This window comes from Quercus robur, chromosome 10, assembly GCF_932294415.1.
Source record: "Quercus robur chromosome 10, dhQueRobu3.1, whole genome shotgun sequence".
NCBI lineage: Eukaryota > Viridiplantae > Streptophyta > Magnoliopsida > Fagales > Fagaceae > Quercus > Quercus robur.
The window spans coordinates 48571665-48643096 of NC_065543.1; the positions used below are offsets into that span (position 1 = coordinate 48571665).

The 71432-nt window shown below is 34.1% G+C and overlaps 8 protein-coding genes across 8 annotated transcripts; 5 read left to right on the plus strand and 3 right to left on the minus strand.

Annotated features, from left to right (window-relative positions):
• Positions 1–3311: 3311 nt before the first annotated feature.
• On the plus strand, positions 3312–8771 carry LOC126703656 (plant intracellular Ras-group-related LRR protein 1). Its single transcript, XM_050402685.1, has 3 exons — positions 3312–4224; positions 7490–7656; positions 7758–8771. The coding sequence occupies exons 1-3, from the start codon at positions 3403–3405 to the stop codon at positions 8395–8397; spliced, it is 1629 nt and encodes a 542-aa protein (XP_050258642.1). The 5' UTR covers positions 3312–3402; the 3' UTR covers positions 8398–8771.
• Positions 8772–10098: 1327 nt separating this feature from the next.
• LOC126703270 (uncharacterized) lies at positions 10099–10789 on the plus strand. The gene has a single exon (XM_050402235.1). The coding sequence runs from the start codon at positions 10294–10296 to the stop codon at positions 10693–10695; it is 402 nt and encodes a 133-aa protein (XP_050258192.1). The 5' UTR covers positions 10099–10293; the 3' UTR covers positions 10696–10789.
• Positions 10790–19758: 8969 nt separating this feature from the next.
• On the plus strand, positions 19759–25014 carry LOC126703128 (protein NBR1 homolog). Its single transcript, XM_050402046.1, has 7 exons — positions 19759–20027; positions 21927–23020; positions 23113–23242; positions 23329–23586; positions 23712–23861; positions 23956–24576; positions 24667–25014. Exons 1-7 carry the CDS (start codon positions 20004–20006, stop codon positions 24763–24765), a joined length of 2376 nt encoding a protein of 791 aa, XP_050258003.1. The 5' UTR covers positions 19759–20003; the 3' UTR covers positions 24766–25014.
• Positions 25015–27454: 2440 nt separating this feature from the next.
• Positions 27455–32710, plus strand: LOC126702350 (serine/threonine-protein kinase STY13). The gene is made up of 6 exons (XM_050401041.1): positions 27455–28349; positions 28783–28915; positions 29032–29227; positions 31738–31862; positions 31960–32118; positions 32252–32710. Exons 1-6 carry the CDS (start codon positions 28219–28221, stop codon positions 32564–32566), a joined length of 1059 nt encoding a protein of 352 aa, XP_050256998.1. The 5' UTR covers positions 27455–28218; the 3' UTR covers positions 32567–32710.
• A 1314-nt stretch (positions 32711–34024) lies between these two features.
• On the minus strand, positions 34025–36732 carry LOC126702968 (pentatricopeptide repeat-containing protein At1g08070, chloroplastic-like). The gene has a single exon (XM_050401852.1). It carries the CDS (start codon positions 36606–36608, stop codon positions 34524–34526), a length of 2085 nt encoding a protein of 694 aa, XP_050257809.1. The 5' UTR covers positions 36609–36732; the 3' UTR covers positions 34025–34523.
• Positions 36733–44168: 7436 nt separating this feature from the next.
• On the minus strand, positions 44169–44960 carry LOC126703266 (uncharacterized). The gene has a single exon (XM_050402229.1). It carries the CDS (start codon positions 44741–44743, stop codon positions 44324–44326), a length of 420 nt encoding a protein of 139 aa, XP_050258186.1. The 5' UTR covers positions 44744–44960; the 3' UTR covers positions 44169–44323.
• A 1735-nt stretch (positions 44961–46695) lies between these two features.
• LOC126702787 (pachytene checkpoint protein 2 homolog) lies at positions 46696–52959 on the plus strand. The gene is made up of 14 exons (XM_050401642.1): positions 46696–46974; positions 47066–47129; positions 47525–47631; positions 47883–47950; positions 48174–48277; positions 48352–48456; positions 49462–49551; positions 49681–49756; positions 50617–50686; positions 50777–50847; positions 50996–51086; positions 51813–51940; positions 52071–52199; positions 52314–52959. Exons 1-14 carry the CDS (start codon positions 46824–46826, stop codon positions 52452–52454), a joined length of 1395 nt encoding a protein of 464 aa, XP_050257599.1. The 5' UTR covers positions 46696–46823; the 3' UTR covers positions 52455–52959.
• A 2170-nt stretch (positions 52960–55129) lies between these two features.
• Positions 55130–57213, minus strand: LOC126702762 (pentatricopeptide repeat-containing protein At3g48250, chloroplastic). Its single transcript, XM_050401584.1, has one exon. It carries the CDS (start codon positions 57148–57150, stop codon positions 55258–55260), a length of 1893 nt encoding a protein of 630 aa, XP_050257541.1. The 5' UTR covers positions 57151–57213; the 3' UTR covers positions 55130–55257.
• Positions 57214–71432: the final 14219 nt, after the last annotated feature.

A 71432-nucleotide genomic window follows, 5' to 3' on the forward strand; every position in this document is an offset into this window, starting at 1 on the left:
ACTCACCCGTGTGTTCAGAGGCTCTTCTATTTTTTTGGTAAAGATTAATTATTTGCATTTATTATAATTTGAGATTGTTATATTTTCCAATCACAAAAATACATAGGGGTGTTATGAAAAAAATTATTTCATTCAAAACGCGTAACACTTATCACACCCCTAGGTATTTTTGTGATTGGAAAATGTAGTAATCCCAAATTATAATAGATGCTGTAAAGGCGCATTTTGCAGCCCAAGCCCAAAATATATAGGATCTTGGCCCAATGAGTCCAATACAATAAATTTGTAAAGAGTAGGTCAAAGAACTAGGCCTTAATGAATTGGACAACAGCTAGTATGAATTTAAATGATGATCAAATAAGAACAAGAAGCACTAATTTGAATCAATTCACTGTTGAGGAGGTAAGCCTTTATATAAATCAGCTAAACTAAATACAAGTATAATTTTGATAGCTACATTGTTCTCTTTCTATTTTTCTGATCATTTCCTTGTGGAGGGTCTCTTACATTATATAGTTCCCTTTGGACCATCTTGATCCTACACTTATTGGTCATCTGAACCCTTATTTGAGTACCTGTCCCATCAGACATCTTCTTTGGTTTTTTGTGAGTTGTGGTAGTCAAAGCAACATTGTTTAGAGGTCTTCTCCACATAAATGTGACCAGGAAAGTAGCTGCAGTGCATTAAATGCGATGGTAGCAACTTTCCCTTAGATATTTTTGGGTTCCCCTCCTTCTCGTATGTTCATGATGCACGTCCCTATTACTAGAGTTTCATGAAAGGTCACTCTGATCATTGGAATACATATTTGAGCTGTATTTATAGTATCCGAGATATTCCTCCTCCGATAACTTTCCCATTTGTATCTTGCTCATTAAATATTGAGCCTGAACTGTTTATTTTCATTCGTTCTTCCTCGGACCACCCACGCTCTTGGACAAGGCCCAAGACCCAATATATAATTTGGGTCCTTAATCCTACAGATGTAAATTATTAACATTTACCAAAAAAATAGAAGAGTCTCTAAGCACGCACGTGAGCACATGCTCAAAGGCTAGTATTTCGTAATTATCAAAAAAAATTTGGCAATTTTGTTAATGTAGTGATTAATATTTTGATAATAGGAAGATAATGTTATAATTTTTCGCATAGCTTATAAATAGAAAAAAAAAAATCAAGATAAATATAGCACTACTGATCTACTATTGTTCGTCTTTCACTCTATTTGTTGATATATTTGATTAAAATTCATCTGTTCATAATAAGATAACGAAGGCATAGCATCCATATACGATAGATTAAAAAAAAAACCTTCTGCATTCCAGATCAACAATGAATCTCTTGGCTTATGGATAAATGTATTTGATGATAGATGGTGCTAGACCATATGATCTAAAGATCTAACAATTTCCTAATGGCGCATGATCTCCATAATTTTTGAAGTCCAACCTGTTGATTGAAGACCGTGAAGTGCAGATTCAAAGTCTCATCGAAGATTGAAGTGTAGGGGTGAGAGGATAAAGCTCATCATCATAGGCATCTGATGAACTTGCTGAGTAACCACCTTCAGCAAAAAACAAAAATAGTTGGCAACTAACAGCCGAATAAAATATTTCAACCCAAAAAAAGAAAAAAGAAAAAAAAAACCATCAATTAAAAATACTAGTTTTAGCGTTTTTTATTTATGTATTCTTATACAAATCATGTGTTCTGGACCTTTTGGTGAGACCAAGAGAGAAAAATTAATGCATTCTCTAGAATATCTTCCACTATATGAGTGAATGAAGTACTTCTCAAAAAATATTGTCTTAGTAGAGAAGGATCTCAACCTCACCATCCAACTTTCTCCAACAAATTCATCTGTTCCTTTGCAATCTTACTGGACTTCCTCAACTCGCGGTGTTTATTTAAGGAACCTGTATTTCACCCATCACAAACAACACTTTATGCACACTTCCATGTCTCTGCAAATCAAAAAGAGATGATAATAAAAGATCTTATTTATTATTTTATAAGAAAAATAAAAGAAAGCCCAATAGCAAAATATTACTTTAAACGTGACAAAGGCACATAACCTATAATGCATGAAAGTGGAAAAAGTTAATAAAAGGCATTGAAAAAAAAAATTTAATTGCAAATGAGGATTGTGGATGAGTAATTCTTGCTTGGGATGAGGAGGGAAAATAATCAAAATATTATTGTCAATGGATAAGGAAGAGAAATTGAATAGATGAGGTAGTAACTGTTTGCAAGTTTTGTAGTTTCCTGAAAGTGATGGTAGTAGGTAGTTTCTAAAGTTGCAAAAGACGTGAAGAGTGGAGTTATTCAAATTAGTTTCTGGGTATGAAATATTTTATATACTCTTCTCTCAAATTTTAGAAGTGAAATAAGGTAAAATATATTGAAGGGTTATGTGTGTCATTTCATGAAAATTACTTTTATATCCTTATTGCTTTGTATTGCGATGAGATAATATTTTAGGGGTATTTTTATCAGGAAAAAAAATATAACAAGTAATTTTCTGAATCCAGTTAATATATACAGATTAGTTTCTGGGTATGAAATATTTTATATACTCTTCTCTCAAATTTTAGAAGTGAAATAAGGTAAAATATATTGAAGGGTTATGTGTGTCATTTCATGAAAATTACTTTTATATCCTTATTGCTTTGTATTGCGATGAGATAATATTTTAGGGGTATTTTTATCAGGAAAAAAAATATAACAAGTAATTTTCTGAATCCAGTTAATATATACAGATTAGTTTCTGGGTATGAAATATTTTATATACTCTTCTCTCAAATTTTAGAAGTGAAATAAGGTAAAATATATTGAAGGGTTATGTGTGTCATTTCATGAAAATTACTTTTATATCCTTATTGCTTTGTATTGCGATGAGATAATATTTTAGGGGTATTTTTATCAGGAAAAAAAATATAACAAGTAATTTTCTGAATCCAGTTAATATATACAGATTAATATATAAAAAACGTGTAAACCTAAATGAAAAATTATAACAATATAAAAAATACTATTAAAAAAAAAGTCTCATCACACGTGTCATGAAGCTAGTATTCACTATTCAATAACTGCTTCAATCCACCAAAAAAAAAAAGAAATTGGTAACAGACGGCAACGAAACCCCACCCCAAGTCACACGCTTTCTAGATCAACCGAATTCCCCGAACCGCCACGTGGAAATCAAAACCCCACAAATGATAAATCGTCTCACAACGTTTCTTTTGTCAAATCCTAACCGTCAATTCCACGTCCTTCGGGGGACTTTATCATTCCCCTCCTCATTCTGTTATTATCCACGCCCATTGTTTCAATCCACACTCACTCTCTCTTCCAGTTTTTAACGTTCAAGAAACTCCATACCAAAATCACTCCCAAAAAAAATGGATCCGAATCCGAAAAGTTTTCCGATTCTCTCTTATGTTTTGGCCCGGCTTCCTTCTCTCGGACCCGGCTCCAAACCCGGAATTTCTACGTCCGAAGTCGATATCGAACAGCCAGCCTCGCCGCCGTTGAAATCGCTAGTACCACCGCCGTCTTCATCGTCGTCGGGCGATCCGTCTTCATCTTCCTCGGCGGCGGCGCAAATCGAAGATGACATGCCTCACTTGGCACACCCGAAGGTGCTCGCTTCGATGACCCGGGCGATCTCCGACGTGTCGCAGACCCGATCCGTGCTGAAAACCCTAGGTCCGCGACCGGACCACGAGGCCGTCGATAAGGCAAGAGCGAAGCTGATGGATATCGAGGCTAGCCTCGCGAAGCAGCTCGAGGAGAACGTGCTGTCTCCTCGGCCGTCCGACGTGGACAGGCTGGAGTGGCGGGCGCACCTGTCGGAGCGGGAGAACGAGTGTAGGAAAGCGGCGGAGAAGGAGAAGCAGGTGTACAAGGCGGTGATTCAGCTCGAGGAGATGCACGATGCGTACGAGAGGCTTCTGAAGGAGGCGGAGGAGAGGCTCGTGAAGATTTACAGGCAGGCGGAGGATTCGGCGGCGACGGCGACGGAGGAGTTTGATGAGGACGCGGTGGAGGATGAGGTGGTGGATGAGGAGCCGAACGAGGATGTGATTGGGCTTTTGCATGAGGCTTCCGGGAAAGGAGTGGAGCGGGTCAATTTGTCGGGTCGGAGGCTTCGGTTCCTGCCCGAGGCTTTCGGCCGGATTCGGAGCCTCGTCGTGCTTGACGTTTCGAGTAATCAGCTTGAGGTAATGTTGTTTTTTGTTTCTATTTATAGCGTTTTGATTAAGTTTGTGATTATATGATTTCTCTGATTTCAAAGTTTGCTGTTAGAATTCAATTAAGCTTTATGATTGTATTAAGGGTTCGTTTGGTTAGGCATTTTGGAAGCTAAAAGCGCGTTCTTAAAACCCAAAACACCGTTTTGCAACAGCTTATAGGCATTTTGGAAGCTAAAAGCGCGTTCTTGAAACCCAAAACACCGTTTTGCAACAGCATATACAAACCACCCTAAGTAGGAGTTTGCTGAAGAATTATAATTTGAAATGTAAAAGATCCAAAAAATATGGTAAAGTATTATAGTTTGAAATGTTCAAACAAAGAGAGATTTTTCAACCCCTTGAAAAATATGGGTTTTCTTCTCTCTACAAATGGTTCATATAACACAATGTATAGTTACGTTCCAGATAAAATATTTATGTAATGTCAAGATTTTACCAAAAGAAGCAATCTACACAGAAAATGTGGTTTTCTTTGGCACCAAGTACTCTTCTGTGGAAAATGACTTCTAAATGTACCCCTTTATTTATCATAATAAGAACAAACAATAAATTTAGCCCGCATGGGATATCCCGATTGGTAGGCCTTGGGGTGTGCTCCCCCAAGGTTCTGGGATTGAGTATCGGGATTATTCGATGCATGGTTCTTGTGGGTGGGGTCGTGCATTTGGGGTTGATACGGGTCAGGTGGGTCCAAATTGCTTTACCTTGAAGAGGTTCCTAGTAATCAAAAAAGTTTAACTTCACTGTCCAACTCCATCTCATCAAGTCTAATTGTCTATCAAAAGTAATATCAGAGTACAATGAATCCATAGAAAAATCCATCTGTGCTAAATTCAATCATGGAACGCTCTAACGAATCAGTAGATCTAATAGCTTTATTGAAAACAGCAGAGAAGATACCACGTAAGATCTTCTAATCGCTTTAGAAGTCCTAAACGGTTGGTTTTTGTGGGAGAGCACACCTCATTCCTTTGCACTAAAATGAATCAAATTTGAATTATTCATCTCTCCCACCCGATAGAAAATTCTGATGAATCTTTCCTATTCTTTTAGCTACATGTGTAGGAATATTAAACAAAAAGGAAGTTGGTTGGAAGGTTAGATAATGTGGTTGTAAGTAAGGTTATATGACTTCCCTTAGACAAATATGATTTTTCCTACTTATTGATAAAAAGATTAGGATCAATTGAAGACTCCAAATTTTTGGCACTAAGGCTTGGTTGTTGTTGTATTGATGAAAAGATATGGGAGAATCGCTTGAGATTATTTGTTCATGTGCAAAGGAGAGCAATTAATGTACCAATAAGGAACAAAGTTGATTCAAGTTGAGACAATGAAAACAAGGTGAAGGAAGACCTAAACTAGCATTAGTAGTAGTACAAAAGGACATGTCAATTGAGGTGGTGATAGAAAGTATGATTTTGGATAGTATAGAATTAAGAAAAAGAATATATGTGGTTGACCATGATTAGTACGTTGAGGATACATAACCAAGATACATAACCGAGCCAAGTTTTGGGACTTAGGCTTGGTTGTTGTTGTTGTAGCTAATCTTTTCTCCATCCTTTCATGAATCATGTTTCAAACTGCAATATTTTTATATTATGAAACCACTTTATAGCCCAATAGTGCAGCCAACACAGCCAGATTTTCAACATCCCCCACAGTTACCATCTTGCCTTTACTCAAGTTGATCGCTACCTGTAACTGCTTTCAAACATAAGAGTGTAGCACAGATGTACTTTAGAAGCCGAAGAATCATAAAACAAAATCATATCATCAGGTGCGAACTTGTTAGAGCTTCTCTATTTCCTCAATGATACCTCCTTTCACAGCCTTCTCATCAACATACAACTCAAGATCTCCATAATTAGAATAAAAAACAAAGGAGATAAAGATCTCCTCATCTCAACTCTTTAGTACAGTACTATTAAAAAACCTGAGGGGGTATCATTAATTAACACTAAAAATCTCACAGTAGAGATACAAAATGCAATCTACTTCCTCCACTTCTCTCCAAAACCTAAAGGCTCAAGTACAGAAAGTTAAAAACTATTTGCTATACTAGCATAAGAAATCCCAGTGGTTTGGCTTATCAAAAAAAAAAATTAAATAAATAAAAAGAAGAAATCCCAGTGGTTTGGAATTATAAGAAAACAAAGGTAAAATAAATAACGTCTGTGTTCAAACGCTTTAAATATGTTGAGGCTTGGTTACATCAGTAACAACTCATCTTGTACGTATTTTCAGCAACTTTTCTGGCTTAAGTTTCACCTTTAAAGGTCCATTTCCATATTTCTTTGTTTTTTCCCCCTCCAAATATCCAAAGGTTGACCATTTCACCTGAATTTCCTCTTCTTCTCCTTTTTTTTTTTTTTTTTTTTTTTTTTTTTTCCTCTTGTTAAATGATATGTGTCATGTTGTTTTGTACTTGCCTGCTGTTGTGCCAACCTTCAAGGCTTAAAAAGAGTCAACATGGTGCAATCATACTAGGCAAGATAGGATCATAGTACCATGGGTGTAATCTGGTCAAGAGACAGTGAATGTGGCTCATGGTTCACAAACCTCTTTCTTCTTGTTATTGTTTTCACAAGGGTTTTATGTAGAATAACTGAAAGCATAAGTGTACCATGGACAAGAAATTATCAGCGTTCGATTATTTGGGACCAGCAAGGAATTTATTAGATTGTGGAATCCTTGAACGGAGATGTTCCAGTTTCTGAAATGTGCAATCATTTGTTGATCCAATAGTATATTAGAGTAGCCTATCATACTTGTTACTCACTGTTTATTATTATCTATCAGTAAGCATACTGGTTACTCACTTTTAAGTGTCTTACGCTTCCAATTTAACCACATATAAGCTTTAGAACAATAATTTTCTGTTCATGTCTATGTTGAAGCTTATTAACAAATATTTTCCTCTTTCTTGATTTTTAGTATATTATGTAAGTAACTTCTTTTTTGTGAAAATTGATCAGTAATGGGACCATGAACGCTTTCCCACCCCTGAAACTGCACTCATATTTGCTGGACATTAATATTTTTTGTATATATCAGTTATAATTGTTTAACACAAACTTCTCTTTGCATCATTTTGTTCTTCTTTTTTTCTTTTTTTTAATAAAAAAAAAAATCAAGTATTGGATGATTAACTTATCACGATGCACCGAGAATAGTTTACTAGGTTTATTATTGCTGTCCCTAATTAATTTTTGTGTGAAAGTAACAGTTCATCCCTGACTCCATAGCGGGACTAGAAAATCTAGAGGAGCTTAATGCTGCATCTAATCTTTTGGAGATACTGCCTGATTCTATTGGATTGTTGCAAAAATTGAAAATTCTGAATGTCTCAGGAAACAAGATAGTTGCCCTTCCTGACACCATCTGTCATTGCAGGTAATTATTATTGCCATAGAAAAGGGGAAAAAAAAATTAAAGTGACACATGTTTTTCCTCTACCTTTTGAAATATTTAGTTTTATTTCTTGAATAATTCAGGTCATTGGTGGAGTTAGATGTGAGCTTCAACAATCTTGCATATTTGCCAACAAACATCGGTTATGAATTGGTATTTCTACAAAAGCTTTCAATCCAGTTGAACAAGATTCGTTCCCTTCCCTCTTCTGTATGCGAGATGAAGTCTTTACGCTCTCTCGATGCTCATTTCAATGAGCTCCATGGCCTCCCATCTATGATTGGAAAATTGACTAGCCTGGAAATTCTCAACCTCAGCAGTAACTTTAGTGACCTGACAGAACTTCCTGACACTTTTGGCGACTTGACCAACCTCAAGGAACTTGATCTCAGCAACAATCAAATTCATGCTCTTCCTGATACATTTGGTCGGCTTGATAATTTGACCAAACTCAACCTGGAGCAAAATCCTCTTTTAATCCCACCAGCGGAGGTTGTCAAGGAAGGGGTTGAAGCTATCAAAGTTTTCATGGCTAAGAGGTGGCTAGATATACTGGTGGAGGAAGAAAGGAAAAGCATGCTTGAAATGCAAGAACAGACTCAGACTGGATGGTTGACTCGCAGCACCTCCTGGGTGAAAAATTATGTTACAAATGTTTCGGAATACTTGGGATCTCCCAGGGGGGGATCTCCTAAAGACCCGTTTCTTGATCAGCAGCTATGATGCTCTGATAATTCATGACTCGTTTTGAGTGTCACACTCTTCTTCGCTCAAATGCCAAAGCTAAGGAAGATCAAACTGGTGGCTTTGGTCTGCTGCAATTTTTGTACTTGTTTCTTTTCTACTGCATCCATATCAAGCTTGAGGGTGATGAATATCTTACTAAATTTTGTTCTTTTTTTCCAGTTCAAGTTGGGAAATATGAGTTTTGTAGGAAAAAATAATAGGTAGCCTGCTGTGCATCCTGTTTCTGATGACAGCAGTTGAATGCTTATAGCTGTACATGTACATTCACTAAATCTGGAGTGTCAAATTTTGGCACCTATCTTGCAATTTTCATTACCTTAATCAAAATTGTTTTAACTGCTTTTATAGAACATCATGCATCGAGGAGTTATCTCATCACTCTTATAAATTGGCTCATCGATGAAATGATCATAAACGTACTTATAGCTTTTGTATCCAAGATGGGTATTTTCAGTTGCTACTAAAAAGGATGTCCAATAAATTTGGGCCGTTAAAATTTCTTTGCTTTTTGTTGTTGTTGTCTTCTCTTCTCTTAAATACTCCGAACATCCTACTTTTTTTTTTTTTTTTTTTTCTATTTCATTTTAAGATGTCCCAAAATATTATCCTATTTTTAAAAATAAAAGTCATTAATTTACTAATATTCTTATTATACTCTTATTAATTTACTAATTTAATTTTTTGATAAATTTTTTTTAGGGTAGTTTTGAAAAAGTTTGACTTTTCAAACAGGACAAAAAAAGTGGTATGGAGGGAGTATATGCTTGTAAATTGTAACACACACACACACACATATATATATATATATATATATATAAGATCATGTAGCAAGTATAAATTAAAGATTACGGAGGGGTGGGTGAGATTACTATCCACAGGGTGCTTTCTCAACAAAAAAAAATATATCCATAGGGTGATCTGATCTGATCTGATTTTTTTTTTTTTTTTTTCCAAGTATTTTGTCTTCACATATACATATTTTGAAAAATATTCTCATCAAATCTCTACTTTCCTATTATGATGACTTCCACCACCAAAGAAAACTCATCAAATCTCTACTTTCCTATTATGATGACTTCTACCATCAAAGAAAACGTTTTTAACTTCTTCTTCTTTTTTTTTTTTAAATATTTAGGAAAAAAATGTTTTTAACTTGAGACAGTACTATCGCAAACCCTTAACGTGAAGGTCACTCTACAAGTACAAAATTTTTGTAAGATGGGGGGCAAAGACTGAGGTTAAAGTCTCTAGAAGGAAACTTTACACACATACACACACACACACACACACATATATATATATATATATATATGTTAGATTAAAATATAATTTCTATCTTGTATTAAATAAATAAAATTAAAATTAAAAAAAAAAAAAAAAACCTTGAAACAGTAGATTTGTATTCTACATGAAATCTTCCAATCAATTCGATTATTTTAGGGGGAAAAAAAAACAAAGAAGTTCCATTTAATCCTTTTCCTAGGCTGATATTAAGGGCTTTACCATCCAATTCCAAAACAAACTAGGATTTTGCAAGTATGATTATTCCTACAAGTACACCAAGCTAAAGGGGTGACATTATTATTTGACCTTACCTACTTTTAACAGCACTTAAAGGTTGGTACCCGATTGATCAACCTCCCCATGTGCAGCATGTGAACCACTTTGCTGTCAATTCCTTTCCAATTCCAATTCCAATTCTTAATCATACACCTTCATAGCAAGTACTAACAAATAATAAAAACACACCCACAACAATCATAGGAAACCAGAAAACACCCACTAAGCACCTTCAGCTTCTTCTCCTTCTACTTCATCATCATCATCTTCTCCCCCTAATAATTTTGAGGGATCACATTAGCTTTGACACACATGAACTTGTCTAGAACCAAAACAACGACAACAAAAGCAACAATAGTACTATTGTTGTTGTCTCTCTTTGTACCCTTCTATGTTATTTTGTCCTACAGTAACCAGATTCCTGGATGTTCAGCCCTCTATGTGTGGTTGCTACCTTATGTTGTGGTAGCTTTGATGGTAACATTGGTAATAGTCGCGGCCCGCGCCACCATGGTGACATGGATCACAGTTCTGGTTCTGCTAGCCTTTGCAGGAAACCGTCGCCGGGTGCTGGTTCAACATGGAAGGAAGATCACTGCTGATGTTGCAATGCACTTGGTCAAGGTTGTGCTCAAAGAAAGAGGCCTGGTTGCTGTGGCTTGTGCAACAATTGTGAGCCTGATGGCTATGATTCGCATAATAGAGGCTAAATGAAATTTCCTTGTCAATTTTTGCTTAAACATATATAAAGTGTTAGCTTGCATTTGGTTTAAAATTGAGAAATAGATCCAGATTGCATTGTTCTTTAGTTCTTTTTCTTTTCTCCCTCCTCACCAAACAAAAAGGGGTGCCAATTTTTGTGCATTGAATGTGGACTGGATACTGCTAACTTGGGATTGAATTATAAAATAGAGATACCTTTTCCCCATGAATTCAATATGTGATAATTTCCATGGTCTTGTCTAATTTGCATTCCAAGCCAGCTTTAATTTCATCCCCCATTTCAACGTTAGTGTGTTTGGCTCCATTTTAAAAAGCCAGTTTATTTTACTATTTAGCTTATTTTTGCTACTATTCATGGCTCCACTGCACTTTTTTGTATTATTCATGGATCCCATTGTACTATTTCAACTAACTTTTACCTTTATCTATCAGCAAAAAAATTTCATTTTCAACAAAATAAATAAATCCCAAATAAACCCTTAGTGACTTTCTCCTCAAGTTGCTTAATTCTTTATTAGGACTTTGTTTGTATGTAAAAATATCTATATTTTTATTTTAAAAAGGATTATGTGGCAATACTTTGAGGGTGTAAATTAAATAGGGATTTTTAAAGGTATCTTTAAAGAATTAATCTTTGAAAAGAAAAGTATATGCATAAGTGACACTTGATAGAAAAGTATATGCATAATGGATACATTGTTCATGAACAGTGAATAACAATACTAAAAGTGGAAAAATATTGCCATGCTTTATATTTCTCATTTGAATTAAGATCCAATAAGAGAGGGTTGAAGTGATAATAGCATCATTTTAAGGTTTCTCGTGTCTGTGATTCGAAACTCATCTTCCCCTCTCCCTCCTCTACTGTCTACATATAAAAAAACAAAGATCATAAGGTAAAATTAAAACTTTATCCATCACCAAAAAATATTTTGGTTAAATAGTAAAAATTTTCTCACTTCAATTTTATGATGGAAAAAGGAAACACCCAAAATCAGTCCAATTGTTTCGGTAACAAGATCATCAAAGAATGTGTCCGGAATCCGGACCAACGTTGGATACACTATTGAGCACCTCCTACCACCATTCTAGGGAGGCAAATATTCACAGAAACCCAAAAGTTTGACATACTTAGTTCAAGATCAAATTTTTGGCATATTTAGTCCAAGATTTTATTTAAATACCTGTGCTTTTATGCATGAACACATGACCTATTAATTTTACAACCACTCTCAATCCAATAAAATTATAATAAAATCTTCCACTCCCAATTATCGAATTATAACCACAAAGAAAAAAGTGTAAGATCTGAAAACCTTGAAGGATCACAAACATTATTCATGGCTAAAGTTGACGTAGACTTCGTTGAAAGTGAGACTGAATGAACCTTCCTAGCTAGCAGTGGGCAGTGGCAAAGAAAGCAACAAAGGAACAAAGTAGAAGAAGACCAAGAATTCTCGCTTTTTTAATTGTGAGAAAAACTGTGGAAAATCAGCCAATGTATGTAGATGTATATTAGAAGTAAAGTTGTTTAACCTTGTATTCAAATTGTTTCTATATGAGTTACTTTCCCGATAACTTTGAGTACACGCATATCAAATCATATTATATCAAAATGCAATACAATAAAACTTATATATTAAATATTGTGCTTACAAGTTATATCAGATATCATGACTCCATGTATACCAGTTTAGAATATAAAACAAGAAGTTGAATGAAAAGAACAAATTAAATTGAGAGTGTGTGTATGTGTGTGAAATCTACCACAAGGAGGGGCAAAGCAATGAAAAAGACCCAAAAGAAAGAGTAAGCTTGAGCGATAATGCCAAATAGCCACAAAGGGACCATTGAGGAGGCTACAGCTGTGGTGTGGTGTGGTAGTATGGCAAAAATTATCTTATGCGCTTGATCTATAGAGTGGGTTTAAGAGATACTTTCTCGTTATTATGCGGGCTCCATAATCCATTATGAAAATAAATAAATAAACAAACAAATACCGGTCTCTACTATGGTCTATGGTTGCCACAAGGCCCACAAGACATGCAATTAGGGCAAAAAAAAGAGAAGCTATACATATATATATATATATATATATATATTTTCTTTTTTTCTTTTTTTCTCTTTTAGTTGAGCCCCTTTCTTCCAAAACTTTAACCCCCATTAGCTAGCCAAGCTCAACTCAGATAGCCTAACCCAACTCAATCTAACTCAAGCCATTTTAATGCTATATGGATATTTATTTGATTTTTTTTTTTTTTAATTTTGCTTATACTCCGGCCTTTCTAGCTTAAAATCCTAGGTCTATTCCTGCATGCAACAGTCTACTGTCTACCATTTGCATAAGCTTATATATGGTGTGGATATATGCAATGTAATTACTGATTTTTTTTCTTTTTTTTTTTGATGAACTGGAAGATTATTACTGATTAAAATTTTGTTCTTTCATGGCAGCTTAGGTTATATGGAAGTTTTCCATTTAATATGATATATACGATCACTCAAATACTTCAATCGGTTCAATGCAATATTCCTACTAGCTACTGTCCTAATATCAAGAAAATAAAAATGTACTTGGGGTCCGTTGGTTTCAATGTAAATCGAATTCTGAGTGTAAAATGAATGCAAGGGAAAGTGATTTTCCATAAGAAAAATGAAATCTAGGTGTTTGGTTCTACAATGGAAAATAGTTCAGAAAACGATTTTCGGTGTTTGATAACATTCTGAAAATGCTATTTTCCTACAAATTTTCACATTTTCTCAACCATTTTTTCAACATCCAAACAAAATTTATAATAGAAAATTTCAATATATAAACTTAAAAAAACAAAAATCAAAACAAAATCATTCATTAAACTCAAACAATTTGGTCAACCTGGGAGAGGGAGGAAGAGAGAGTGATCAAAAATTGAGGGAAAGGGACAGGTAGATCGAGAAAGAGAGAGATCGATCATGGGTGGGTCATGGGCAACGATCTCGGCGGCGTGATCTCAGATCGGCATCTGCGTGAGAGAAGAGAAGAAAAGGGAGATGGGTTTGAATGGATGTGGATCGGGTAGTGTAGAGATGAGATGGGCTTTGCCGGCGTGAGGGGGGACCTCGGACCGGCGTTTGCGTGTGAGGCGCCGAGATTGAGACGACGAGAGTTCGATCTAGAGGGCGGTGGCAAGGGCGCAATCTTGGTGATGCGATCTGGGGTGTGATCTCGGCGGCGCTCGGATGCGACGAGACCGATGCGATCTGGGGTTGGGGTGAAGGTGCGATCTGGGGCGGTGGTGTGATCTGGGCCGATTTCTCTCTCTCTCTCTCTCTTCCATTTTCTTGGGGTGTAATTCATTTGAAGGTAAAATAAAAACTGAAATGGTTTTACACCCTTCAAGCCTTATTTTGCAATCAACGCAGAAAACCAATTCCATTTGACCCAATTTTCTGTACCTACCAAACACACACGCTGGTGTAAAAACATTTTCAAAAATGGTTTGAAGCCAAAACAAACGCAGCCTTGGTTCCTATGGAATTTGTGAAATAATGTTCTTCACGATGTGATGTCCAGGTTTGTCTGAAGGGTTGATGGGGTTCCAACTCTTTTGTTACTCCCCATAGAACAAGAATATGCCACAAATGTCCTTTGCAGTCACAATTTTCTCTTTATTGGTGATACTAATCTAGTTTGTTTCTTCAATTAATACATTGGATGTGAATAATTTCTTGACGTGGACATTAAATTGACCTCTTGTTCGTTTGTTTGAAAGCCCCTTCCAATCTATTAGAAAGATTTGTTTTTGTTTTTTTCTTTTTCTTTTTATTGAAAAAATTGGGTAATGTCAATAAGTTACAAGGCTTTTTGACTATATAAAATATAAATTAGGCAAAAGTATAATTGACCTTCGAAAAAATAAAACTTTAAAAAGTTATACATAAACTAAATAAGCTTAGAAATAAGCTACACCAAACTAATATCTCACCCCTCTCTTCTTCTGCTCATGAGGCTGCAAAGTATGCAGTCAAGTTTAGTATGCATGTAAGGCTGACTACCATCTCTCTTCCTAGTTGAATAATACTGTTGTTTGAAAAAAAAAAAAAATCCCATATACTCTTGATTAAGAAGGTGAATTTGATCAATTAAACACACTGCCTTAAATAAGTATGTGAGGCCATGTTATAATATATATATATATATATATGTATATATTTGTTTCAATATTTCGAGCATGAGAATTTAAATCATATTTTTTTTTAAATGTTAATTAATTGAATTACAAAATTCTTTTACTAAATAACACATTTTGTTACCCAGAGTTTTTCCCATAAAAACACCATATGGTACAAATTAGCTACTCTGGCTGAGAGGGAGAAAAAGGTTGTGTACCAGGCACATGGACATCAGGACATGGCATAAAGAAGACAGACTAGCATGACTTTTGAGTTGGTCAGTGGTCACTTCACTTGTCCTTTGTTTTGTAGAAGTGGTTTTAAAGCTATTTGCCTAGTTCTAATAGGTTTAGGGTTTTTTTTTTTTTTTTTTTTGGGCAAATTAGCACAAGCCTATTGCTGCCTATATGAGATTTGTAGATAAAACAATTATGAGCATAATAATGTATACTGAGAATCCGTTTGAATACCGTTTATTTTACTAAAAATTAAAAATATTATAGTAAAATAATTTTTAAATGTGTGAATAGTATCATGAGAATCATTTTTAATGAAAAAGTTACTGAAAAAAATATTTGTGAGTCCTGTGAACAATACACGGAACCCACTAGTATGACACATTTTGATTCAAAATTTGGAGTTCAAATAGGTAGTAGGTCCTGTGCACTGTGCACGGGACCCACTGACAAGTCTGTGTCCCACGTTCACGTGCTTCTCAATTAAAAAGAAAAATAAACAAAAAAATAGAAGGAAAATGCAAACGCAAACATAGTGCACGAAAAATGCAATCCAAACGCATACCCAATATCCAGTTACCTCATATTTGTGAGAATTGTGTTAATAATGTTGTTAGCAATCATAATCGGGTAATTCTTGATTGCATTATAACAATGGTTTTAACAAACATTTTTCAACAGTACTAACAAAGTAATAAGGGTATCTCTTAAATTTTCTTTTCTCTTCTTTTTTTTTTTTCCTCTTAGTTCTTACCAAAGTAATAAAAAATCTCAAAGCATAAAGCATAACCTACATTGAATTAAATTTCAACAATATACTTCCTTTTTTCTTTTTACTAAAAGACATTTCATTAATAGGTATAGTCAACCCAAGAAATATATATATATATATATATATAAACTTGGATTTAAAATTTTTTAAAAAAATTTTTAAAAAAAGTCTTTGACTAGAATCTCATCCCTGAAAAACACTCACAATTTAGTTCTACTACTTTGGACCATAGCAGATCAAGCGAACATGTAAACTTAATTGCTTGGAAAAAAAGCACCACCAATTGAGTTTGCAAAAGCCAATTGGTGGTGCTTTCCTTTTTCTTCTTTCCTTTTCAAAAAAAAAAAAAAATGAAAGAAAAAGGAATGCACCACCAATTGGCTTTTGCAAACTCAACACAGATGATTCAATGCAACTTGGGTCAATTAAGTGTAATAAGGGTTTAAATTATTAAATTTATTTTATTTTATTTAAATTCTCACTTGTTGAGTCTTACTTATTAAAATGTAGTTTTGCCTCACACGTTAGGGGAGTGTTAAAATTATATGCTTAAATGAAAAATTTATCATATCTCAATAGCTTAAACTTTTGAGACAATCAATAATTTAACAAAGTATCAAAGCCTTACTAATATAACTTAAGCCTTAATAACATAATGGTATTTGGTAATTGAACTATGGTCTAGTTAGACATAGCACATCAGATGAATATCTGAAAGATCATCATAGATGCAAAATTGTATTTAGACTTTGGATGCCTTCGTTAGAAACATAAAAAAGTGTCAGTTGAATTATAAGACTTTTGACATTCATGGATGGGGTTTTAATTACTCACTTACCCTAAATGTTGTACTTCTTAATGTTATCAATTAAATTCCAATTTTCAAAAATAAAAATAAAAAAGAAAAAGAAAAGAAGATAAGATATAAGTTCATATTATCAACTAAACTTAGCCATATCTTATGTCTAAGATAAATTGGATGCTAATTAGTATTACGGTATTACCCATTAATTTGCATTGCACAGGGTTATTTAACAATTATATATAAATTAAAAAGAAAAGCATTTTCTTGAGAAACAAAAAGGAAAGCATTTAATAGTATAATTGAGCCTATCTTAATTATTACTTAATTAGTTAGCCATTTGAAAGTTTAATAGAGTTTCATTTAAAACAAATTAACTATTTCAATAATTAATGAGGCATTGGGTAAATGCACATTAATTTTAAACTATTTCAATAATTAATGAGGGGTAAATGCACATTAATTTTAAATTAACTATTTCAATAATTAACGAAGTACTGGGTAAATGTACAATAATTTTATTATGTATGTATTACACATATAGTTTACGACTTGGTGAAAGCAGAGTCTGCAGTAAGGGTAGAACTAGACTGTCACAGTCACAAGCTTAGGGGCCAAGCTGTCTAATTCAAAATTTACCCTTAGATTATATATATCAATATATGAATGCCCCCTTTCCAAAATTATTCATATTTCTCATGTAACATTCTTAAATTAATTTTTTTTTAATCTTTGATATTATTTTGGCTTCTCATTCTTAAAGTTTTATCTCTGCGCTGGCATGTAAGATACAAGTATGTAACTTTTATTATATTAAAATATAAATTTATAATGATTTATAGTTAGCTCAATTGATAAAGTTTTTTGCTGTCGATCAAGAAATTTGAGATTAAACTATGCCCTACATCAATACCGCATCTATATAAAAAAAAATATTTATAATAAACAATCAAAACAAAAAATAAAAGTTTGGAAATGTTTTGGAAACTTTTGGAAAATTTAATCCTATAAGTATTTTAAATTTCATGGAACTTAGTAAATGAGTTTTAGTCAAAGAAGACTATTTTAATAAAAATAAATAAATCACTTGTTATTTTGGTAATAAATTCATAAACAATCTTAATATTTAATCCTAGTTGAATCATGATTTTTAAAATCAAGCTTTTACTAAATTACATATAATATAGAAGAAAGTCCATGAGAATAACAATTTCTCACATAATGACATTTTCCCAGCAGGCTTATTTTGATTGTGGTGGATGGCATTTGTTATGGGAGAATCCACATTATCCCAATATCCAGATTCCTTGGAATGTGATGTCTTGCAGTCTAGATGTCTTGGAATGTAACTATTCCTATGTTTAGTTTATTCATAGGGATAAGAATTATTTATTTTTCCCATACTACCCCTAGATTTATAAACCCAATACCAAAATTTTTTTTTTTAATCTTCCTCTAAATAAATAATGACAAACAAGATATAAATTATAAATTACAACAAATTCATTAAAACTATAGTCTAACATTTCAAAATGACATGTATAATACAAAAATAACTATTTAAATTCTTGTCCTTTATGGAAATCACAACATCATGTTTTGTTAATAAAAATAAATATTTTATTTTATTTTAGCAAATAACCAATCTCAAATTTGTTAATAAAAATAAATACTTCATGTTATTTTAGCATTTATGTTGTTGTGGCAAGAACAGATAAAAATAAAGGAATAGATATTAATGATTTGTTTTATGTTTTATCTCTATTTTTTTATAAGTATATTTTATCTCCATTGGTTAAATGATAAGTGAAAAAAATGGTAAAATTGTCAATTTATAACAAATGTAATTTTTTTTAACTTAGGAATCTAGATACCCACCTATTTCAAAGGGAATCCACATTCCGAAAAGAGAGGGGTTGAGTGGAAATCCAGCTACCCCTAGCATCTGATTTCCTAGTGTGATTTACAACCAAATGTGGGAATCTTTCAACATTCTTGAGAATCCTAAAACATTATCCCGTACTAGACGCCACCTTAAGTGAGTTATTTTTATTTTATTTTGACTTATAATTTATTAACAATTCATCTTGTATAAATATTATGAGATTTTATTATGATCATAATCCGTAAAAGACCTCATATAGTATAAAATTTCCTTTAATATTTCCATTGTTAAATTTCTCAAATATCAGTTAGTTAGAACTGTACCAATTGGCATCTTGCTTGATAATAAGAGCAATCACTAGAGAGTGGACGCTATAGATTGAAATTCTCTCGGATATATCATAAAAAGAGCTGTACCAATTAGAGTCTTGCACGATGATAAAGAGTAATCATTTTAGAGCAAACATCATGTAGTCAAATTCTATTTATATATCATAAAAAGAGTCAAACTAATAGGAGTTTCACATAATGATAAAGAGTAAGAGTAGTCATTAAAGAGCAGACGCTGTAAGATGAAATTATATCAGATGTATCATAAACAGAGTTTATACCAATTAGAATCTTGCATGAGAATAAAGAATAATCATTTTAGAGTAAGCATTCATTCTGTCAGATTCTACCATATATATCATTAAAAAAAAAAAAAAAAAAAAAAAAAAAACCCTAAACAAAAGCAAAAGCCAAAACATCTTGCAATATTCTCTCCTTTCAAAATTCCTCATTTTTCAAGTTCTAGGACCTTCCACGGCCATCAAATGTGAATGCAAGAAAAACTAGAACTCAATGTTAATGCAATCCTAGAATTAGTCCTCAGACAATCCCAAACACTTTCCTAGTTAGATACATTTAATTTGATATTATCCATGTGTAGCATTCCAAATCCAGCACTCTCACCTCCACCTCACAAACCCTGCACCTCCCCACGTGGCCCAATAAAAAATCCACACCAACCAATCAAACCCTGCCACGTATGCAAACCCCCCCATTAAAAGAAATCACAATCAAATTAGCGTTTTGAGTTGTGGCTGTATTCTTTGGCAATAAGAAAGCTATTAAAAAGTCAAGAAGATCCAAGTTTCTTATCGCCTAAGTCACATTAAACACTATAAAACCTCTCTCGCTATTTAACAAAAGACACTTAACACTATTTCCCAAACACTCTCACACACACACAAAAAAAAAAAAAAAACAAATTCTCTTGCTTTTATAGCGGCTTACGGGTACGCTTCGTTTTTGAGCTCTCTCTCTCTTCTCTTCTCAATTCTTTCTTTTTTCTCTAATCTCCGATTGCAAAATCGCGAAGTATCGGGTTTTAGGGTTTCGTGGATTTCGTGAATTTTTAGTTCTGCTTTAAGCGGCTCACTGCGACGCTTTGATTTTAATCTCCAGAGCTATGGAGTCCACGATGGTGATCAAGGTGATATTTCCAAGAAAGTTTTGATTTTTCGTTTAGTTGTGTAAATTTTGATTTTTTTTTTTTGTTGGGGTTCTTTTGCCGTTTTTGATCGGTGAGAAAGGGTTGGATTGTGAATTGAGTTATTGATTTGGGTGAATTTGCTTGTTTTGGATTGATGGTTTGTGTTTGGTTGCTGAGAAAACGTTGAATTTGAAGAATTGAAGTGCTTTTTATGAAAAAAAGAAAAAAGAAACTGATCCTTTATTTTACCTCGAAGTGAAACTACGCTTTTTTTTTTTTTTTAGAAAAGAAATAGATAAAATTTTGATTTTTCGTTCTGTTTTGTGTGGTCACTGAAAATTCGTGACGAATTCGCTTGTTTTGCATTATTTGAATGTGTTTGGCTGCTGAGAAACCGTGGTAAATTAGTTGAATTTGAAGAATTGAAGTGCTTTTAATGAAAAAACCTGTTCCTTCATTTTACTTTCTAAGTGAAAGTACGGATTTTTCTAAAATGAAATAAATAAATATTTGATTTTTCGTTTTGTTTTGTGTGGTCACTGAAAATTTGGGACGACTTTGCTTGTTTTGCATTAATTGAATGTGTTTGGCTGCTGAGAAAATGTTGGAAATCAGATTAAAGTGCTCTGGATGAAAAAAAAAAAAAAAAAAAAAAAAAACTGATCTTTTATTTTACTTAAGTACGGTTTTTTTTTTTTTTTTTTTTTTTTAAAGAAGAAAGAAATAAAGATTTGATTTTTCGTTTTGTTTTGTGTGGTCCCTGAAAATTGGTGAGGAATTTGCTTGTTTTGCATTAATTGAATGTGTTTGGTTGCTGAGAAAACGTAGGAAATCAGTTCAATTTGAAGAATTGAAGTGCTTTTAATGAAAAAGACTGATCCTTTATTTTACTTCTAAGTGAAAGTACGGATTTTTAAAAAAAGAAAGAAATAAAGATTTGATTTTTGGATTTATTTTGTGTAGTCACTGAAAATTAGTGAAGAATTGAAATAAAAAAGGAATCAGAGATAATTTAATGTTTGTTATAGAAAGAAAATGGATTATTAGTGTTTGTGTGTCAACTATAAGGAATTTGATTTTGGATTCAGATTCAGAACTTGGTTTTGGGTTGTTCTGGATTTTAAAATTTTGTTCTTAAATATTGTTAATGGCTGTAAAATATGAGTTGTTAGCAAAACAGGACTGCTCTTTGTAGAGATTAATGCTTAATGCAGTTGCAAATTTTAGCAGTTGTTTCAATTAATTTACAAGTTTCAGTAATATTGAGTCTTGATATAACTGTTCTTGTTGCAATGAAAATTATTTGTACCAAAATTTGTTGCTTGTAATCTGGTAATCTGTCAATACTATGACCAGTTGATGTGTAAAGAGACTGTTTTCTAGAGCTGAAAATGTATGAAGTTTCCTGATGGTTTAATTTTGGCACCCCATAAAAACTATTGCAAATTGTATTCTTATTATGATTATCAAACGTGTGGGTATTGCTATCAGTCATCTTAGTTGGCGGTTTCATTACAGTAAAATTTCTAGAATTTGTGTTTCTCTGTAGATTGGGAACCATGCTTTAAGCCTTGGTGGTTGATAAGTTTGAGGTAGGTATAAGTCAAAACGTGATGAAGCATGAAAGATGTGCCTCTTGTTTTGTCCTATGTATTTTTGTTTGCTTTCACCATGGAGATGCTTGAAAAATAACTTCTGCGATTTTCATCATGCATTTTTTGGGGTATGCTCATCTTTCTTTTGTTCTATTGGTAGGTTTATAAATTTCAAATATCTCATTATTCTTGTGCCTTTAAAATCTAAAATGTTGGGGGGAGTTAAAGGATTATATTCTATCGTCATGATGAGTGGGGATGAACACTTCTTTGGGTAACTAATTGTTAACATGTGCCTATACAGGTTAAGTATGGAGATAGCCTTAGGCGCTTCAATGCCCGTGTTGATGAAAATGAAAAACTGGCGCTTGACATGGCTGGCTTGAGGGCCAAGATCCTTAGTCTTTTCAGTTTCCCCCCTGATGCTGAACCTACCTTGACATATATTGATGAAGATGGTGATGTAGTAACACTTGTTGATGATGATGATCTGCATGACGTGATGAGGCAGAACCTGAAATTCTTGAGGATTGACGTACAACTGATCAATGACAATGGTGGTAAATCATATGCTAGATCAAGTGGTAGTTCTACCCCGTTAAGATCTCCTCAAGTCCAGCATCCCTTACCAAACATCAACGCTGCTGTCGCTGAAGTCTTCAAGTCTGTGCCAGAGCCATTACGTGAAGCACTTTCAAAGCTTTCTTTTGACTTTGCTTCTAAAGCTGCAATCTCTAGCCCAGTGCTTGCTGAACTTGTTGACCGTTTCGCAAAGGGGGAACAGTCCTCAAATCTGGATTCCCAGTCTCAAGTTGGTGCAGATTCAAGCACAAAGAATAATACTGGTGGTTCAAATGCTTCAAACGGAGGAGACACAGTGAAGTTGACAGTTGATTCAGCTTTAAAGAACAGTTCTGATGTGGGCACTGGAAATGTGTCCAGAGGTGTGGGCGTTCCAGTTATCTCTCTTCCTGCTTCTGTTGATTTGAATCTCCCTCCTAGTGATACTAATCCATCAAGTAGCACAGCTTTACATTTTGCACCAGTTGCATTAAAAAATGTTATTGCTGGTGATTTCCGGAAGGAGGTTAAGAAGGACAGCAAGGGTCCTGTTGGTCTGAAGTCTGTTGGCTTTGGTGCATCCACAAGTTCATCTGTTCCTCCTATAAGGCCCACCCAGACTAATAACATTTTTAGTATTCCTTACGGTGACTGTCCATTTACTGGAACGGCCATAGCAAATGACTCATCTGTGCCTTCTTATGTATACCAACCTAGCCAACCATTTAAAAGGAGCCATGGTCATGCTGCATCCATGGGTGGCATGTTCCACAAGGGTGTTCAATGTGATGGCTGCGGTGTTCATCCCATAATTGGACCTCGGTACAAGTCCAAAGTGTAAGAAATTTATATTTAGCTCTGATGTTAACCTGTTAGTGAAGTTTTTCAGCAGTCTAATTGCTAAAGCTAAATTCTTGATTTCTTTGCAGAAAAGAAGATTACGACCTTTGCAGTATTTGCTTCTCAGAAATGGGTAATGACACTGATTACATTAGAATTGACCGTCCTGTTAGAATGGACCGTCCTGTTTCTTGTCGGAATCCACGGTCCTGCATACAAGTATGTAGATTCTTCATCTGTTTTGCTTCTCTTGGTAACTCTTATGTTTATTGACTTATATTCTACTGTTTTCATTCCATCCTCAGATGAATGCTCCTTGGGTTGCCCCAGTGTTGCCACATCATTTGTCTAGAGGTTTTGGAGCTAAGCTGGGTCGTCCTAAGCTGGATAGTCGCTTCATTTTGGATGTCAATGTGATGGATGGTACAACGATGGCCCCTTCTACCTCATTTACTAAGATTTGGAGGATGCGCAACAATGGCAGTTTATTGTGGCCTCAGGGAACTCAACTTGTCTGGATTGGGGGAGACAGATTTAGTGATGTAGTTTCACTTGATCTTGAGGTGAGCATTGCTATTTTTGAAAATATTATTGTTGTTCTTATCATGTTCATGCCCGACATTGAGTCTGATGTCTATCTTAAAATGTGGGTAAGTTTTTCTGATCTACCTTCTCGATCTGTTGCCAGATCCCCGCAGATGGTGTGTTTATGGATAAGGAGCTTGACATTGCAGTTGACTTCACTGCACCCGCATCTCCTGGTCGATACTGTTCATACTGGAGGATGGCATCACCCTCCGGTCAAAAGTTTGGACAACGTATTTGGGTTCTTATCCAGGTAACATTGCATTACATGCAGCCCTCCTTTTGTTTGCTTAATATCTTCAGTGACTTTTTAATAATTTCTGTTTATTTATTATTTATAAAATCAGGTTGATGCTTCATTGGATGAATCTCTTTGTGATACCCTAGAAGGTTTGAACTTGAATCTTCCCCCTGTCAACTCTGGGTCCAACGGCCCTGAAATTATAGATGTGAATGTTCAACCCACTATGGATGGTGAATTTTTTGAGTCTTCCAACACAAAGGCAACCACAGAACCAGGAAAGAAATTGGTTGACGAGCAGCCTAAAAAGGACCATGAGCTTTTCCCAATAAATGATACTTTGCTGGTTGGCCAAGGTGTCTCTGCCCCCAGTACAACAGGGCCTCAATCAGCTGTGTCATATCCCATTATTGATCTCTCCGAAGTAGTTCTGCCAGCTCCTGCTCAAGCACCATCCCATTCCCCTTCAGCACCAACCTATGTACAGAACCCCATTCCTGTATTACCCACCGAAGTGCAATCCACTGTTGCGCATGCATCAACATCAGCTGTTCCAAAGAATCCTGTTGAGGAGACCCTCCTTAAGGAACTTGAGGAGATGGGATTCAAGCAGGTTGATTTAAACAAGGAAGTACTGAGGATGAACGAGTATGATTTCGAGCAATCAGTGGATGATCTCTGTGGCGTTTCTGAGTGGGATCCTATCCTTGAAGAGTTGCAGGAGATGGTAAGTGTTCTTCAGAAAGCATGATGAATTGTTTTAATGCCAGCTTTTCCTTCCCCCCTCATTTTGTTGTTGTTGTTGTTGTGGCTGTAGGGTTTTAATGATAAGGAGAAGAACAAGAAGCTGCTGGTGAAGAACAATGGGAGTATCAAGCGTGTGGTCATGGATCTCATCACTGGGGAGAAGGCCTAGTTTACTAGTAGTAGATATTATTGTTATTATAAATAAATGCATTGGTGGTCTGGTAGTACAAACTTTGTTATTGAATGATTTGCATTTTCTAGGGGACCCCCTGATCATGGTGTGTTTCAGAATCTTACTAGAATTTCCTTGATAAATATCGTAACAGACAAACCTAGTTATATATATGTTAGTTGTGAATTTTAATGTGTTGGTCACTTTAGCTCCTTATAATTTAGCTATTGTGTTTTGTGTTTTCAATTATTCTACTTGATGTGGATATTCTTTGCCCGTGCCTTGGCATTACCCTACTTTTACCAAACAAATAATTAATAAGGACTAGTGGCTTTCAAAGCGCTCTGAATTGTAAACCAAAGACCATGGGGTTCAAAGGTTTCAGCCTCAGGTGAGTTATTTAGAGAGATGCATGTTCTTTTAGAAATTCTGTTAAAGCAATTTACATCATTTTGTGGTTTAATTTAAAAAATTACAAATCTGAAGGTATATTAAGATTTACATATAAGTAATGTGACATAACTGTGAAATTTAAAGTTCATTTTCAAAAAATATTAGGTATTTTTGGATTAAAGGCCGCGAATTTATATATTGTCATAGTTATATGCAATATGCCTTCTATGGTGAAGATTATTGTTATTTATTTGTGTGAGAAGTATGATTTTTTTATTTGGGGGCTAAGAGTTCCATGGATTTATCATTTGTATATAGTTAGTACACTTCTTTTACTATTCATATCTTATCTATTCTAAAGAAAGAACTTTGAAGAATAAAATGCTAGAAGGTTATTTTATATTATGATTTAATAAAATTGGTAAGTGTTCTCCAATTATCTGACAATACAGCTCTAGAGAAACTTCAGATAGAACGAAAGACATGTTTCGATATGAGAGATGGATACAAACTGTTATAAGAATGTATTGGGTGCCCTAGATTAACCAGAACAAATATAAATCAAATAAGCAATACATCGCCTATTGTCAGTGATGTTTATTGATGATGCATAAAATACAATAAATTTATGAAGCGTGTGCGTGTGGTCTTGGATCTCAACAGTCAACGTACGCATAAATGCACTCTGGATGTCTGGTAGTAGAAACTTGTTAATGTCATTGGGATGATTTTCGGTTTTTTTTTTTTTTTTTTTTTTTTTTTTTTTTAAGAGAAAGACTATGTCCATAACATTTTTATAACACTTTTATAATAAATCTTAAATGTCAGGTTATTATTGGTTGTTATGGATTGACAAAAAAATAATTTAGATTGTGAATTCAAATTATAACCAATAACAACTTACTGCATATGATTTGTTGCGAATATAGTAGTTTTTTTTTAAGAGGATATGATCATGTGTGTTTCATAATCTTAAAATCACTTGCCTAATAAATATCATGGATAACTTACCTAATAAAGTGTTTAAAGTTGATGAAGAACCAACCGTGAGGCACCCAAATTTTCTTAGTGTTTCTTGATTCACATAAGTTGAAGTAACAAGTTATTAATATAGGTAATTGGTAATAAAGTAATGTTTGTAATTGGTTCAAATGAAAGCCAATAAAAACTTGTCAATTTTGTTGTTGTAAAAAATATTGTCAAATTATTTAATGTTTGTAGCATTAAGTTCATGCATATGGTACATGATGGTGGACTCATTGGTCTTGGATAAAGGTGTTTAAAAAACTGCTTGCATAGCATGACTACACCTAAACCGACCAAAATCACCCGCAAAATAGAGTAATTGAAAATTGCACAAAACTTACACCCATACATATGTGTGTGTTTTAGACTGATTAAATATATTATATATTAAAATTGTACTGCACCTATTAATATATAAGTATATATTTTATATTTTATATTTAATATAGTTTTATATATGTTTAACATATATTTAATAGATATTTAGCATATATTAAATATATTTAGTATATATTTGTAATATATATGAAAACTAACTAAATCGCACCACATGGACTGCATGGTGACTGATCTATTAAAGTGCAGTATGGTAAGGGTTTTGGAAAAATTACACCACACAATGTAGTGCTAAATATGACTCAAAACCGCACCGTAAACACCCCTAGTCTTAGAGGTCCCAATTCAATCCACCATTAGCGATCTATGATATTTTCGGGGTGTCTCATGGATAGGGAGCAGAATCAAGGGAGTCAATTTTGTACTGGGAGCTGTTTTGGTTTGGCCAAAGGAACCATATGTTTTGGTATTGGTCAATATTGGTGTACAATTTAGAAGTTATTGCTACAAACATAAATACATATTTATAAGCTCAAATATTAACACAAGTACATTGACCTATTGTTTTAGAGGAATATCAATATCAATTTAAATGCCAATATAGCACATAACCAATGGTATAGCTAGTACCAGCATGGTATTAGCTACCTTTGGTTGAATAACTTGGTCAAAAATATTAACATGGTTATTCAATAAATAAAAAAAATGTTACCATCATGTGACTGGGCGGTATAAATGAAACTATGTCATTTAACATGAATTTCATAATTAAAAAACATTTAAGATGTAAAAAGAATTCCACCACATGACTCTCATTAGGAGCAATTACTCCTAGGTCTAGCTTTTATTGAAGTGAAGTGCAATAGAAGTAGTTAAAAGGTGAGATTTAAGAGCTTTGTGCAGGCATTTCTTATTGAGTGGGTTCTGTCCCCATGGCCCATGTTGACAAGATCAGTTTCCATGTGCTTTTGATTAATTTATGGCTCCCACAGTCTTCATTACAATATTCACAAATCTCTCTCTCTCTCTTATTCTTTAATTGAACAATGACTCAATCTTTTCCATGATTTTGTCTGTAGATCAAGAGTCAAATAAAGCTGAAAAAACCCATTACTCCATTTAATTAAGCTCTACAGTGGGTCCTTGAATTTCAATGATTTTTCACTTCCTGAGGACTCTTTGATTGGTTATCTTCCTCTGTTCCCTTTCTGGGGAATCCTCTCTTTTCCCCATTAATTTTCAACAAATCTCATTGGGTTTTGAGCTTTGTTTTAGTGTTTGTGCCACTCTCATGCACACACTTACACACACACACACACAAACACCCTCTCTCTCTCTCTCTCTCTCTCTCTCTCTCTCTCTGTGTTTTCTCTAAATGTTGCACATGTGGGGTTCTATGCTTTTGCCTCCACAAGGACATGAAAGGCATCAAGCTGCTGAGTTTTGATCTTTGGGCCTGAATTCTTGAGATGTGGTTATGAACAGCAATAGCAGCAAACATCACAGAGCATGTCTTGTTTTAGTTACTTTTGTGTCAGCTTATCCATTCACTCTCTGTAGTGCTAATGAGCTTTTCAACGCTTCACTTTTTGGGTTCTGATGTATATGAGATCTTTTACTATAAAGTAGTTAACGGGAGCTAGAGTGTTCATTGGTGGAGGGTATAGATGTTAAGTTCATTGCTTTTTTAGAAAGATGGAATCTGAGAATAGGTTCTACTCGACTGATGAATTCAAATTGGATGCAAAATGGCTGATTGATCCCAACCATTTGTTTGTTGGGCCTAGAATTGGAGAGGGAGCTCATGCCAAAGTATATGAGGGAAAGTAAGTTTAAAGATTTTCTTAAATTTGATTCTTGGTGTTTAGCTACTTGCCTTGCTGAAGTGAAAATTTCTTTACTTTGGCTTCTGGTGGTGAGGGAATTTTGTTCTTGGTTTAAAGAATTATTTTTGGGATTTGCAAAATACTGGCTTTGTCATTGTCAAGGGTCAGGAATCCCATCTTTGTTATTGTTGTGTGTGTCTCTTTGGGGAATGGTCAATCTACTGTCTATCCAGTGCATTTGTTAAGCTATTCCTATATAGATTCTGCATTGTCCAGGTCATGTATCTGTTTGTGTATATGGAAAGCCGAATTGTGATGGGAATGGTTATGCTTGCATTGAAATGGAGACGAGTTTCTTTTAGTAAATTGCGATTTGTTGTCTGTTTCTGCTGAAGTATCTCACTTTAGTTTTTGGTTTTTGGGTTCTCTTCAGATACAAAAACCAGACTGTTGCTATTAAAATTGTTCATAAAGGAGAAACTCCAGAGGAGATTGCCAAGAAAGAAGCACGGTTTGCAAGAGAAGTTGCAATGTTGTCTAGAGTTCAGCATAAAAACTTAGTGAAGGTTGTATTTGATTTCAAGGCTCTTATAATATTGTATTATTGCACTGACAAAAAAAAAAATTGTATTATTGTGTGTCAGCAACTGACAAAAAATATTGTGGAACCCTGTGTGTACAGTATATTGGTGCTTGCAAGGAGCCTGTAACGGTGATAGTTACCGAGCTTTTATTGGGAGGGACATTGCGAAAATACTTGCTGAACATGCGGCCTAGATGCTTGGACACACGTGTTGCTGTTGGGTTTGCACTTGATATTGCTCGTGCTATGGAATGCTTGCACTCTCATGGAATCATACACCGTGATTTGAAACCTGGTAATCTTTTCATTCCAATGCTTTATTCTTTTGATGTAACTTTATAAGACAGGCCTCATTAAGTTAAGATCAGATCTGGATTGATTAAAGGTATCCTATATGCATGAACCCACTAAACGTCTAGAAATCTTAGTGTGGATTCTTCCCTTATCAAGAAAAACCCCACTCAATTTCAATTTCTTTTACAGGATTGCACATTCAAACTTTCATAAATAAGTTGCACATATTGATCTTTTATTGTACTCATGTCTATAAACAAAGGTTGTACCCAATGCACACACTTCCACTTTTGCGGGGTCTGGAGATATGATAGGTAGATAGTCTTACCATGAATTTGTATGTGAGGTGATTAGTACTCATGTTTATAGATTATTTTATTTATTACTTACATTAATTGATGGAAGTGGAATTTCCTAGTTTAGTTCTTAAGTAATCAATATCATCTTGTCCTTGCCTATCACTATTAATTATCAACCAACTTTCTTAGCAATTTGACTTTTGGCCTGAATTCACCACCATTCAAGTTTTTTAACTCAATAAATTAGCCTTCGGTTGGAATATTCTTGTCAACACATAAATCTCTAATACTAAAGGAGTTGTGCTAGTACCACATAATTGGGCACAACTTTGTGCCACAACTTTGTGTCACAACTTACCACAAGGAGAGTTGTGATTGGCAAAAGTGTGTTAGTGGACCATGTGGGGACATACTTTTGCCAATCACAACTCGCCATGTGGTGAGTTGTGGCACAAAGTTGTGTCCAATTATGTGGTATTAGCATAACTCATACTAAAGAGTAGGTAGTTGTCTAAGTTGCCAAGTTATAATTGGTGTCACCATTCAATATGTCCCTTTAAGAAACTGACATTTTTGTGCAATAGTTAGTTAATGCCTTGAATTTAGATCTCTTTTCTGTTGGGGGAGGTTTAAATTGTATGAAGAGTGTGTTGGGTTCACCAGGGAAGATGGATTGGATCGACAAGCGATGCCAATCTCTCAAAAGAAAAGAAAAGGTTTTCTTCAAGTGGATTGAATTCACTCTGAACAGGAAATCCCTTGTGAGACTGGGGATGATGTGGTCCTAGATTATTACCCCTTCAGTGAATCTAGGCACCTATCATTTGCTTATCACACAAACAACCAACCCCAACCTCCCCCCACCTTCAAAAAAAGAAAAAATCATATGTTTGTTAGTAGGAAAGGTACTATAGTACCAAGGAACTACGGTATTATGGTCCTAACAAATTTGTCGGTTTCATATAATAGGTAGATTCCACAAACATTAAAATTAAAATATCTCATTGACCCTACTTTTTATTGAGACTCCTTTCAGGTTAGGGGATAAGTCAGCTCTAAAATCTCAATTAATCATTTACCAAGCATTCGGATTTGTCTAATTCTTGAACTTAATCACACTCCCCATGGTGGACCCTCAACAAAACTCATCATTTAGAAGGGTCTACATGAATTTATAGTGGAGATTGATTGGCAAGATTACGTACTAATTTGAGACCTGAGAGGGGGGATTAGGATTGTAGTTAATATAAATCACAACAATAGGGCACAACCTTTGAATGGTTTAATTACTATTAGAGTCATTGGCCCCATGTGAAAAATATTCCACTTAACGAAAAAGTAAGTAATGGAATAAGTTAATTTCTGGTGGACTTTTAAAAAGTTGAATAGAAAGTGCCAACATACTGATGCATATTGATTATGAATGAATACAAATTTTGTAAATTAGGATAATATATGTGCTGCTGCATGCTTTTTTCACCGAAAGCTGTACCTTTGTCTACTGCTAAAGTGCTAATGACTTCATTTTAGAGGATTTCAGTTAGGGAGAGAGCTTTCTTAGCCTTTTGGCTAATTTTACATGTAACTAAGGGAACATAATAAGAACAATAACTATTTCATCCTCATGTTAAACACAGATGCTTTTTCAGTGTGTGTTGGATTAAACGAATCTAAAGTTGATTCACAGATTCCTTTTTAATGATATAATTCTTTTTGGTTTTATTTGACTAATTTTTTGACACAACTGTGTTATATGAGCCAGTATAACAAACAAGTTATCAACCGTACAGATATAGAACAGAAACAAGTGTTCTTGTCTACTTGAGACCTTGCCTTCAACATGATTTACCTAACACAAATATGCAGCATACTCAGCAACACTAAATCACCGTAGTAAGCAGCCTAGATCATCTGTTTTTGACAAGCCTCACATACCAATGAGTTCCATTGTTGCACACAGTTGCTCAAATTAGTGCATTCGTGCAGTTGTTTTCCTTTATGTTCTGTATTGTAGGTGAGTGGCTATTCATAAATTTTTTTTTTTAATATGATTGATCTATTGTTATGAGTTGACGTATTGGTGGGAGAATGCTGAAAAACTATTCTTATATTTTCAAGATATATGTGTTTATGCTTGTTCACCTGAAAATTCGACTTCTGAAACAATATATTCCTGATTGAAGATGGAATTTTTATTTTGATTGTGGTGCAGAAAATTTACTCCTGACTGCAGACCACAAAACAGTTAAACTAGCAGATTTTGGTTTAGCGAGAGAGGAGTCATTAACAGAGATGATGACTGCTGAAACAGGGACTTATCGTTGGATGGCGCCAGAGGTAGTTCATTAAGAAATTTAGCATAGTTTGGTTCTCCTGTTTCTCATTTTATAAATGGCTATATAAGTATTACTTAAATACATTTTATTGGTGGCAGCTGTACAGTACCGTTACATTAAGGCAGGGAGAAAAAAAGCATTACAACCATAAAGTGGATGCCTATAGCTTTGCAATTGTGTTGTGGGAGCTCTTACACAACAAATTGCCTTTTGAGGGAATGTCCAATCTTCAGGCAGCATATGCGGCTGCTTTTAAAGTAAAATATACATTCCCTGTTTATATAATATCTTGTTAAATTGTTACATATATTATTGCATAGTTGTAATCTGAAGCCTTTTGGTAATGCTAAATCAAACTGATAACCTTAAGAGGGTACTTTGCCATTTCAGAATGTGAGGCCTAGCGCTGATAACCTCCCAGAGGAATTAGCTACCATTCTAACTTCATGCTGGCAGGAGGATGCAAATGCTCGGCCCAATTTCGGCCAAATAATCCAAATGCTACTTAACTATCTGTACACTATTTCCCCTCCAGAATCCTCAATTCCTTCTCGAATTTTCATGTCTGAGAACGCAGTGTTGCCGCCTGAGTCTCCTGGTACAAGCTCTTTGATGGCAGTACATGATGACACAGGTGATACACCCAGAGCAGAAATGGAGGACAAGCCGAAAGGTTTCTTCTTCTGCTTCAACCAGTGTTATTAACCCTGAATAAATATTCCTTCCTGCCAAAATGGCTCAAGGGAAGCTTAGTAGATAATAGGTTCTAGTCTCACAAATACATTTGATATCATGGTATATGTTTAAATTGATCAGTTTACAATAAGTTGAAGTTCAGTTCTAGTCTCACCTTGTTTTCTGATGTTGCTTTTGATTTCAGCGACCACACTAGGATTGTAGCTTCAAGTACACATGGTTCTACTATCTAGTAACTAATAGTTTGGAAAATGGAGTAGGGGTTATATTTTCTCAACATCAAGAATCAACCCAAACCGATGGCCCCCAACCCAACCAGTGTAGATACTATTTCCTTATTTTATGATGTTTATTTCCGTATATATAAAGTCATCCCAATGCATTGCGTTCATTCCAAAAACCAGAAAATGCTTTCGTGATAATTATTAATAGAATGAGGATTCTTATGGTTGTAGTATCAATGGGGTGCTTGGCATGTTGCTAATAAAGGCCTCAAGTAGAAGCGCAACCAATGTCTTTGAATGTGATATAAATTTTTTTGAGCACAAGATTGATTAGAAGGTAATGATAGTTCATTCAGAAACCTACTTCCCTATCTCTGAAGTTCCAAACTTGTATTTGGTTTGGACTCAGACATCAACCTCTAAAAGCTTCTTCAAACCTGGTTATACCAATACACCTGGATTGGCTTATTTACTGATACTTGTTTATTTGCAGAAAGTTGGTAAAATGATAGTTGCACCTGTAAAAGTAAGGTTTTAAAAATTACATATGAAAATAAGTTAAATAAGCTCTAAGAAAAAAGCTAAAACTTAACAGAAGGATTATAACCTTTGGCTAAAAGTTGCAAGTTTGCTTATATATAAGGCATGCACAACTCACAAGTGATGCTGGCATTCTAAGATGGCCATATAAGAAAGAAGAACAAAATACTTTTTGCATGCATTGTGATCTCTATGCATGTTTAATTCTTTGTTCATTGTTCAGCACGAACCATAAATAATAATCCTAGTAATCGTCAGCCTCACCACAGTGATTTTGGGTTGAAACTAAAAAGATGATTTTTCAAAAAGCTTCACAAGATCTGCTTCTCAAAAAGGCGATTTTGGCCACCTAATGAGTTTTTAAAAGGCTACCAATTGCAGCATATATATTGTGCTTCATGGTTCAAAAAGGTGAGTTTTACCCGGGGAAAACAGCTGTCAAACGAGACATGAACTCACATTTTCTTTCTGCTACTCTGTTGGAGACTTTCGTGAGAAAGAACAATTTCTGAAGTGTACATTTCTAACCATTGCCAAAACTCTTAAGAGCGAAATCAAGCATAACAGTCAATGTGAACAGTTTTATTTGTTTGTTGTTGTGGTTGTTTATGAGTTTCATAAACATCACTTATTTGATTGCTCCCCAGGTTCTTTTATTTTCAGCATTGATGCAATCAATATCATAAAAATAAACACATTAATATAAGATTCAGAAATCTATTGGCATTTTATATTCTAAACATTCAAAAGGGTGAGTCTTTCTCTTCTCCACCACCCCCACCGTCTCTTTTTTATCAAGAAATACGAAAACCTTCTAATGGGGACAAAATCACTTTCCTTTCAGTGGTACAAAGGTCTGACTATCCAAAAATTTTCTATTATAGAAACTAAAGTAAGTTTACCAAAACACAAAAGAATCAAGGATAATAGAAAAAGTTCTATAGCAATAAACTGAGAAATCAGCATTATTTTTAGCAAAAAAGGAAAGTCTTCTCTTCCCCATCCCCCCCCTCGCCCCCTCTCTTTTATTGAGACATCTGAAAATTGTTGGGATTGGAACAAGATCACATAGCTTTTTGGTGCACAAAATCCCCAACTCTAAGGCCAGCTATCATAGCTTTGAAGAATTCTATGTCCTCTTTTGTTCTATAACAGAGGAACAAGGCCTTCGATAGTCTTGCAATGTATGTAGATTTTAGGGTTTACCAATAGTCATTGCAAGAACATAATCCCTCTTTGAAATGATGGAAGCGATTACGATCCCTGACAACAATTTCTCTATTATATACCTTTGAGATTATCTTTGTAGCATTGTGGCAGTCTGCACACACTCTAAGATTCTTTGATATTCTGATTGTAGTTCCAGGTGGGGTTCTTATGAGACCAAATGCAATGGCCAACTTCTCACTATGGTGAGAGACCGAAGCTTCCTTATCATCTTCCTCAGCATCCAGTCTTGCATCTGTTGGGTTGGGCACATAGCCTGCTGACTTGATCTGTTTCACCATGTCTTCAACTCCACCATATATCTCCTTTAAGCGAGCATGTCCATCATCTTCCGAGAAAAATTCATGAACTACTCCATCTAACTCAATCAAGCTACAACCTGGTGTCTTTTTAATCCTCTCTTCCCGCATCTGACGCCTCACCTTCAATGCATCCTCACATCTACCAACCGATGCATAAATATTTGATAGAAGTATGTAATCCCCACTATGAGCAGGCTCCAATATTGTTATGCATCTAAATGATTCTTCCCCAATTTTAACATTTTTATAAGCCTTACATGAAGCCAACAATGTTCTCCAAACAACAGCGTTTGGTTGGACAGGCATGTTCTTTATAAACTGATATGCCTCTTCAATCAACCCTGCTCGACCAAGAACATCTACCATACAACCATAGTGCTCAATTCTTGGTTCAATACCAAAATCTTTACTCATGCTGACAAAAAGACTTCGACCCTCATCAACCAGACCTGCATGACTGCATGCAGCAAGAGCGCCAATGAAAGTGACATCATTTGGTTCAATATTCTTCTCCCACATCAAATAGAAGAACTCAAGAGCCCTTTTACCCTGTCCATTACTAGCAAGACCTTGAATAAGTGCTGTCCAAGTGAAGACATTTTTAGAAGCCATTTTACTAAATATTTCAATAGAACTGTCTACAGATCCACATTTCGCATAAAAATCAATCAGTGCAGTTCCAAGGGTAACAGTGAGCTTCAGATTCCTCTTCTTTATGTAAAAATGGACCCATTTGCCAGTTTCTAAAGCTCCAAGGACAGCACAAGCATTAAGCACACTGACCATGGTGACCTCATTGGGATCCACATTGTTCTTTTGCATCTCATTAAAAAGATCAAGAGCCTCTCTACATCTATTTGCTTGGCAATAACCAGAAATCATGGCACTCCATGCCACAACATCCCTCTGATCCATCTGGTCAAACAATCTTCGTGCAGTATCTACCTCACCACATTTCGCATACATATCAACAAGAGAAGTTATCAAAGCAAGACTCTTCTTAATTCCATTTGCCTCTATATACCCATTAATCCACTCCCCTAATTCCAAATCAGCCAACCTCCCACACGACGTCAAAACACTAATCATCGTAACCTCATCGAACCCAACACCCAATTCCCTCATCCTATGAAATAACTTCACAACCTCTTCCCAACACCCGCTCCTCATGTAACCTGAAAACAACGAATTCCAAGCAACAACCCCTCTTTCTGACATTCCATCAAACACCCTGCGAGCGACGTCAACTCTACCACAATTCGCATACATATAAATCAAAGTATTCTCAACAAACTCACTTGATCCAAACCCACATTTCAAAATGTGGGCATGAACCTGTTCACCTTCACTCAATGCTCTTAGTCTAGAGCAAGCCTTTAACACACAAGGAAAAGTGAATTCATCGGGTTCAACTGAAGTCTCAAGCATTTTCTTGAACAAAAATATAGCCTCATGAGGGGATTGCTTATATGTAAGACCCCTTATCATGACATTGTAAGCCGACGAATCAGGTTGGCCAATATCATCAAAAATGGAGAGAGCATAGTCCATAGTATTGGGAAGAAGTATAGCTGCGGATTCGAGAAGGTTTTCGGTGACGGCCCGGTTGTGGATGAGGCGAGTTTTGATGAGATGGGCATGGATTTGGTTGAGGTCTTTGCTGGTTTTGCATTGTTGTAGAATTAAGGTTTTTGGGTTTTCAATGGTGGTTATGGCAGTTATGGGTTTGGCGGGAAAGAAAGTTAGTGTAGAAAGCATTTCCTGAGTTGTGAGTTTGAAAAAAAAAGTCTCAAAAAATTAGACAAAGGCCAGGGCCTAGAGTAGTCTTTTAGACCAAGAACCAGGTGAAGGGTGCAGGGTGAAGGGGCAAGTATGAGGGCTAAAAAAAAAACCAAATAAAGGGTTAAAATTCAATTTAGTTTACTGACTTTTATTTTAAATGTTTAATTAGTTCTTAGATTTAATTTTTGTCAATTAGTTTCCTACTTTGTCAAAATGAATTATTTGCATCCACTTGAGTAATGGGAAGTGGGCTAGTCCCTGAAAATGTATGTTCCTTTGTTGTTGGGGCTAAAAATCTTAATTTCTCATTTCTAGGAACTTTAAGGGCCTGTTTGGTAAAGGAGTTTGAGTAATGTTGTTTGTATTTTTTTGAAATACGCGTGGGTGAAAAAGTGTATAACATTGTTTAAAAACTGAAAATATGTGTTTAAGATGCTTTACCAAACGAGCTCTTAGTATCGTGACCAGTACGTCAGCGAGCATTGAGGCAATACATATAGTAAAAGTATGGACTCTTTTACAAGGCATAAGGCCCCAAAAGAATGAGATGCAATTCTTTAATCTTCTTAATATGATTATTTCGTCCAAATTTGTTAATTAATAAAATTGATTAATTTTTTTATTCTAATAATACACATTAACCATAAGAATTATTAAATGGCACATCAATGAGTTTCAGATAACTTAACTGGTAAAGTTTTTGATGAGTGTATAAGAGATCTGGAGTTTAATCCCCGTCTACACCAAAAACTGATTGGGGTCTTGGTCTAATAATAAAGAACCATCATTAGGAGCGGATGTCATAGGTTGAAACTCTCTCCAAAAAAAATTAAATGGCACATCTCTTCAATGTTTTTGGTTAAACTTTTAATTAAATATAGACAATTTGAACCTTGTTTGCTAACAAATTTGAATAGAATGATCAAATTGAGTCATTTTTATAGTGTGACAAAATTAACAAAAAAATTAATCTTAAAGATTAATTTAAAATTTGAAGTAAAAGTTAAGGGAATAAATTGAATTTTAGTTTTAAAAAAAAATTAAACAAAACAAGTAGAAAAAAAGAATATATGAGATTGTGTTGAAAACCTGGACAAAACAAAGATACTTTTTTCCTCCTAAAAAAGTGATTACAGAAAGGAAAAAATAATTCCTTTATGTATTTAGGCTTGTTAACTCATGCTAAATTGCCAGTAATGCAATTAATTCCTTAGGCATCAAATCAAACGAATAACCAAGGTTGAGTGATTCAATGAAAGAAGCTTATTTCCATATGTATATGTACTCAAATGACAGGAAAAAGGAATAACGTATGTTTTTGGTGATATTTTATTCTTTATCCTCGGATCCAAAAACAGAAGAAGTAAAGATGGCATCTTTAGGCGGCTTCTGTCTTGTCTTATGATACGAACTTTAGTTGGCTATCTTTACTCTGTTTGTTCACCTTTTCTTGTCTTAATTTTGCATCTTTGCTGTGGGAGCACTTACAAAAGCTTCATATTCACTTATCTAGATTGTAAATTCCATGACCAATACCTATTGTGTATCGCTCATGTTACCTTCAAAGAATCCAATTTGGCCAGGACCTCCCTTTTAGGCATTGTATTCCTTTACCCAAAAAATGTGATTTGACAGAAGATGGATGGAGAATTAGATGCACCATATCATGTAAGAATAAAGAGAAAAATCTATGCCTATAAATTGTTGTTTCCATTGCTCCATTAACAATAGCTCTGAACAAATTAAAGCCAGTAGAACAATGTGGACTCCCAGGCAGACTCATAGTTGGGAAGCCACTCCTCAGAATGTTTCTCACTACCCTTTGTACAAGCCTCTCAATAACAACGTCACCTATGAAGAAAAGGTCACCTATGAAGAAAATCGTGGACCTCACCACCAACATCATCACAACCACCACCCACATTTTGAAGACAAGGTTGAGGTGATAGAATATGAGGAAGTTGTTGACGATGGTAGGTATGGAAACTGCAGAGACAAGGCTGAAGTGGTCGAATATGAGCGAGTCGAACGTCACAAGAATGGGAACCATGAGGTTTATCAAGAAAGGATCGACATTGAATCTGATGGCTATATCCAGCAGAAGCACAAGAACTTTGAGCTTTCCAAGTGGGCAAGCTACAGGGTGCGTTAAGCATGGAAGCATGGTTGATTGGCAAGCAAAGTACCTTACATATAGTGTTACCAATACACTAATAATCTAAATAATATGCTTGCCTTGCTGCTCTAATGGCATACTATGATGCTTGCAATTTCCATATATATTAAATAATTTGAAAGAAAGATATGTTGTTGTGGACTTGTGGGTTTATTATCTCTTTTAAGAGTATTTATTTGCCGTTTCTGTGACAACCATGCACTGATTTGCATTAAAAACTGAGGAAAAAACAAGATTAGCCGAAAAGAAGTTTACATTCATGATGGAAGAGATGCATATAATAAAAACATATACTTCAAGGCTCACTTTTTGACCGAGAATGAAACTACACTGTTAAAACTTATAAGCAGCCATTTTCATGCATAATGATTCCCTATATTTAAGGATCAGGGACTCACGCAATATATATATATACACACGTATGTGTGTGTGTGGGGCCAAATTTTGTCACCTTTTTGAGATAACAAATAGAAATTTTGGTACTAATATAGTAATTACTAATCAAAATAAACCGTCACACACATGCGTAAATATACATATATATAAACAATAATATTTTGATACTAGAGTAGTTCATAATTTATAAATATATTATATATATAAAATTAACAGCTTTCACATATGTATATTTGTAAGATAATATTTTAAGGGAATTTATCATTTTTTAAACTCTAATGAGTATACAAAAGCTGTCTAGATACAAAATTATGTATATAAAATTCTGAAAATTAAATTAAAAAATCAAATTAATGATCCACAAAAATACATCCCAAATACCTTTTTTAGAAACAAATACATCCCCTATCCTTTCCTACATTATTGGTTCCAGACACAGCCTATGATCATATATCGCAATAGATAGAAGTTTGATCAATAATCAAGAGGGGACTTCTTTCTTTTCTTTTTTTGAGAAACAAGAGGAGACTTGATGTGCTATGATTTTGCAAACTTAGGGGGTGTTTGGTAGGGGTATTTAAACAACAATTTTCGTTGTTTAAACAACACAACATGCATTTCTATAACACTTTTTCACCTACACGTATTTCCAAAAAACTTAAACAACGTTACTAGAATAACATTACTTTGTGAGGGGAGGTTGAATCTCACCTAAGTTCAATGCTGCAATGTAACCATATGCCAACTAAAATAAAAATGGTACCTAAACTGCTCTTGTCTCATATTTTCTTCATTTTAAAGTTTGATTTAAACTTGAATTCGCATAGACAAAATAAAAAACCAGGTTAGTTTGCATGTTGTGCAAACTAACGAGCAAATTATGGAGATGTGTCTTTAAGGGGCTCCGAATGCATTTCATATCTAATTGGTTCAATGCATGTAGGTTTCTTCTTTGTTTCTTTTTCAGCAGTTATGGGAGCTGACATCTTTATACATCAATGGATTGGCCATGTTATGGGAGCTGACATCTTTATGAATCGCAAATTTCAGAATAGTTTCTAGCAGGCAGGACCATTGTACAAGAATCAAGTTGGGAATATCTATAACCTTTTCCAAATCCACTTGGATTTCTCTGAAGGAAAATCGTACAATGAAGCAATCCACTTGTGTTGGGTATTTCTTTCCTCCCAACTAATTTGGTTTCGTCCTTTGACATTGACAAAAGAAGGTTGCCAAATGTAGTCATGTGCCCTTTATGATTTCGCTACCAAACTTGCTCAATATTGTAGCTCTGGCCTCTGAGAATCAATAGCATTAAAACCAGAAGGCCACAACCAACAAAACATAAAGTCATGATCAAAACCGTGTGGTACATAAGAAATCCAATTGAAAGCATGAAGAGTTGGAATTGATTTTTATTTTATTTTATTTTATTTTGAGGGCCTTCAAAGTGCGCAAATTAGTGTCTATTTAAGTCTAGTTTATTTGGCTAGCTTTTAGCTTTTTTAAGTGAAAAAAAGTAACTTCAATATAGTTAGCCCAAACCGTATTGCTTAAACCTATTTCTAATGAGGGCTACTTACGAACTATAACACAGTTGGGGTTGCAAAAGCGGCAAGCATTTAATTGCATTAGACTCTAAGAAACACGAGTCTAAGATCTATAGTTTTTAATAAATTCATATTTAGATTAATTACTTTCAATCCAAACTTGTCATTTCTTATTCTTAAGTAAGTACACCAAAATTGATCAAAATTGAGCTACTTGGATTGAAGTGGACCGAAATAGACCAAATGGGACTGATGACCTGAATGGACTGAGTTAGACCAAAGTGGATCAAAATGGATCGAGTGAACTAAATTAATTTAAACAGAATAAGGGCCTTCAAAGTACACTACTTAGCATCCGTCTAGTCTAACTTATTTGGCTAGCTTTTAGCCTTTACAAGTGAAAATAGTAAATTCAATATAGTTAGCCCAAACCATATTGCTTAAACCTATTTTTAATTAGGGTTACTTACAAACTACAATATAGTTGGGGGTGCAAATGTGGCTATTATTTAATTGCATTAAAATTTAATAAATACGAGTATGAGATCAATATTTTTTTAACAAATTCGAATTTAGAATATGTTTTGTCAATCCAAATCTATCTTTTTCACATTTTTAAGAAAGTACACCAAAATGGACCGAATTGGATTGAATTAGTCCAAATAAACCAAAATACTATGCTGATGTAGTTCAACAAAAACATAGTAACAATAAATGTTACGTTTTAACTTTTAGATAGTATATAAATATATGGTTGTACAACTTTTTAAAATATCACTTTTTCAAAATAAAATGTATTTCAGCAAAAAACCTTCACCAAAATACTAAATAAGTGATGCCAAATGCATGCTTATATTGGAGGTGCATGATACATAATTTTTTGGCCCAAATAATGGAAATTGTTGCCAGGCCGACTTGTGTGGTTTTGTGGAATACTATATATGTTTAGTTTCAAATTACAAGGATTAATGTTAAAGACACAAAAAATTCCACAGCTTGCTAAAATGACAAGTTGTGATTGGTATAACATTATTTTCATATAAACTCACTACTAATATCACTTTTATTTTACATCAATCATAACATGTCATTTTAATTTATGTGAATGAAAATTTGTGTCACTAGACTTTTTGAATTATGAGTGGGAAGATAACTTGCTTGTCCTGGCAAGCTTACGCTATATGTCAGGGTATCCTAAAACAACATGCAGAATGTCATCCATACCTTAATGCAAGAAGAAATGAGATAGTAAGTATTTGTTAAGAGCTTTGTAGTTTAGTAAGATTAACCGATTCTTCTCATGTGCGGAACTAGATTCAAATTCCCCCTCCCCCACTTACTTACTTGTAACTTGTAAGGGTAAAAAACCAAGACAATAATAATTTTTGAACATTATTGGTGTAAAAAATAAAGTGACAGTAGGAAGCTTTGTCCCTTATTTTAAAGAACTAGCTAAGACCCCACATGATATGTGAAGCAATTTATTATTAGTTTTTTTCAATATTTTAATAAGTTTTGCGAACAATCATGAAGCTTAATTGGTTGTTACTTCATAATATTTCCAACAGAAACATTCAAGGTTTGAGACCCTGCCCCCAACTATCGATGTATAAAAAAAAAGTCACTAATTTTCCTTGTAAAAAATTAAAATATTTGGTTATTTTATAGACAAAATAGAAAAACACTGAGTACCCGTTTCGATTCAACGTCCCACGTCCACATTTTGCTGAAATCCATGTTTTCCCTTTTTTTTTTTTTTTAAGCCCACATTTGTTGACTTTTCCACGGTGAACAGTGCACCCGTGCACTGTTCATGGACCCACAAATTCTACTTTTCAGCAACTTTTTCATTAAAAATGGGTCTCATGGTACTATTTACACATTTAAAAATTATTTTACTACAGTGTTTTCAATTTCAGTTTTCAGTTTTAGCAAAAATAAACTAAATCCAAACAGATCCTAAGAGTAGTGTAATGTGTGTGTGTGTTTTTATAAATTGAAAATTTCATGATATAGTGGCTAATATTGATAGGCATGTTTCATGCCTACTAAAAAAAAAAATGAAAATATCCTTCAATTATTATTATTATTAATTTTTTTTTTACATTCTTGATTGTGTGTTACTAACTTTATTTTTATTTATCATTTTTGTTGGACATTGTTTCAATTATTGTAAAAAAAAAAAAAAAAAAAAAAAAACTAAATTTAAGTAAGAATACCATATTTCAAATAAATTGTTTCTCAAAAAAAAAAATTGTTTCTCATATAAATCTTAGAAAAATGATATTAAAATTTCATTATGCTTAAAATAATTAATATAACAAAATGAACATATTTATTTTAATTACATAGAATAAATACTAAAATATTAGTTCTCCACACACACACACACATTACACTAGCTTCTGAGCACGCGCATGAGGCTCTTCTATTTATTTGGATAAAAATTAATAATTTGTATCTATTATAATTTAGAAATTTTTTTTTCAAACAAATAAAAATAATAAACTTTAGAGATATGCAGTAACTACAATTTCTTTTTTGAGCGTGAAGGGAAAAAAAAATCCTAAATTTTAGGAATTCTCTTTTTGATTTCAAAATGAAATTTATTATTTGACATTTATGACCCTATTTCTAAATAAAGTTACCCTTCATTAATGAACGTATTTTTAAACTATATAAAAGTCCAATTGAAAGAAGGGAATTCTCTTATATATAGTATAAATAAATATCAAAGGGGTTAGGACATTCAAAAGGTTAAGATAAATTTTAGTGAATTTTCAAATATTTAATTTTTGAGTCCGAATTTGATAATGATAGGGTGTAAAACTTATGTTTTACACAATCTAATAAGTGACTGTCACGTCAACATTTTACTTAAAATTCAATACATTTTACCATGCATAATAACTTGTCAATAAACTCTCAATTCGGTTGGATTTATATATGAGTATTAGAATTGATTGAGTGTAGTTGTGCCTAATTTTAAATATGTGATAAGATGATGTGACATGTTAGGATTGAAGGGGTAACACCTAGATTTTACACCACATCCTTACAAGATTTAATCTCTTAGTTTTTATGACTTTTGTGTCAATTTTTGTTAAAGAAATTAAACATGAGAAAGAATGTCATATTCTAAATTTATTATTATTATTATTTCAACTAAAAATTTATTTCTTATATAGAGTTTATGAAAATAATTATAAAAATTCATTTAATGTAAATAATTAATGCATGATTAATATATGCATTTACTTTATTGACTAATTCAATGCATCAATACTTTGATATAAATGCCAATGTTGTTGACTGGGAAGCCTAAATAAAGAGAATATCAAAAAATGCGGCACAACCTCATGCTATAAGGTTTCTGCTGTTGACAGGGAAAAGAAATGTTTGGTAACATGAAAGTGGAACTCACACCACAAAATGATAAATAAATAAAAATGAATAAACAAAGTGAAGTAGGAAGTTTTGTTCCCTGCATAAAACTATAGGGAAAGTAAATGATGTTGTAACCTGAAAAATGGGAATTCACATACCAAAATAGATGGAAAGAGTTTATCCTATTCTCTTGGAATATCAGCCCCTGTAACTCTCCTCGAAGAAATCTGATTGAACAAACTTCTAAGGCTATGCCGACTCTCCTTGCGCCTCCTACGGACACGACTTGGACTATCCAACTCAACAAATGGATTATCTGACAATAAACCAGTCTCTAACCTTCTGGACAAGGTCACAATCTCATAGGAATCACATAGAGACTGCCCAAAATCCCAAGTGGCACCATGGCTGCTATCATTAGCTGATGATGATTTGCTCATTGCTTCTAGCTTGAATCGAGAAGGATTTCCTTTGAAATTTCTCAGGGGGGCATCAAATTCATTCATAGGCCTAGAGCTGCCAGAGCGGTTGTGCCATGCTTGTGCCACTGCCTTGAGGATTTCCAGGTCTTGCTCATCTTCAACCTCTGGTTTTTTCTTCATGGAACTCTTTTTCTCTAAGAAAGTCTTGTTGGGTCCATGTTATCTTGGGTGAATTTGAGCCTTACGTTAATGCTGTAGGTAGAGATAAGCTAAAGGCATCTATACCTTTTCTGTTACAAAAGGTTTCCTTTTTTTTTTTTTTTTTTTTTATCTTCTCTCTCAGGCTGTGGGCTGTGAGATGAAAACTACGGAATTAATGGAAATTTGGCTAGGTCTGAGTATAGGATAGATATTAGCTTGTTTTTTGTCTCCACTTTGATTTTCCACAAGTGGATGCAAAATTTTTCTCAATAATGACAGTTGGTTGAGACATTAGAAATTCTTTGGGCCATTAAATTTGACAAATTCTATATTATTGTTGTACTAATAAAACGCTGGCATGTAATGATGCAAAACATTTGTCTAGACAAATCCTTCTCGTGAGACCATTACTGTTTATGCAAAAGTGGTTAATTTATTTGACTTACACCACCTATATACGTATTGCCAAGAGTCTTGTCATTTGGGTTCAAATAATAATCCGGTGGCAATGATATTCTTTATACCTTTATGATATCTCATGTATGTAGTTCAAACCTCACTTTCCTCTCACTGTATCTACCTAAAAAAATTAATAGAGTCTTATAGCTCAAGGTATTTACCTAATTCTCACATGAGAATAACTTAGATCCATCTTTGAATGATGATTTTGTACAATCATATCTTATTAAGCCAAAAGATTAGGCTTTTCAACCACTTTATATAGTCGTGTGTAAAGCATTTTAGTGAAAATAACCTTGCCTTTGAAGTTAAATACAAGAAATTGGGGTGAAGGATTTGAACCTAAATTCTTTTCATGGAAGAGATTGGATAGTACGTTGCTCTTGACGAAGTATAGGAAACTTGTTTTCTTTGGTATTTTCATGTTAACTGGAAATTTAAGGTAGATAGGCATTTGGGGCCATAAGTACCACGGCCCATAAGTACCACAGAAATTTGGGGCCCTCACCCAACGTATACACTAGGTTGAAGCTTATGGGAAGGCACCCAATCCTCCAAAGCCGAGTGGTAAGGACAAGTACCAAGGATGAGCACTGTGGTATGCAACAATCACCCACCTTTGGCTAAAATCACTATTGGCCTATAGATCCCCTTCTTCTATTCGGTTGGATAGTATGATTCTCCTCAAAAGAAATGGCCATAGAAAATCACTAAACTCCCTCACATCAATTTTTATTGTAGCCTCCCAACCGTCATTCACATCTAATCCTACTAGACCTATTTCATTCACATGTAATTTGAGGGTTGCTACTCTGACAAGCATCTCCTTAGTTGACCTGACAAAACAATCAACTAACAAGCCCTCCCACTAAATCAAGTCAAACCTTCTTCATATATATCATTTCATTCCATTGAACATGTTATGCAATCTCTCAACACTTTCATCTTTCCCATTGATTTATAGGTTTAACTATTACTCTTACTTAATAAAGTACATGTCGAATTACAAGAATTCACTCTCTACCTACAATTACAAACTCAAGAGATAACAAACCATCATGAACGTAAAAACTTCTGTTTATTTATAAATATTTATATTGACACGTACTATCAATAATTAGTAATTACCCACAAAGATCAAGATTTAGTTTGGATAGCGTTTTTCAATGGACATTGCGCGTTTGCGTTTAATTTTTATGGGTCTCGTGTACTGTTCACGGGATTCGCAAGTACAGAATTCAGCAAAATTAATTTTAAAAATAGGTCTTACAGTACTATTCACATATTTAAAAATTATTTTGTTATAATATTTTTAATTTTCAGTAATAAACGGTACCCAAACATACCCAAAAGTTCATCTTTTTATAATGATTGGTGGGAAGTGGGAAGTTGGAAGTTGGGAGGGTATAAGTGAAGCCCAATGGGCCTGGCATAAAAGCCTTATATACGGCACACCGTCACTTTCTTTCGTATTTTCCCGCTCATTTTCCAAAAGGGAAAAATTTTTAGAAAACCCTTAGGTTTTGGACCTTGGCCCCAAATTTCTCTTCTTCTTCTTCGAGAAATTGAAAAACAAACGCGTTGTTGTTGTTCTTCAAAAATGAGTACTCCAATGGAGATAACACTTCAAAACCCTCCAGATCCCGATATCTCCGACCAAAACGCCGTCGCATCAGCCTCAGCTCCCTCTCCTCCTCCTCCGCCTCCGCCTCTTCCTCCTGTACTCGCCGATGACAGAGTCTCCGTTTCAGGTACCTTCATGGCTCTCATCTTCACCTTCCATTTTTGCTCTAATTCCAAGCTCCGTGCTTGAGTTTTTTCGAAATTTGATTTCTCTTTCAGTTGAAGCTTGCTTAAAGCCCTCCAGCACAGCTCGGATCGACGATGTCCGCTCAGCCATCGAGAGGTATACAATTAAGGATTTCTTTTTTGTGTGTGTGTGTGTGTAATATGATGTTCTAATTAGTTGAGTTTTTTTTAATGATTATGTTGAAAATGTTGTGGATTATAATGTATTTTGTAGTAGAATTGCCTTATTTGACTGTTTTAAGTTGAATGTTTTTGTTTTTATTTGTAAATGCATAAACGTGCTTGAAAATACTGTTTTTTTTTTTGGGGGGGTAATTTGATGTTCTAATTGATTGAATTTTTAATGATTATGTTGAAAATGTTGGGGATTATAATGTGTTTGTAGTGGGATTGCCTTATTGCCTTATTGGCTGTTTGAATGTTTTTGTTTTAATTTGTAAATTCCTAAACATGCTTGAAAATACTGTTTTTTTTCCCCGGTATAATGTCTAGAATGCTTGAAAAGAGGAGTTTAAGCTATATTGATGGCCCCATTCCAGTGCCTCTTGATGATCCGTTTCTCACAGAAAATGTGGAAAGAATCCGTATTTGCGACACGGGTATGTTTTATTTTGTCTATAAGCTCAATGGTTTTATTGATTTTATCTATATGTTCCACGGTTTTGTATTAAGAAAGTGAAACTTTTTTTTTATTTTTATGTTTTGCTGAATTGAGTGTTTTGATATGGGAAAATGAAAAACTTTTTTTATTCTTTTTTTTTGGTGGGGGGGGGGGGGGGGGGAATTATACAGGGGAGAGCTGCTTCTGTTTTTTTGCTATTTCTAATGCTTAAATGGTTTATCTTTGTAGATGAGTGGGTGCAGAACCATGAAATTCTTTTGTTCTGGCAAGTCAAGCCTGTTGTGCATGTCTTTCAGGTGAGTATATTGCACTACTAAAACGGGGTTTATAATAGGCTGGATTTTTTTTGAATTTTCTTTAGGATTTGGAATATACTATTTTATAAACTCCTTTTTTGACTAGATGTATGTGGCTTGTTCAATTTTTGAAATTTCACATGTTGGCAAGGAATTTTTTTTCCTTGACTTGCAGCATTCAAAGTTTCAAACTCTGATTATTGTTTGAGTGGATTTTTGTCAGCTTAGTGAGGAAGGACCATGTGAGGACTTAAGTGGAGATGGCCAACTTCCTAGCTTTAATGAATGGATGCTTCCTGCAAAGGAATTTGATGGCATGTGGGAAAGGTTGGTTTGTGGGTTTTAATTTTCTTGATAGATTAAAATCCATGGATGTACAATAAAGGTAATTGCTTTTGCAGTTTAATTTATGAATCTGGTCTCAAGCAAAGGCTGTTGCGGTACGCAGCAAGTGCATTACTCTTTACTGAAAAGGGTATTGATCCTTTCCTTGTGTCATGGAACCGGTAAGGAGCATGTGATTGATTCTATTTCAGCACTCAAAACATGCTAAGGAAGCTTCCATTGTTTGTATTTATTGGAAATGAGATTTTTGGAAACAGATCAATCTTTTCATATGCATGTGTTTGGGTGCAATACTTGTTATAGGCTGTTGTGATTTTCATCACTTAGTGATTGATCTGTTTTATGACTTGACTTGCTTGGGTTTTTAAATTGATTTATTTGTTTGTGCTTTGTCTAGTTATAGTATTAATACTAGGATTTGTATCTTATATGACAAAATTTTCACATCAAGCACTGAAAAGTGCAACATTGTTACATGATAAGTCAAGAACATCATATTCATATATATCAATAGACATAGTTGGTTCTACTTGTTGTGCAATGCCCTAAAATATCTATCAAGTGAGGACCTGGAAGTAGTACAATATCTCCGTGTATGGTTCTGGTTATGCTTACATAACTCCCCTACATAGTGAGATGAGACAGAGACAAGGACTCAGAATGCATAGGAACTATCAGGAGCATGAAAAGTGAAAAATCACTGAGACCAGGTTGGAGAGCTGCAAAGAAATGAATTTGGATTCCCATTAATGAGTTAACCTTACCCAGTAGACTGGTACAGCTATAAAACTCGTTGTATTATGTATGTGGACACCTTGTGGTTTAACATTACATGTATCTGGTTCAAGTTGTGTTGGCATGGACTTTCCTTCATTAATTTATGTATAATTTCTACCTTTCAATCTATTTGCATGAAAGTTATGATATCATGTTGTACAAACAAGAAACAACAGACTCCTTTGAAGTTGGTCTAATTTTTTATATCTAGTATACAGGACTTTGAGTTTTAACTGCATGCACAACTGTGTTTCCTACTGCAATCTTTTATTTGTTAATTTTGACATCTTATTATTGGAAAGACCTACAGATAATGTTTTAATGGATAGGCACAGCTAGGTGAAAAATATACAATCAACACTTTTTTGAACCTTTTTATATGCTTGCAGCATTATTCTTTTGCATGGACCTCCAGGAACAGGGAAGACATCTTTGTGTAAAGCATTAGCCCAGAAGTTATCCATCCGATTCAACTCCAGGTTTGTTGATGTATCAGTTTGATGTGAATGTTATTTCTTTTTGTTGGTTCACATGAAATGCACCAGGCATATATATATATATTATAGATTCATCTTATATTCTACTTTACCTTTTTTTTGTTAAATCAGATACACACAAAGCCAATTGGTTGAGGTTAATGCACATTCTTTGTTTAGTAAATGGTTCTCCGAAAGCGGCAAGTTGGTATGTGGTCACACAGTGTAATTCCTAAATAACACTTCAATATACTTGATTATTCCACCTTCATTTTTATGTGGATTAAATATTTTTTGTGTTTGTGTATCAAATGGTTTGTCACAAGCAACCTTTACCCCAAATTTCAGTCAACAGTTTGTCACATCTTTTCTCAATTAATTTATGTCTTTTCCTTGATTGAGTTCTGCCCCTAAAGGATTGGCAACCATCCTCTTCCCCACCCCCTGAAAACAAAAAGAAAGTAAGAAAGAAAAAGTATATTGACATGGCCCATTGTTGATTTAGAAAAAGAAAAAAAGAAAACACCTAATTGAAGCTGTTCCCTTTGTTCTTTATTCAACATGATGACAAATCTGTCACTTCTAGAGTTACTTCAAAATCAAAACTGTGTAACTCTTATCATTTTTCCAGTCAAAAAGAAAAATATCTACTACTACATTTTGTCAAACCAAATAAAGCCTCAAGAAATCAGTCTTTCCAAAAATTGGGGATAAGGCTACCTCTCCCAAACCCTGCACAAGCTAGAGTTTTGTGCACTAGGTAGTATGACCCTTTTCATGTTAATGGCGATCATATAGAATTATCACAATTTTGAATCCTGTGCTGTTTCCTTTGTAGTGTGTTATACTGTTATGTGAAGTTGTTTCCTTTGTAGTGTGTTATACTGTTATGTGAAGTTGTCAAGCTGCATCTCTGTTTCTGTCAAATTTCTCATATCTTTAAACTGGTGTATATCTTCTTTATGTATTGCATATTTATTGTAAAGGAGCTGAAGCTGAAGTTAGATTTAGTGCATGCATGTGGGTCATTTTTTTTTTTTTGTCGTTAAGATGTATTCTCATTGTTAGGTTGCAAAGCTTTTCCAAAAAATTCAAGAGATGGTGGAGGAAGAAAGCAATCTGGTATTTGTTTTAATTGGTGAGATTTATTATTTTCAGTGGTTTCTTATTTAGCTTTTATCCTCCTTCCTTTCAGCGTATAAATATTTTATATCTGGTGATGCTTCAGATGAAGTTGAAAGTCTTGCTGCTGCTAGAAAAGCTGCTTTGTCCGGTTCTGAACCTTCAGACTCTATTAGGGTATTGCACTTCACTCTACCACCTTTTTTCTGTATAAATTTCCTGACTTTTCTCAACTACATGTGCATAAACAGAGTATAAATTTTAGAATAACATGTACAATGGCTCCTCTTTTAATATTTATTGCATCTTGGAATGTGAGTTTCAGGTCGTGAATGCGCTACTAACTCAGATGGATAAATTGAAATCATCACCAAATGTGATAATTCTCACAACCTCCAATATTACCACTGCTATTGGTAAGCCTATATTCAATTTCAGATAAGTGCAAAATTGCCATTTTAAAGCCTTGCACTTCTTTAACACAGGTTGTTATTTGTTGAGCATTGGATGGTATATTTATTCCATGCAAATCCATTTGGTGCCATTCTAGCTGACCTCTACTGTTCCGCATCATTTTTAAAAGCTGTGGGAGCACAGTTCACTTTTTCAAAGTAATCATTATCTATTTAACAATAATTTGTAGTTTCCTGTGAGGTTTTTTTAACCAATAAGAATTTTATGAAACTATTAGCACCATGCACACATATTCTTAGAAGTCGAGCCTTGGTGCTATGGGCCTATGCAATAGCCTTCCACCAAAATTGATAGGTTGCAAGTTTGGAAGTTAAGGCTGCCTACTATGATCTCTCCCAGACCCCGCAAAAAAGTGGGAGTTTTGTGCATTAAGTACAACTTTTTTATGTTTGAATCAGACCGTTGATCTGGATATTCTCCAAACCATCCTTTCTTTTTGTCTTTTTTAATTCTCTTTTCTCTTCATTTGTTTACCATGGAAATTTCACAATCCCATTTTGTTTATCTTTGACAAATTGTTGTTTGGCATTTTATGCTGTGAATTTTCTCATTGACCATATAGGTCTCTTTTCATTCTGGAAAATTTCATTGGATTTATGAGAAAAATTCTCAAAACTTTCATAATGCATGTATTTAGTGTTGACTATTTATCCATTGTTGGATTGCAGATATTGCATTTGTTGATCGAGCTGATATCAAAGCATATGTTGGTCCTCCAACACTCCAAGCTCGTTATGAAATTTTAAGATCCTGTCTGCAGGAACTTGTGAAAAAGGGAATCTTATCAAATTTTCAGGTGCAGATACTTCTCTCTCACCTTGTCCAAGGAACAATTTTTTGAACCTTCGCTGTTGTCTTTCCAAGTGCTGATGCAGACATGTTGCCAAATATGTATCATCAACTAACAAATATTGGGAACTCTGTAGGATTGTGATCACCTTGTAATTCCAAATTTTGCCAGTATGAAAGAAAAGTTGAGTATGCCTGAGATGCAGGAGGCTCAGACAAAATTTCTCCTGTGTAAACAATTGCTTGAAGCTGCAGAAGCATGTGAGGTAAGTAAGAAATTTTCTTTGCCTATCATTGTATTTGGCAGATTTTTCAATGACCAAAGAAGCTGACTTAATTAACTTTTGATGTTTGTCTCTCTCTCTCTCTCTCTCTCTTAGGGAATGAGTGGACGATCTTTAAGAAAGCTTCCATTTTTGACGCATGCAGCTCTCTCCAATCCTTACAATTGTGACCCTAGCAAGTTCTTGTGTAAAATGGTAGATACGGCAAGGGGCGAGCTTTCTGAGCTGCCTGACTGAATTATGAGTTCTCACTTCATGTAAAAGATGTGTTTAATGCTAAATGTTTAAATCCACTGCAATTAGTTGCCATTTTCAGCCTCCATTTGTGATGATGATGTTGATGGTCCAATACGAGACAATTACTTATATCAAGACAAATGATTTAGATCCATAATGATACTGAAGCCATGGTTCTAGGGATGTATAGACCACATTAGATTAGTCCTTGCAGCCCAGGTTGTCACACAAGCAGGATGCTTTTCTTCCTGTTCAAACTAACCTAATAGAGGTAACAATACTGCAATTAAATGGTGATTGAAGAGTTATTGCCAACTGAGCATGTGAAGTGGTCTGTGCTTCATATGTAGGAAGGCCTGAGATTTCAGTCATGAAACAGCATGTGAAATGGTACTTTGAAGTTTGAACTGTTGTACTGAAGAGAATTAAGATTTAGGAGTCTCAAATCGGATTTTTCAAATTTTCTTAAGTTTGTGATGTAATGTTAAATCAAAATTTGCTTTTACCTGTCTCAAATGTGCTCTCTAGTTGGGTCCTCAACAGTTAGCTGCTTGACCAATTTTTCTACTGCCCACAATCCAAGGATTAGTCTCATCTGTGCAGGGATTGCTTTTGTTAGATATCAACTTGGATATTTCATTTGGTTTCATTTACTCTATGAAAATGAATATGAAATGTGTTTCCGTTTGCTCCATGAAAATGAATATGAAATGTGTTTCATGGTGCTTTTGGTACACCTGTTCCGTTTTGAATCAACTAGTAGATACAAGTAGAACCCCTAGTAGTGGTTTGGGTTTTGTTGTCTCTCAAAATTTAGCTGCCACTTCAAAGGTGTTGCTTAGTTCTTCCTCACTCATAAAGAGTCTAGCTTCTATCCAGGGCTATCACACTTCGCTTCTCTGCTGGTCTTATTCATACTTTGTATATCAAATGTTTCAATAGTTGTGACAGACAAAACCTGTGTTGCAAAGTAGAAAATCAAAGTATTGAAATGAAAGGTTTCGTGTCAAAAGTTGCTGAACTTATTTAGTGCACCGGATGTACTACACTATGCCCTTCTCTTACATGAAGGTGTATGAAATAACTTCTTCAAAATTTGTGTTGAACTCAAACATCTAGAAAAGCTCAATACCAATAATTTTCCAAATATTAGATTTTATTATATGTAAGCATCTTAGCCGTGTTTGAGAAATAAGATTCAATACAAAACTGCCACTTACTGCAGAGTATAAAACTGGGGACAAACATTTGAAGCTTTAAGTGGCAGAGTAAACGGTCAACATCCAATCTAGAGAACCACCATATATAAGCACAGACAGCAATGGCTACAAAATAATCTTGATTCTTGACTGATACAAGTACTTGGCCATGCCCCATACAAATTCTGATTATTCAATAAAAGTATAGCTAAGTATCCCAGGATTACATGCACGAAGATTTAACAGTAACACACGAGCATGAAGAAGAAGCAGAACATTCCAGAATATGTGCACTAATGCTTGTTATTTCTTTTGGTTTGAAGATCAACCAAGTTCGTTGTTCATTTGCAAGCCGCTTATACCTTAATGGGTGATTACTTACTCGGTTGGGCGACCCAATTAGGAACTGGTTAGCCCAACATAGTCTAATCATCTTCATGCACCCGGCCTAGAACTTGTATTCAAGTTGCAATTGGGTGAGAACTAGGAACTATAACATGTGAATTGTTGCATGTTTTACAGCCCTTACTCACCAGCTCAACCAGGCCCAGTAGAAAACCAGCCCTAGAAGTTACAAAGTTTGGGTCAACTCTGACCCAAGATGGTTCATACACTTAGGCCTAATCCATATTGCCCTAACCACTTAAATATAATAAACAGTCGAGCCTTCTCATCCATTGTGTTGGTTATCTATAACATTTTTTTTTTTTTATTAACAGAAAAAATGTCTCAAATCCATTATGTAACTATCAAACTTTTTTTTTTTAATACAACACTTGTTTTATTCAGCAAAAAAAAAAAAAAAAATACAACACTTGTTTTTAAAATTATGGGTGTTTTAAGTTGCAAAATCTCGAACCATTGTTACTTGTTAAGGTAAATTAGTCGTCAATGATTATTAACTTTTAACATAATCACAATATTTTTTATTTAAACAATTTAAGCCTCTAATTGGATTTGATTCCTATTGGCTAATAATTTGAAGGGTCTTCTTGAGAATAGGGAAGAGAACATAAATTCATTACACCATTTTCTTTTTTTCAAATTGGTGGCTTTAAGGGTCTGTTTGGATACTGCTTATTGCTAAAAATTGAAAACTAAAAATAATATAGCAAAATAATTTTTAAATTTGTGAATAGTGCCGTGAGACCCAATTTTAAAATTATTTTTGATGAAAAAAGTATTTGCAGGTCCTGTGAACAGTGCATGAGACCCATTAAAAAGCGCTGAATGCTGAAAACTGAAAGTTCCGTTTTCAACATTATCCAAACGTGCACTAAGCCTATACCACATGGCTTATTTCTTATTTGGAGGCCTTAAAAGCAGCCTAAATGAGCTAGACCTTGAACCACCCCCTAAAAAATGGTTAGGTGTCACTCGTGTCTCATCCAATACAATGAAACACCATAGAGAATTTTGCTTGAAAGTAGAAATCACAATCATTCATCCATCATTATATGATTTCGGATAATAACATTAAAAGCTTCAAATTAATTTTTCTTGAATTTATGCAGTGAGTACAAATCAATTTCATCAAAAAGTGTTGAACAAATTTAATTGTACAATAGAAGATTGGATTGGGTAAACTCCTCATAGTGTAAGGCTCATGAAGTGGCATTGTCATTCTGTGCAGAACCAAAAAGATTGCAAATTTCGCTATGCTTACGAATATGATGAGGGCACTTGAAAAGCAGATCTTTGGCTTCAGAATCTCTACCTTCTTGAAAGAATGATCGGAAAACATGAAGATAAGCTGAAGAGGAAGGATATTCTTTCACGCTCAATGCCTTCAAAAAATCTGCAGCATCCTCCACAGTCCCAAACTTTGAAATATATTTGACAAAGGGTTCTGGGAAAGGTGGGTAGTTTTGCTTCTTCATCAAATGAAGCAATTTCAGTGCTTCTTCAAGTTTCCCATTGCCTAAAAGCTTTTCAATCAGTTTTTTATATGTAGCTTGCCAAGGGCTTATACGTTCCTTATTTACAATCTCCACAAGCAATCTGTATGCACCATCTATTCTGTTCCAATGTAGGAAACCGTTTATTAAGACTTCCAATAGATCAGCATCAATATTGCAGTTCTTCTCTACCATCTTTGCCAAACACATTAACGCCTTGTCAAGTTCATTAGCTACACAATGCCCTTGAATCAAAATTGTCCAAGTCTTAATATCAGGAAGAAATCCTTCTGCTTCCATCTCATCCAGCACCTTACAAGCATCTTCAAGCCTCCTTGCCTTACAAAGTCCAAAAACCAATTGGCTGTACGTAATGTTATCAGGCTGATACCCTGCGTTTCTCATAGCCTTCATAATATTCTCTGCCTCATCAAATCTCCCTGCGCTTGTCAACGATCTATGAATCCCATCATACACAACCTTAGAAAGAGTATGCCCCGCTGACTCATATTTCTTTGCAACTCGAAAAACCAAATCCAAATTTGGGTTATCATTGGCTGAGATGCTTCTTAAAAGCATGCTGCAGTCCTGGACTGAGGGCTTAAATGGACTGTCCATCATGAACTCATAAAGCTTCACCGCATCCTCCATCATCTTGACCTTCTGAAACTGCCTCGATATCTTTATATAAGTGTCAATATCCATTTCATGACCAGCACTCTTCATCTCCTCAACAACACTCCAAAAAAGCTCAATTGAATCATCCCTACCGAGAACCCTGGCAACCGCATTATAAGTCACTGTATTGTGCTCATAACCATTATTACACCTGCCAACCCAATGAAAAAAACTCAAAGCTTTCGAAGGGTAATTCCGAAGTTCCTTCAAAACCCGTATCACGAAATTATCTGATAACACAATTTTCATCTCCCCCAATTCATTCTCAACCCCGTTACTCCACTCTGACCCCAAAACAATATCAACCACTTTCCTCACAACATTCTCCATTGCATTCTCTGAAAGCATCCTATTGTGAAAGTGGTTCAAAGCCACTACATCACTGGCCATCTTCGCTTTCTTTAACTGCCCCGCAATTGTCAAATATGTTTCCTCATCAACATAAAACCCTTGCTCTTTCATTTTCCTAAGTGTAATCCAAAACTGCTTCATTGTCTCTTTGTTAACCAAAATCCTAAGCATTAAGCTATACACCAAAGAACTGGGTCTAAACCCAGTATTCTCACAGACCCAGTTGAAAAAGCTTCCAGCTTTTTCTGGGTCTTTGTCCAGTTTCTTCAAAATGTAAATAACTGTTTCATGGGTCAGTGCTGGGCACGATTTTTCTAACTCGTGCTCCAACTCGTAGGACCAATCGTTGGCCAGAACGAGTTCAATGGCCGAGTTTGGTTTCGATGAGAAGAATAGCTTTTGGTGGGTATTGAGGAAATGGGAATGGGAAAAAGATTGATTTTTTGAAAGAGAATGAAAGTCAGAGTACTGAGTCACCTGAGTGAAGAGAGACCGAGTTGAGGAGACCCGAGTCGAGAGGAGCGAGTTGGCGAGTCTGAGTGATGTGAGGATTGGCCTAGCTCTGTTCATGGCTGCTCAGATTTTCCAAAAACCCTCTTCAACTGAAATGAAATGAAGGATTTGAACAGTAGGGGATTTCTAGGGTTTAAGCTCTGGCTTTTGGTGTTAATTGGGTTCGGATCCGGGTCGCTAAATCCGGGCGACACCATGTACTCAAGTTGCAATTGGGTGAGAATTGGAAACTAGGCCCACTGCAAAACTAGCCCTAGAGATGAGGTGACACAGTTTGGGTCAACTCTGGCCCAAGATGGTTCGTACACTTATGCCTTATCTATGATTCTATATTGCCCTGACCACTAGATGTAATAAACATTATGCTTAATGTCTCAGATCCATGTTGGGGAGAGCAAATCTGGATATGGAAGCATCCGAACCAAATTCATTTTTTTGAAGGCAGCCCACTGAATTTGGATTATATCTTTGTAAAGATTTTCACTCTGATGAAAGAATATGGGAGTACAAGGCCTAACCATTCCAACCGATTCATTCTTTACTCATTAGGCCCTCCTTGTGTCAGGTCCAAGCCAAGAAGATCAACATTAAAAATTAATGTAGATGCGACTTTAAGCCCAATTTATTCTTCTATTGATGCTGTGGCTAGAGATTGGAGAGGGGAGTATATATTTTGCCTACTCCTCGAAGGTAAACACCAACTTCCCTCTCTAGGTGAAAGTTGACACTTTGAAATGGGCTATAAAACTATCTGCCAACTTGGTCTTTGAATTAATTTTCATTGAGAGCGACTCCAAAGTTGTTGTTGAGGCTCTTTCAAAGCTAGAGCCCGAAATTCCATGGAGAATTCTCAATATCTGCTCTGGCATGTCTCTTTTGCTCTCCCAATTCACAAATGTTTCTGTTAACTGGGTTCCTAGGAATTCAAATGGTGCATCCCACACCTTGGTCAAATGGTCTCTTAAGCATAATGTATTTAGTTCTTCTGATATAGGCTGCTGTCCCCCCGTTTTGAGTCTATAATCAGAGTCGAGGCAAGCAGTCCTGCTTCTTTGTAGTTCCTCTGTTTTGTTTTAATAAATTCTTCTTTTCCATTAATAATAATAATAATAAATAAATAAATAAATAAAAAAGATCTTGTGGATTCTAGTTTTTTTTTTTTTTTTTTTTTTTTTTTGAAGAGTTGTGGATTCTAGTTACCTTAACTAATAAAGGGTTTTGTCATTGAATTAAAGGTTTGGAGTTCAAACCTAGTTTACACGCATTGGATGCAATCTAGACATTCTAGTGTTGAGAAAGAGAGAGAGGTTATTTAGTGAATGGTCATGTGGGAGATTAAATGGATAATGTTGACAATTTATTTTGTGGGATATTGACATAAACAAAAATGGAGCATCAAACTGTTAACGTAAATTAGTCGTTAATGATTATTTTATGCACTCACAATATTTTTTAACTTTTAATTGATTTGATCTCTATTGGCTAATAATTTTAAGGGACTTCTTGAGAATATGGAAGAGAACATAAATTCATTCCACCTTTTTCTTTTTTCAAATTGGTGGCCTTAAGCCTATACCAAATGGCTTATTTCTTATTTGGAACCCTAAGCCAAGGTCTAAGTGATCTAGACCTTGAATTGCTACTAAAAAAAAATGATTAGGTGTCATTTTGTTGGATATGTATGTGTGGGTGAAGTCTCACATTAAATAATAATGAAAAGCATGATTGGTTAATATAAAATAGTTGGACTCAAACTCATAGTTTTAACTCTTGTAGATTAAGTGATGTCTCTATATGCTATAGTGGTAACTGATGATGCCAAAAATCGTCAGTTAGGTCACTCGTCCAATCCGAAGTATTAGATGATCTTGTAGGATTTGCAAGATAAAGAAGGTTGATAAAAGAGACTACCGGACTATGTTCGGTAGGGGAGCCTCAGATGCTTGAGTCAAAATTAGCCTATATATTTTGTACACAAATAGTAGTTTTGTCGTATGTTTTGATATACCTTAGCAAGTAAGGCAGATTATACCTTTTATAGGTAACTTAGGTAGCTATTGACATAAATGAGAGTAATTATTATCCTAATTGTAATGTTTTTTGTCTTGATAAAAGAGTTTAAGACCTTTGATGATCGTTATTAAATGTGTTGAGCGGTTAACTTTTTTTTTTTTTTTACCCACTAATGATGCAATGGTCGTCCATTAAGATAGACAACTTTAATGATTTTTATGGTCTCATTAGTAACTACTCAATCAAAATCTTCTTAAGATGTTATCTCACCGACACATCCAAATGAAACACCATATGCAATTTTGTTTGTAAGTAGAAATCTCAATCATTCATCCATTATTAATTCGGATAATAACATTAAAAACATCAAATTAATATTTCTTCAAATCACAGTAACAACAACAATATATTCTTGAATTTGTTGTCTAGAAAACTTTTAAGACTTCATGTTGACTTGGGGTGCATGACTTACCTTTCACACTTTGTGGTCACTCTACGAGAAGTGTGAGATTGTATGAACACAACACCCAACAACCATAAAAGCAAAGCAAAAGCTCTCTCTCCCGTTCGTCAATTAACAGCATAGCTGAGAGAGAGAGAGAGAGAGAGAGAGAGAGATAGGGGACCCCACTTTAAGAGAGACAATCAAATGGGCCCCACGTTGATTGTCTTCCACGCGAAGTTTCGTCCGTTGATAAAGTGATCATGGGTCCCACACAACTTTGTCCCCACCTTTTATCAACGGGCATGCGACGCCAAAGTCTCGCCCAATCAGACAGTTGAAAAGGCATGCAGGTGGGTCCCACTACCACTTTTGTTTTGATGAGTGGGGAAATGTTTTAGTACCATTTAACCTAACACTAAATCTGTGGTCCTTCAATGGGGGAACTTACAAAATAAAAACTGACCGGTTGATTGATTAAGACCTGAAGGGGTGGTTTTAACCAAAAAAAAAAAAAAAAGACATGAAGGGGTGGTCCTCTTTTTGTGTGTGACATAGTTGTGATCTAAGCCATTTGATTGAAGAATTCAGTGAACAAGAGGCTGATGAGGTCCTATCTTATCTTTTAGGATTAGGTGTCTCTTAACTCTTACACTTCCAAGCAATTTGTTTTTTTTCCCTAGCTCTCCTTTTGGATGCAATGTTAACAACAAAAAAATCATGTAACATCAATGTGATAATGGTTGCAATCAACATAACTTTTAGAGATACAATAATTTTCACAATCATTTAGATTCGATCAGTTATGATTCATGCATGATAAAAATGACGCTACATAGATTTAAGTAAAAGCTATCATTAACGTTATTAATTACAAATATGCATTTAAGTAGCTAAATAGGAAGAGTGTGATGAAGTGGAGTCAAGTTATGCTGATTGCTAAGCCGAGTGTAAATATATGGCACACAAATGCAAGTTGCAACTATGATCATGAAGATGGAATTCGATGATATATATAATATAAGTTTAGTGTAATAAATGAGAGATTTTTAATCAACTTATAAACTAACTTGTCACACTCTTTATCGTTTTAAGTTTGAACTAACTTAATATAAATTTTCCCATTTTTGCCACCTTTGATCACTTTAATCAAAAGCTAGGAGCTATTTTCAAGTATTATACAGTATACATAAAGAAATCCAAGTATACTTTAGGTGGGATTTGAGATAGATTCTGTCACTAAAGGCCTCGACCAAAGTCCAACCATGATTTTGAAATTTTAACTACAAGCTTTGTACTTTACCACTTTGGCTCTCCTCTTAAGTAAGGTTAATTTGTAAAAAGTTAACAACCTAGCTACACTTAACAACTTAGGCTCTTATTAATAATAGTATTCTTGTTTGGACTAGGATATTGATTAACCTAGACAAGATTTTTGGTTTCATTTTTCATTATTTTTTATACGAGTGAAAAGTTCCAAGAAGAGAAGAAAAAAAAAAGAACGAGGAGGATTTTAACAAGAAAGTTAACTTCATGAAATTATAATATTCGGGTTGATTGTACTACCTATTGAACTCATTTTCTATAATTTAATCAGGCTAGGCAGCTGATTTTTTTATGCTGTGTTTGTGTCGGTTCCTCTTTGCTCACTAAGGCCACTTCACAATATAGTCTGCTACTAATTTTAGTATAGAGAGTTAAAACCAATTCTTTAAATTATTCTAGAATAAAATTTAAGTACAGTTTTGTAAGTATTGAATCAATTATGTAGCACAAATAATGCTTTTTACTCCTATCGACAATTAAATTCAACTATGTGATATTATTTTATTCATATGCCTCATTAGCCATTAATGCAAATTTGAATAATTTGCTAAGAAAACTTAATGTACTATACCAATCTAATTAAGAGAATATAGTTAATTTTTGTCCATTATGTCATAGTGAGACCTAACCTACACAGTAAGGATTGTTGAAACTAGGCTGCAAAGCCTGCATGCATGAAGTGGAAAACAAATTATACTTGGTCTAATTTAGAGAAACCAAGCTGAATAGCATAGTTGAACTCGAGTCAAACACAAGCTCAGCCACTGTAAATAGTGCAACAATTTGTTGGGCTTGTCTAGAGGTACCACATTGTGAATCATTCACGCATAAAATCACGCTGATTAATTTACGTGTCTCATATAACTCAATACTAAAAATGGCACGGACTCCTTTATCACTAAGCATGTATAGAATCTGCATGCCTTCAGCTTTACTCAAATTTAGCTTCCTGTACGTTATTTCATTTCAACAGGTTGTTTTCGCATGTGAGCAAACATGGCACACCTGCCGCAAAATTCTGATAGATTAAAGCAGAGAAAAAAAAAACCACATATGCTCTGAATATAAAAAATTTGACACTTCGTATTCAAACAGTAGAAAACCACAGACTACTCAACAACGTTAGTTGATGGTGTTCACTCAAGCAGTTGAGGTAGGGTTCGTGAAAAATACGTTTCGAGTAAGAATGGATCAAAAAGTAAACACAATCATACAAGATATAAAGGTGAATTAGGAGAATATAGTGTAAATTAATTAAGCATAGTTAATCTTACGGGGATTAATTTAAACATGTCCAATTAAATAATATTATAGTCAATATAAAAACCCAAACTCATCATGATACTATATATATATATATATATGAAACCGGATAATTGACTCTTTTTTTTTTCCATGTTAGACGACATCATTATTTGTCCCCCAATATTTACCTACAAACATTTTACTTGCCTATATATAGGTAGGTGAAAATAGCCATGACATGATAGAAAAGTTGCAAACAAACTAGCCCCATTTACGCATAGAAGATATTTTATGCATGCAGGAACGGAGTCAGGACTTAAAGTTAGGGGGGCAACTCCGTTGCTATCCTCTAGTTTTGTTGCTTCTTAGTTGTTGAGTGTTTTTTTGTTTTTGTGTCTTTGATGGGTAAAATTGGTTGATTGAGAATTTTTATTTTTATTTTTTATTTTAGCTTTATTGGCAATTTTTGTTGTTAGACTAATTGTTTTGAGCTTGTATATTTTGTTTTAGATTTTAGATGTATAAATTTTTTTATAGTCTTTAAAAAGAGGAAAAATGTTAGAGTTACAATTTTTTTTTACAATTTACTGATATGATGAGTTATTATTAGTAAGTAAAAAAATAATATAAGTGGCAAGTCTAGATGTGAAATAGTAATAATTTATATCTCAACAGTTTGTAAAAATGTTATTAAAAAGTTTGTGGTTATAACATTACTTTTAAAATAATCAACTATATTGTTTAGGAGGACAAAGTGTAATTTTAAATAACAAAATTGCTAAAAGTAGTACCTATATCTATACTAGTAATTTTTTTTTTTTTTTTTTTTTTAAATTTGAGGGAGACAAAGCCCAAGTGTGCCTCTATCCCTTAATGCATGAAATATATATATACATTCTCTTATCTCACAATCATATATATATATATATATATATATAACTGTGAGTCTCACATTATAAAAAATATAATACATATATCGGATATATAAAATAATTATTGGTTCATACATGTCACAAACTCACAATAGCAACTAACAAACCCCACAAGTACACATGCCAACATTTACATACAAAAGCATTCTAAGAACAAATTATAGCCCCTTTTGAATCAACCGACCAAAAGATAAAAAAAACAACGAAGAGCCAAAAATTCAAACACCTTATTGAAGATGCCTTTTTGAAGGGATAGCTTTAAAAAGGAGGACCAACTTTAGGGCACCATGCTTTTGCCTTCAAAACATTTTACCCCACCTATAGCTATAGCTATAGCTTAAAAAAAAAAAAAAAAAAAAAAAAAAAAAAAAAAAAAAAAAAACTATACCTGTCCATATTGTCCATTTTCATTTTCATACTTCCCTTACCCTTTTCATGTGGAAACGTGCCGACCCTGTACACTAAAGGGAAACGTATATGCATGCGGGAATAAAAGATTAGGATCTCCCGCACTATGCGTGCACCACAATATTTCAAGCTTCTCTGCAGACTGCAATAAAGCTTTCCTATTTCTACTAGCTACTACCACATTTTCCTCTCTGTATTTACATATATATTATATAAAAATATATGTTCCTATGAATCCTATCTATGCATATATATACACACATAGTCTCTCACTCTCTTCCATTCCCTCTTTCACAACCAAACTTCTTATTCAAAAAGACATTGATCCTCTTCTTCACCATGCTTACTGTCTTACACTATGTGACAGCTCCCATCATTGTTTCAATATCCAGGCAGAAGCAGTTTAGGCTGCTTGAGTACTCTTCCATTTCATGAGATGGATGGTCTGTGGTGGAGCTGCGAGTTCATGAAATTGGTGATCCATTGCAAGCCAAGATTCATGAAATATTGAAGCTCAGTTAAACGAGGGGAATCAAGCGCTCCTGGTCCGAAATCACCAGAATTATTTATTTATTAATTATTAATTCCTACTACTTCTATATATTTTGATTTTTGAGAGTCTACCTAAATTTACAGGAATCTTGTCTCTTGTAATGCTTTAGTGTACGTTTATTATGTCATGAATAAGTAGATTGATCATAGGGAATTGGTAGTGTCTATGTATTAAATAGAGCTAGATGTGTGCAAGTGTTTGATGTAATAAAATTTTCATGTTATACTCAAATATGTTGGCTGTATTTATCAATTATCCAGTACTTCATTTAATCTGATTAGTATTTTCATTCTCAGTTGCACTGTCAACTATCTATATATTTTTTGAAACAGTTGGAATAGGTCTCTCTCTTCTTCTTTCTTCTTTTTCTTTTCTTTTTTTCCTTTTACTATTGAAGTCTCTATGAAGAGTATTTTCCACAACAGTGACTATATTTCAGTAATGGTAGAAAGTGTGCATGCAATTTCAGTGAGAAAATGAATCTATATGCTAGGATGGGCAAAGTTAGGGCAAGTTGAACTATATCTCACTGAACATGACTCATATCGTAGCTTGAAAAAATTGGCGGAGGGTCCTATTCAGAACAGTGTATTAAAGGAGTTGGTGCGCTCCTGAGCTTTGCTTTCGGCTGGCCATAGGAGAAGCTGCAGGTCTATTTTAGGCGAGTATTGGCCTATTGGGATAACATGCTCAACTTTTACCTTAGCAACTAATTGAAAGAAGAAAAAAAAAAAAAAAAGCACTTTCAGAGTTCTTTTTTTTTTTTTGAGCAACACTTTCAGAATTCTTTTAAGGCCTTTTTAATTAAACGGGCAATAACAGTTAATATATCAACATATTGTTGAGATACTCTATCTATCTGCCGACATAAACTCATTATGTTGTTAAAAGTCCATTTCACAATTAAGATATTATTTCTAAGGTTAACAGTATCACATTATGTGACTCTTAATACATCGAAAGATTTATAATTTATAACTTGTTCATAAAATTGATCCATTTCAAATATTGGTGAAGGCTATGTTTTGTTAAGTAAATAGCTCTGGAGGCTATTAGTTTGTTCTTTGATTCCAAAGTGGGCTAGACTTCTCTTAATTAGTCACTTTAACCTTGACCTCCTGTCTACTATTTCCTTTGCACCAAACTTTTAAATTGAATGAAAAGATTTGTGATCCATTTTAATACAGTTTATTTAAATTTTTATTATAAATATGCTAAAATATACTTGTACTTTAAAAAAAGATTGAAAAAGTCAGAAAAAACAGAAAAAAAAAATAAAAATGATACCAAACTCACCCTTAGAGCATCTCCAATGGCTTATTTAAAACTAATTTTAAAGAGAAAACACCCTAAAAACGCACTATTACAAGTTCTCCATCTTCATTTTTTAGATTAGAATTGTTACAGTACTTCCCTATAAGTAGAGAACACTATAGCGTTTACTGTTCACTCTTCAAGTATTTTTTTTTATTATAATAATCAATTATTGAATAAAAATATTGGAAGATGTGTAATTGTTAGAAAAATAATAAATAATGAATAAAGAATGAATGAAAAAATAATATTTAAATAAGATGGAGAAAATGATAGAGAATCTGTTGTAAAGTATATTTAAAAAAAATTAGGTAGGTAAAAGTTAAATATCACTAAACCGTACAAAAATTTAGATAAAATTTAGATAAACAACTGATGCTCTTAACCGGTGAGATTTTTATTATATATTAATTGAGTTCAAGGACAAAGGCACTTTTTGATTTTGATATTTCATATTTTATATTTAATTTATGTTGCTTTTCTTTAATCATGAGAAGTTTAGGGCCTTAGGTTGACTAAGGGTATGTATGTATCGTGCCTACTGATCCCTGGGCAGATTTCAGCTATGAGATCTTATATGTTCAAAGCAAAACTTTGTTGACAGTAATCATTCATATCTTTGCCTTTTTTCTATTAAATTAATCATAACTATTAACAAAAGTGGCAATTTGTGCACAAGCTTCAAAAAATATAGAGCTAGTCTGTCACTTTGGTGTACCATGATTCTCCAATAAAATCAAACTATATGGCAGAAAGGTCAATGACTAGTTTCCTAGTTCCCTTCACATTGATTCTTTCTTTCATGTGGACCCAATTTCTTAACCCATCTCATCACACTTTGCCTTCAACATTTCAAAGTCATAACATGGGTTCTAAAAGCTCATAAAATTAAGGTGAGAAGCATGATTTTTTTTTCTCTGTCACAGTGAATCTCTTTCCATTTAAGTACGAATATTGAGGCAGAAGAGGGAACAATATCTCTTTATTGGTTTATGCAAAATTCTCTGTTGAAGGCTTAATGTTAACAGACTGACATGATGGACTAAAGTCCCACACTTTTGAAGTCTTAATGGTTGGCGCTTGTCCCTGACCATATGATATGGGATTAGTATATACAGTATCATGTGCACATTTTTTAGGTTCATAAAAGTTGTGCATAAGGTTCTCCCTCCCCCGTTGATTTTGTAATTTAAAAACAAAACAAATAGGACAACTAGATATATCTACAATGGCAATTAGGATAGACCACATGTATAACAAACACAAGACATATACAAGTATCATATAACCAAAAGCTCAAAAGTAGATTATCAATCTAATATTATTCATTCAAAGGATATTCATGTAAAATCTTCGTTTATATTATTTTAGGTTTGATACTAGTTTAATGATGTGATGTCAAGAGTCTTATAAAGTGACATTACTCGGTTCTCTCATAAAGGAGAATCTGGATTCAAATCTCTTCTTCACTTATTGTAAGAAAAAAAAAATTATTAGAGTAGTTATTTCCTAGCTATTTAAGTTGGTCAATCATAAGGTTGACATATGTAAGTTTAAAGAGTTGATATAATCTTCTTCTCAAAAAAAAAAAAAAAAAAAAGTCAATATAATCATCATTAACCTTGCCTTGGATTAATGCCATGTGTTTACAAGTTGATGGAATGGTCAATAGAATAAAGTTGGATTCTAAAACAACTAAGGAACCATGTTTTGAGGATTTAAGATTACCACTAAATTTTCACTTTTTTTTTTAAATAAAAAAAAAAAAAAAAAAATTTAAAAGTAGGAGGTCCTGCATTTCCTATCCACGGCCCAGTAAGGTAATCCAAACTAAACACTTGGGCCACTTTAAGTCCTTATTGGTGTCTGAAAGCTGTTGGAATTCTTGCCAAGGTTTTGGGCCTTTTTCAAGTTTCATTTCTAAAATGAGGTTTAGGCCCATTCAGACTTCAGTCTCATCCATTGTGCAAGCCCGAATTAGGAGATGATTTGTACACTCACTACTCACTATGTAGCATGCACCAAAACAAGCCTACAGAGGCATCTATTACTAGTATAGTACTATAAGCAAATTTCTACTACCTCCTACGCTAGTACAGTATAAGCTGTTTACTATACTTTTTTTTTTTTTTTTTTTTAGCTATCCTATGTGTGACAGATTGTGATTGATTGCTAGTCACTTTCATATTGACTTACAACTTTTTGTTTACCACTCACAATTTGCTACATCAGAATTGTGACAAAGTTGTGATACAAAAAGTTATAATCCTTGATTTTATCGCAAAATATTTCCAATAAGAGAAATATCGCGGGGCTAATTTTGTGGCTCATAATGATAATGTGGTTAAGGGGCTATTTTAAATTCTTTTGACTTTCTCAAGGATTGTTTCCCATCTTTTCCTTGTCTGAATTTTGTCTTGGTTTTAGGATGAAGATAAGTTTGATTCCGTCCTTTTGTAATATGTTTTTGTTTTTTCACTGAAATTAATTTTTACTTAGGAAAAAAAATTCACATTGCTACATGTTAGTCTACAACTATATAATTAAATTGGTATTTTGGGTCTGATGATATATAAAGAGCAATCATCATAGAGTAAACATTATATGTTAAAATTTTATATTATTTATTATATTAAAAAAAACCACCTTGAGTTAAATTATAGACATGAAATTTCAAATTTGACCTAATTACTTTTTTTTTTTTTTTTGTAATGAAAATTTGTAATTTACAACCTAGATATTATAATATGTATTAATCTATCATTTCTATCAACATTTGTTATAATATGCTTCTCACAATTACTTTTGTAAGTTACAATCAGTACCGTAAATAATCTTAAGCCTGTGATGAAAGTTAAATCTTTAAGGGGTAACTGATAAGCCCTCTTGTTTATAGGAAGCCCAAAAGGGAAGAGCCCACCATGTTAATTTCCCTTGATGGTTTACTTATGAATCCCATTGGTTAATTTACTTTTTATCCTGTTTCTTTTCCTGTGTTCCGGTTTTATTATTTTTTTTTTAACTCTTTTTATTAGCCAATTTTTTTTTCTTGATGCCAAAATAAAAACGGCATTTGGTCATCATTAAAACAAGAAGAGTACTTTTTATTTTTTATTTTTATAAAGCGGTAATTTTGATTTGAACATCGCTTTCATATGATTCTACCACCATTAAAATAATTCAACGCAACTGATATGATATACTTTCCTATTGCATAAAAGTGAAACTTATGTATGAATTCCATACATGTGACTCACATTTATGTGAGAGAAATGTGTAATTTACCAGATATATGACATGATCTCCCCTACCACCTAATATCTTTTTTATTAGCAGCATCATCAAAACAAAACAACTTAACAATTACAAAAGATATTTTAAAAAATGGTTGTCTCTAAACTTATATTGTTAAAATAATAAAATACATGGTTTAATAGTGATTTTTTTTTTTTGAGTTATTATAAGATTACAACATTTACTGCCATCTTTTTCACAACTGTTCTATATAATCGACTGTGATTAGACTTATGTCATTTTCCCATGAATTTATTATTGTTTTCTATCTTTGTAACAAAGTTATTGCACAAAAGATTGTACTTTTATATTTGATCCTTTTTTTAGTTATTTCTTTTTAAATTCTGACAAGAGGTTCAAACCTGTACTAATTGGAATTTTCTAAAACTATTTTTAATCAAAGGCAATGACCCACCACTACCACCACCACCACAATCTTTAATCTTTTCGGTATTTGTCATTTTGGGACCTTTTCTAGGTGTATAGCACCGCCCATAGTTCACGTTACCTGGACAAGTCACTTGGGTCACCAGTCACCACCATCAAATAGAAACTAAACCAACTTTTTGTCCAAGTATAATCTCATATCCGTGTCTGCTGTAGCTTGTCCTATATTAGACTTTTATTAGCTTTTGGTCCCTTTTTTTAATTACTATATTAAATTAATCAATCACCTAATAAGTTCCTCTATGACTTGTTAGTTGTTAGACCACAAGTCCAATAAAATTTGACAGTTTGTGAAGTAGTGTTGAATTTCATCATGACCAAAACTTCTAAGAAAATTTGCTGACGGTTGCATAGAACTCTATTTTTTAATCTGAATTTATAATTGTGAATTGAAATTTAGCATCTTATTAAAAATAATTATTGAATTTTAGTTTTGAAAAATCATTTCAATATTCAATGTGGACTAATTAGGTATTTAGACACGTGGTTAAGAGAGTGTGATGTGGGGTTACAATGGCAAAGTATGGAATCCCCCAAAAGAAGATTTTTATAATTATGATGATGACAATGTTTGACACAAAGGAAAAGGAATGTAAGTGTCTTGGAAAAGAATTTCCTTGAAGGCATGATTCCTTGAGGATGAAGGAAAGTCATATAGATTATTTTGTTTCATAAAGTTGAATTTTACCAATAAACTAATTAATAAAGTTATTATGTTATTGTTATCAAATTTTCTTCTTTAAAATATTTGCAATCTTTCCCTCAATATATATACACACACATGCAAGCATGGTTTGCGAAAAAGTTGAAAAGTTAATGACACTAAGCCACAAGATCTGCAATTAGTACAATCTGTTTTTTAGGTCATGAATCATGATATATAGGCTTTTATGTCAATAATTTAACATAAACTAGACTAGTCTAAAATCTTAGGAAATTATTAGGACCTAGGAAACAAATAAAAAAAAACATAAGGTCCCAAAAAAGCACTGTAGATGTTCAGATAATTTTTTCAATAATCTAAAATATTTGCAACCTGCAATACCAAATAATTACCATGAAGCATGGTTCAATATTGTTTCTAAAAACAACTAAACATCTAAAACACCATTTAAAAATTGGAGCTTATGTGAAACATGCATTGTTGATCAAAAATTTAAATTTAGCCTCGTGTAATGCCATAAATAATACATTACATACAGTATATGACTCATTGGCATGGGACAATACTGATAATAATAATAATAAAAAATGGCAGGACTAAACATTTTTTATAATCCTAATAAATCAAGTTCAAAACTTAAAAAATGTCTCAATACACGTTGGATACAGCGTTCAGCATTTGTGTGTTTTTTAGTGGGTCCATGCATTGTTTATGGGACCCACAAATACTTTATTCGGTAAAAAAAAATAATTTAACTAGGTCCAACGATACTATTCATATATTTAAAAATTATTTTGTTACAGTATTTTTAGTTTTCAGCAATAAGCAATATCCAAACGAACCTTTAATTAACTTCTTGGTTTTATTTTCATTATTCATTTCGATAATTAATTAATAATATTTGTACAAACCAGGAAATTAGTCAAATGATATATAACAATTGTGGGGCCAGAAAGTTTGTGACCCCAGCCCATTTCATGTTAAGGCCCAAGGCCTGCGCCGAGGAGATACAGGATCGAGGACGCATTATGAGAGTCATGGACGGCCTAAGGAAATGGCCGAGGACGAGCTCCTGCTCGGCATGCCATAAATGCCCCTAAAAGGAAAAGTGATCACAGTGCGGGAACAACACAAGTAAAAGACTGCCGAAATTGCAATAAAGCATTCTGCACATGACAGAGCCATACTCTTCAGCTTTTACAACCACCCCCAACCACTCTGGGTATGGACTGATGGGACAAGTATCAGTCCTAGAAAGTCGAATCCACACGTGGACGTTGGATAAGGGATACAGGCTAGTATAAAAGGAAAAGTAAGCAATCCAGAGAAAGGGGCTGGGAAAAATGGTAAAAAACCAGAGCCTCCCAACCCGCCTCCAGGAGAAAGACTCCTAGAGCGAACACGATTTAATTATGTATGAACACCACGAAAAACCACTGTCTGGTGACCAAGGCCTAGCTTTTCAAACTCACGCTCTATAAATGATATTGTTTGGACCTTTTTACGTGCGAACCCAACACTATTATGGGTCGTTACAAATCGGGTCCTTATAACAATATATAAGAAAAAATAAAATTATTAAGTGCTAATTAGGATTAGTATTTTTTTTTTTCAAATCAAAATTATAATTTTATTCAGTTTTTAATCAAAATAAACTATCTACTATAAGTTTATCTAGATGCCCATTAAACCTTGCTCATG

Excerpts from the sequence above, each read along its gene's own strand:
- LOC126703270 (XM_050402235.1), top strand. The coding sequence starts at position 10,294 with ATGAACTTGTCTAGAACCAAAACAACGACAACAAAAGCAACAATAGTA.
- LOC126702350 (XM_050401041.1), top strand. The coding sequence starts at position 28,219 with ATGGAATCTGAGAATAGGTTCTACTCGACTGATGAATTCAAATTGGAT. Across the intron at positions 28,350-28,782 it reads GCCAAAGTATATGAGGGAAA|ATACAAAAACCAGACTGTTG; the intron begins GTAAGTTTAAAG and ends GGTTCTCTTCAG. Across the intron at positions 29,228-31,737 it reads ACACCGTGATTTGAAACCTG|AAAATTTACTCCTGACTGCA; the intron begins GTAATCTTTTCA and ends ATTGTGGTGCAG.
- LOC126702762 (XM_050401584.1), bottom strand. The coding sequence starts at position 57,150 with ATGAACAGAGCTAGGCCAATCCTCACATCACTCAGACTCGCCAACTCG.
- LOC126702968 (XM_050401852.1), bottom strand. The coding sequence starts at position 36,608 with ATGCTTTCTACACTAACTTTCTTTCCCGCCAAACCCATAACTGCCATA.
- LOC126703266 (XM_050402229.1), bottom strand. The coding sequence starts at position 44,743 with ATGAAGAAAAAACCAGAGGTTGAAGATGAGCAAGACCTGGAAATCCTC.
- LOC126703656 (XM_050402685.1), top strand. The coding sequence starts at position 3,403 with ATGGATCCGAATCCGAAAAGTTTTCCGATTCTCTCTTATGTTTTGGCC. Across the intron at positions 4,225-7,489 it reads TTTCGAGTAATCAGCTTGAG|TTCATCCCTGACTCCATAGC; the intron begins GTAATGTTGTTT and ends TGAAAGTAACAG. Across the intron at positions 7,657-7,757 it reads GACACCATCTGTCATTGCAG|GTCATTGGTGGAGTTAGATG; the intron begins GTAATTATTATT and ends TGAATAATTCAG.
- LOC126703128 (XM_050402046.1), top strand. The coding sequence starts at position 20,004 with ATGGAGTCCACGATGGTGATCAAG. Across the intron at positions 23,587-23,711 it reads TAGTTTCACTTGATCTTGAG|ATCCCCGCAGATGGTGTGTT; the intron begins GTGAGCATTGCT and ends ATCTGTTGCCAG. Across the intron at positions 23,862-23,955 it reads GTATTTGGGTTCTTATCCAG|GTTGATGCTTCATTGGATGA; the intron begins GTAACATTGCAT and ends TTATAAAATCAG.
- LOC126702787 (XM_050401642.1), top strand. The coding sequence starts at position 46,824 with ATGAGTACTCCAATGGAGATAACACTTCAAAACCCTCCAGATCCCGAT. Across the intron at positions 46,975-47,065 it reads TGACAGAGTCTCCGTTTCAG|TTGAAGCTTGCTTAAAGCCC; the intron begins GTACCTTCATGG and ends TTTCTCTTTCAG. Across the intron at positions 49,552-49,680 it reads TCCATCCGATTCAACTCCAG|ATACACACAAAGCCAATTGG; the intron begins GTTTGTTGATGT and ends TTGTTAAATCAG.